The 72089-nt window shown below is 34.6% G+C and overlaps 1 pseudogene; it reads right to left on the bottom strand.

Annotated features, from left to right (window-relative positions):
* Positions 1-35851: 35851 nt before the first annotated feature.
* On the bottom strand, positions 35852-35933 carry LOC140632822 (small nucleolar RNA U3; annotated as a pseudogene).
* Positions 35934-72089: the final 36156 nt, after the last annotated feature.

The raw sequence follows: 72089 nt of genomic DNA, 5'->3' as shown, positions 1-72089 counted from the left end.
AGGAGGGTGGCTTCTCAAATAAAACCTAAGGAACTTTTCCTTAGGGGTAAATGGGTGCAGATTGTCAAAAATAACAGATACTACTCCCTTCAGTACTACTCTGAAAATATGAGGGCTCTATATCCCCTTCAGTGATAGCGAGGAGACTTGATAGTACTTAGATAAGCAAACCTTAGAACTATTCATTAAATAAATATTGTTAGATTACCTACTGTGTGGGAGACACAGCCCTAACCCCAGGAATGTTGTTATAGTCTAGAAGGGTCTGTGCTACATGGCTCACTTCTACCATAATATTACCCCTGACAAGTAACTTTACTTGTATGAAATTTCTCATGCTTCACTGTGTCTCATAACAGCAGAGATCAAGCAACATATAAGGAGTAAACAACAAATGTTCTGAGTATGAGGAAACTAATTTGTATAACTATCTTCAATTACAATTTTAAAAATAAGGGATAAGAAGATAAAAATGATACTAAATTATATTTGTCCTATTTCAGAAGTAATGCATGTGTATTGTGACAAATTAAAAGTATGTAGGAGGGTAAAAAGTAAAAGATAAAAATCTATCATTCACACATTTACCCGTTCGCTCATTCCTTAGATGTGAGAGGTGAGCAAAGTGTTTGCAGTTCAGTATATATTCTTTCTGAATTTAGTTGTGCCATTAACTAAAGCATCAAATCCAAACCTTCAAGATATTATTCAAGGACTGAGTGTATGGCCCTGAGATGCCTTCTCTAGCCTGTCTTATTACACTCCCCAAAAGATCCTATTGCTTTGGTTACATTTGATTCCTTGGTCTTTCCAGACTGTCTTACACTTTACCTCATTGGTCTGTCTGTTGATGCTAGTCTCATTATGTAGAGTTTACTTCTATTTTAATAGTCAATTAGTAAAATCCTAATTATCCTTCAAGAACTAGCATTTCTCTTATTTTCTGTGTTCTGTATTGCACTTGTAATTCTATTGTATCACTCATGACTCTATTTCAAGTATATAAGAATATCACTCTCTTTGAACTGTAAGCTCTTTATTTTTTTCAAAAATCTCTATTGAGGGCACCTGAGTGGATCATTTGGTTGTGTCTGCTTTCAGCTTAGGTCATGATCCCAGGATCCTGGGTTGGAGTCCTATGTAGGGCTCCTTGCTCAGTGGGAAGTTGGCTTCTCCCTCTGCCTCTCCTCCTCCCCCATGTGTTCACACACTCTGTCTCTTTCTCTCTCAAATAAATTTGTAAAAGCTCTATTGAGATATAACTGACAAAATTGTAAGGTATTTAAAGTATACAACATGATGATTTGCTATATGTATACATTGTGAAAGGATTCCCCCCCACCGAATTAAGTAACACAATCCATCACTTCACATATTTACTTTTTTCTTCTTTTTTTTGGTGAGAACATTTAAATTTTACTATCTTAGCAACTTTCAATTATACAGTACAGTGTTATCAGCTGTGATTATCATGTTACACATTAGATACTCACATTTTACATTTTACAGCTGAAAGTTTGAACTCTTTTACCAGTCTTCTATTTCCCGCACCCCTCAGCTCCTGGCAACCACTTTCCTGCTCTCTGTTTCTGTGAGCTCAACTCTATATTTTTCCCCCAAGATTTTACATATAAAGAATTCTACGTATAAATGTATGTTCCGATTCTTTCCCTTTTTCTAACTGGGCTATTTGGTTTTTTGTTTTGTTTTGTTTCGTTTGCTATTAAGTTGTTTAAGTTCATTATATATTTTCAATATTAACCCTTTTCAGAAATGTGGCTTGTAAATATTTTCTCCCATTCCATAGGTTCCTTTTCATTTTGTTGATGGGTTTCCTTTGCTATGCAGAAGCATTTCAATTTGATATAGTCCTACTTACTTATTTTTGCTGTGTTGCCTTTGCTTTTGGTGTTAAATCTGAAAAATCATTGCCAAGACTAATATCAAGGAGCTTAGCTCCTCCATTTTCTTCTAGGAGTTTTGTAATTTTAGGCCTTATGCTCAAGTATTTAATCTATTTTGAGTTGGTTTTTTTGTATGGCGAAGAAAGGGTCATTGTGTTGCATGTGGTTTTCCCAACACCATTGATTAAAGAGACTGTCTTCCCTCTTATATATTTTTGTTTCCTTTGCTGTAAATTAATTGACTTATATGCATGGACTTATTTCTGAGCTTTCTGTTCTATTGCATTGACTTCTGTCTATTTTTGTGCCAATACTGTTTTTATTACTATAGCTTTATAATAAAGTTTGAAATAAGGATAATGACTTCAGCTCTGTTCTTTCTCAAGATTGCTTTGGCTCTTTGGGGTCTTTTGTGGTTCCATATACATTCTACTGTTTGTTGTATTTTTGTGAAAATGCCATTGGATAGACTTTGCATTGAATCTGTAGGTCATTTTGAGTAGATCATTTTGGGTAGTATGGACATTTTAACATTAATTTTTTAATCCATAAGCATGGAATACCTTTTCATTTATCTGTGTCTTCAATTTCTTTCATCAATTTCTTATAGCTTTCAATATACAGATCTTTCACCTCTTTGGTTAAATTTACTCCCAAGTAGTTTATTCTTTTTAGTGCTATTTAAAAATATGACACTGTTTTCTTAATTTCTCTTTCTGATAATTTTTTGATAATAAAAATGTAATTGATGTTGTATATTGACTTTGTATCCTGCAAGCTACCTGAAATCATTTATTTCACTCTAACAATTTTTGGTGATGTGAACTCTTTAATTGCATTTTTGTTACTCATTAATTTTTCTGTGCCTCAAAGGTATGTGGCAGGAGTCATCAAAACTACAGCTCATTGCCTGAATTTGGCCTGCCACCTGTTTTTATAAATAAAGTTTTACTGTAACACAGCATAATAGTCATTATATATTGTTTCTGACTGCTTTTGTGATGCAACAGTACTGTTCAGTAGCTGCGAAAGACATCATATATCTTGGAAACCAAAAATATGAGCACTGGGTGTTATACTAGATGTTAGCATATCACACTCCAATAAAAAATATACAAAAAAATAAAGACAAAAAAACCCCAAAAAGTTTGTTGATACCTGATATAAATTTTTTCACATAATAGGTATCCAGTAAATGCTTGATGAAATTTGCACATAGATATTCTTTAGCTGATATCATCCACAAGTACAACCCTAAATTGAGAATTTAAATGACCCAATTATTTTAACACTGTAGTGTCAAACCCTCTTGGGCTGATGTCTGCACCTGTTTGGACATTTTATTTAATTTTGTGTAGGTAGTCTGTGTCTGGGGTAGTGGAGGTGAAATGCCAGTAAAATAGAGGTCAGAATCATTTTCACCAGGCCAGTTTATATCAGTTTGAAGTTACCTCTTCCTTCATAAGCAAATGTTTTTAGAGGAAAAATTTCATATACCATTTTATATAGATGCATCAAAAGTGTTTTACTGTTTGCTGTCACAACAACCAAAAATATGCTTTGAAAAAATGCTTGTGCTGACAGGAAATATTTCCAGAATGAAACTCTTGGTTATGATCATTTTGGTTGCAGGAAACATTTTGTTTGTGCCTGATACAGGCCTTAAAATTTCTCAAAAATGCTTCTTGCCCAGCTTTCAATGAGTATACCACTTCTTTAAAAGAGATGAAAAAACTATCCATGTAATATTTCAGCTACTAAGAACTGGCTAGAGTTTACATCTTGAAACTCTGCTTTTGAAGTGAAAACTTAAATATGTGTTTAAGAAAAATCTCTAAGTTCCTGAATAAGATACATTGCCTAGACTAAATAAGATTCTGATGAGATGAATTTTTACAGTTGAAGGAGAAGTTTACTGTATGCTCTCAGAATTTTCAATTGTGATAAAACCTACTTAAATCTAGCTTCAAGGGAGACAGAACGTAAAGACTGCTAACTCTGGGAAACGAACTAGGGGTGGTAGAAGGGGAGGAGGGCGGGGGGTGGAAGTGAATGGGTGACGGGCACTGGGTATTCTGTATGTTAGTAAATTGAACACCAATAAAAAAAAAATAAAAAAAATAAAAAATTAAAAAAAAAAAAAATCTAGCTTCAACGCATTTGATTATTTGTAAAATATGTAGTTATAGTATAATAGAACATGTATAGTTTTGAGGACAGATTACAGTCATGTCAAATCCTATAATTTGTTAGTATGTAGTTGTTGTTTTTGTTATTATCATTATCACCTGACTTTTCTACATCAGAATTGCTCACAACCTCAGTAAAATGTGAAACAGATAGTAATACTTATCTCATGCTTTTGATGATGGTATTAAATGAGAGAACATAAATAAAAATGGCTAACAGGTCTGGACCATTGCAGGGAGTCATATACATTGACAAACTAAAGAATCAAGGTCTAGTTTAATGATTTAGTAAAGACATCTTCAGATATAATGTGATTAACAATCACCTGGCCAAACTGTATCATTTCCCTTTCTGTGTGCAGATCTCAAAGTTTCAGAGAGTATGAAAGCTTTGACAGTAATCTATTGCCACCAAATCACTGTCACAACTAGCCTTTTATGGGACAGTTATTTCACAGTCACTGGAAATAGAGCATACTAAATTAAGTTCTGATGATAGTTGGCCACCAAAAAAATGGAGAGCCTTCAACAATTTACTCTTCTAAAATTACCCTGCCTATCTTCAAAAATTGACAACTTCCAAGCCGAATCTTGAATGAAGCAAGAATATCTCCTTCATTACCAAGCCCTTGAGTTAGTGAGGTTCTGTGCTCTCATTTCTCCTTTATTCATTACATATTATTCATAGGTTTCAATTAAGCTAGCTGGATAAAGCCCTTTGTTTGGTTATTAATCATCCCATTTCAAAATGTTATTTTGCTGGCCAAGCAGGTCTTCTAGAATTCTCCCTTGTGACACCATAAACTAATGGGATGTTTTAAATTTAAAATGAGAAATCATTAGAATTACAGTTAGGTAAAATTAAGTGTAGATCATACTGATACGAGTACCTGAATGTGTCATGCTTCTGGGAAAGACTTGAACAAATTAAGATTTAAACCTTGACACTCAAGGGAAAGTTTATATTTCAGCACTGTGCTTCAGAAATCATAAAGCATTAAAAAAAAAAGATTGCTGGAAAACCCTTCTATGAAATGAGAGAATTTTCACATATCTTGGTTAGGGGTCAAACATGTCAGTGTTTCTAGATAGTAAATTTACTATGTTTTTCTAGGTATGGGAAATGAGTTATAAATCTCTGTTGAGTTCAACTGAGTAATTTCACTAGAAAACACATGAATTTCATAGAGATGAAAGCTAAATTACCTTTCCCTCTTAATCAGTGTAGACAGCGATTGAAAATGTGGTAGCCTTAAAGTTTCTCTTCTTTATACTCAACAATGTATTAATGCCTGAATTAATTGGATAAATGACTTTGCTTATTTAGAATGATGAATATTCTCTCTTATACTCCATCCTTTTCATCAAGGTAAAACAAAGAAAACTTCGTGTTTTTTTGTTCATTTGTTGGTTTTGTTTTGTTTTTAGAGACAGTGTGCATGTGCATGAGCAGGAAAATGGGGAAGTGGGGAGAGGGGCAGATAGAGACAGATTCTTAAGCAGGCTCCATACCCAGTGGGAAGCCTAATGCAGGGCTCAATCTCATGACCCCAAGATCATGACCTGAGCCAAAATGCTCAGAGTCAGATGTCAACCAACTGAGCCACCTATGCATCCCTTTGTTTTGTTTTGTTTTGTGTTTTAGAGACTTGTTTATTTGAGAGAGAAATAGAGAATGAACATAAGTGGGGAAGGGGCAGAAGGAGAGTGAGAAACTCAAGCAACTCTTCTCTGAGCATGGAGCCTGAACAGGCTCAATCCCAGGAACCTGAGATCATGACCTGAGATGAAGGCAGACGCTTAACCAACTGAGCTACCCAGGTGCCCCTGATTTGAATTTAAATATTTTTACAGGCATTTGTGCTTTTCCTAAAAGTATAATTTATGCAACTCTGTGATTAATCCATCAATAAATTGTAAATCAACACTTAATACTCCATATTATGCTAGTTCATATGAAATGTGTATATGCAAGCCAAGACTTTGGACAAATAAATAAGCAAACATGAAAAATAGAGATAAACAAGTCTCTAAAACCTAAATTATTCTATTTCCTGGAATAATCTCTCTGTGATAACGGTGAATCTTAGTAATTTGGAGATAGAGATATGAACAGAGTTTCAGAGACATAAGATTTCAAAAGTGGGCAGAATTTTTTGAATAGGCAAAGTAGGAGTATGGGTATGGAGGGCAAGATTCATGCTAAAGGGACAGCATGACCAAAGGAGAGGCAGTTTGGGGAATGAAAGAAAACTATCTAGAGCCAAGAAGTCAGACAGGGAAACCAAAAGAAAGTTGCTAAGGAGATGACTTGGGGGCATAATAGGAAAAAGCTTAAAAAGTAAGGGCTTAGCATCATAAGAACAGGGAACCATTCTTTGTAATTAATCAAAAGAGTGACACAATAAAGTGTTTCAGTTTTTGAGAGGCATTTTAGAGGAGTAAGTAAGAGTACTCACTAAGTACTAGGAGTCCTAGCCTCAGCAATGAGACAACAAAAAGATATAAAAGGCATTCAGATTGGCAAAGAAGAAGTCAAACTCTCACTCTTTGCAGATGACATGATACTGTATGTAGAAAACCCAAAAGACTCCACCCCAAATTGCTAGAACTTGTATAGAAATTCAGCAACATAACAGGACATAAAATCAATACACAGAAATTAGTGGCACTTCTATACACTAACAATGAGACAGAAGAAAGAGAAATTAAGGAATTGATTCCATTTACAATTGCACCAAAAACCATAAGATACCTAGGAATCAACTTAACCAAAGAGGTTAAGATTCTGTACTCTAAAAAACTTATAAAAGAAATTGAGGAAGATGCATAGAAATGGAAAAATATTCCAAGCTCATGGATTGGAAGAATAAATATTGTTAAAATGTCTATGCTATCCAGAGCAATCTACACATTCAATGCAATGCCTATCAAAATACCATCGACATTTTTCACAGAGCTGGAACAAATAATCCTAAAATTTGTATGGAATCAGAAAAGACCCACAATAGCCAAAGGAATTTTGAAAAAAAAAACAAAAAACAAAAACAAAACAAAGCTGGTGGCATCACAATGTTGGATTTCAAACTGTATTACAAAGTGTATTTATTAAGACAGTATGGTACTGGCACAAAAAACAGACACATAGATCAATGGAACAGAATGGAGAACCCAGAAATGGATCCTCAGCTTTATGGTCAACTAATCTTCAACAAAACAGGAAAGAATATTCAATGGAAAAAAAAGACAGTCTCTTCAACAAATGTTGTTAGGAAAATTGGACAGGCACATGCAGAAGAATCAAATTGGACCATTTTTTTTTATACCATACACAAAGATAAACTCAAAATGAATGAAAGACCTAAATGTGAGACTGTAATCCATCAGAATCCTAGAGGAGAGCACAGGCAGCAACCTCTTTGACTTTGGCTGCAGCAACTTCTTTCTATATATGTCTCTAAAGGCAAGGGAAACAAAAGCAAAAATGAACCATTGTGACTTCAAGATAAAAAAACCCTGAGTGTTGCTGGAGGAAAGATGGGTAGAGGGATGGTGTAACTGGGTGACAGGCATTAAGGAGAGAGTATGTGATGAGATGAGCCCTGGATGTTAAATGCAACTGATGAATTACTGAGCTTTACATCTGAAACTAATGTTGTACTATGTTGGTTAATTTTAATTTAAGAAAAAAGTATTCAATGTGGAATCATACCTCTTAGTTCAAACCATACACTTCTAATTACATGGGAGTGTATGTGTATATGTGTATGTATGCTTTTATTTCTCAATCTCTAAAATAAAAATAAAAATGCTTCCTGTTTTCTTGAGTTGTGGTAAAATCTAAATCAGTTAATGTACTTAAGGCACTTGAATATAGTTAGCATTTAATAAAAGTGGGATACGTGTTTCCTGGAGAGAGAGATTTCATGAACCATTGGTATGAAAGATGGTTTGGAAGAAGTGGGAACTAAATAAACAATTGGTCCTGATATGGTAGTCACTAGACTTTGGACTTTTACAGCTATAGACGCTGCCAAACTCACCCTTACATCTTCAATATCCAGGATAGTGCTTGATTCATAAAAGATATTCAACATATGTTGTATATTATTACAAAATGTGGTGAACCAGACATGGGCTTATTTTAATAACTATGGAAAAAATTAGGCACACGTGGGAAAAATTTTAAAGGAAAAACTGAACTGTAGAATAATCTATAGTTCAGTTTCAGCTTCATAATTCAATAGCCCTTTCATATTGATTAGGTCATTGTAATGTTTCTGAAATTACATTTCATCAAATGAAGGCAATCATATTTAGAGGATTATTGTGGGAATTAAGTGAGACAGTGTTTGTGAAATTATTTTGTAAGCTCTCAGTTGTTCTGGAAATCTGAGGTTTTAATGTGAGAACAAGAAGAAAGTGAAGATTCTGAAGTCTTGGAAAGGGTGCTTGTTTAGGATAAATACTTGGTTCAATTAAAAAAAATAGGTTTAAGGTGATATTTCAGCTCTCTTTGCCCCAATACACTTTTCAAATAAAAAAAAATTTAAAAGGATTTGTGAACGACTGCCTGACTATGTAGGTTGCCACCATATATGAATGAAATTCCTTAATGGAAAGAGTGGTACTGCTTTTAATGCAGTTCCCCAAGAGGTAATGTCTGTTTGCATGGAAAACTATATATACATATACATATGCATATACATATACATATACATACACATATACATATATAATGTTTGTGTATATATGTATATATATTTGTATATACATTTACATATGTATATGTACACATACACACACATTCATAAAACGAATAAGATCTCTGAGGTCTTTAGGCCATGCTGAGAGACACAATGTTATATTTTTACATATACAAATAAAATCAATAATCAGAGTTACTATAATTGGGAAAAGCAATATAAGTTGCTCTAATGCTGGGCTCTATAGTATAATGATATTCAGACTGCCTTTGTTGTCGTCATGACCTTAAATGAGTTACCTAAGTTTTCTCAGTTCATTTCTTGTTTATAACGTGAGCTGGAAAAATTTGAGGAATTCCTGAGGAAAGCAGCCTTATCACCATTAGTTCTACCTTTGTTGCTTAATTTTCCTGAAGATTTTTGAATCATCATGTATTGAAATTTAAATTTCAGGTTTTCGCTGTGAAGTTGAGCCCTAACAGTTTGGCTATGAGTCTCTACCTAAACTGTTAGTCTTGAGGGAGAAGATGGAGGTCGGGGCAGGGGTTGGTGCTCAGCAGTGGAGTGCTTCACACTCTGTTTCAATTTCAGAGGGTTTTATCTGCAGAAAGGCTCTAAATCTAATTTTAAAAATAATGCCACAGAAAAGAAATCTTAAAATATGGGTTTTATTGAACTATGTAATATGAACATATCATTGTCCAGCAGGCTTTGTCCCCTTAAATGTCAAGCATTTCATCGTAACAGTGAGGTAGTCAGTAATACAAAAGAGCGTTTTCTCTAATTGAGCTCTTAATGTGGTAAATTGTTCGCAAAAACGATTCTAAAAATTTTTGTCCAATTCATATGCTCCTCTACAATGCTACTTTTCCTTTCCCCCAGCAAGAAGTGGAGTTTGTGCCTTCTCCCTCCAATCTGGAGAGATCCTGTGACTTGGTTTGAACAAGAGAATGACATGGAAATGATACTGAAGGACTTCAAAGGGTAGGCCTTATAAAGCCTTGAACCTTACATTTTCCCTCTTAGAATCCTGAGCATAAATCTCTATTGCCTTAAGGCACTGCAGTTTAGAATGATTTCTTATGTAGCAAAAGGAAGTGGATATCCTCTAACACACGATCCATATGTGCGGCAAGTGTATAAATATATATAGTCCAGTGCATCAGAAAGGATAAACCTTTTTCCTTATGAAAAAACCTTATTGTCTCTCCAACAAACTTACCTATTTATTTCTAGACTCATCTCTATAAAGATTTTTAAACAAGCTTTATGGTACATAGCATGCTACATTTCACAGAGGAAGCACTACATATGACTTATTACCCCATAAACCGTATGCCATTTCGTCTATCTGTTCTACAAAATGGAAAAAGGGTCACACACATGCAAGTTACAAAGAGGATTTTGGCCTAAAAGGACAGTGTGATGTGAAACAGGAAAACAGTGATATGCCCTTCTATTAAGGTTAATTTTTATGTCTAGCTTCTGTGTATTTTTCACATCATACACAGCCCAATCCAGTTCATCTGGATATATGAGATTGCCCTGTGTGAGTTATAAAACACACATGAATGTGTTCTGTTGCTATTTAATTATGATAGAGTGATTCATATCTCTGTTACAATCCTGTATTCTGTGTAACATATACAATATTGAGCATTCATTTAATAAATGCTCGCAACTTATGGGCTGAGATGTATTGGCAACTGTGATAAAATATTATGTTTACAGATATTACCCAAAATCTTAACTATTAATTTTGAAAGAATCAAAATATCCATTAAATGTTTTCAAGTCTAGCATACCATATTTTATTGCTTGTGTGTTTTCTAAGCCAAGAGAATTTAGTTGAAGTCCAATAAACAATTCTTTGAAGTTTTTAAGAATGATAATATGGGTGGAAAATTCTCACTTTTTAATTTCTTTGAATAAATGTCTTTAGGTAAGATATCAACTATTACTTTAGCTATATAGTAGTTTCTGTGGTAGAATATATGCATGCTAATTAATTTAAAATGACTTTTTGGGGAGGAGAGGCAAACTCCATAAGCTAAGTTACAATATGTATATGGGAAGAAAATTATACAAAGCATGATTTTGAAATAAAGTAAAATTCCTCTTATTGTTCCCTCGTTTTAAGTGAGGTTGCACTTCTGAGCAGCTCCCTACAACATTTTATCCAGCCCTACTCAAAAGAATACTTATTTTATTATTCTTCTGCCCAGTTAGGGCATACACATTTGTTCTATTACAAAGGTGAAAATAACATGTATACACTTTATCCAGTATAGTTAAAATGGGTATAGTGAGACACTTTCTGGTCAGATTTTACTATACATGGTCTTCTTCATAACTGAGTTATGTCAGCATGTAGAAAACACCAAAAGTGGTCATAGGGCTAAAACAAAAGTGGTAATAAGGCCAAAACAAAACAGAAACAAAACAAACATCTCTTTTATAAGGAAGGGGTGTCAATATCTACTCCATATTGTTTTAGTACTCTGTCATTCATGATACCTGACTCACCTGATAATAGGCTATGGGGCCTGCCAGACTATAGGTCTTCGGTTCCCATGATTTGTGATAGGTTTTTGTGACTTCCTTGAGTAAAAGCTTCCTTGAGATTTGTTAGATGAATTCAAATAAAGAGGGTTTCTCTTCTTTTGGGATGACAAACTGTAGCTGCAAATGGTCATGTGAATGGCACACAGGAAAACCTGCCTAAAATAAAGTCTCTGTACATAGGGAACCACCCAAGAGAAAGAGAGAGCCCAAATGACATTGTTTGAGGCAGTTAGTCTTTCTTGTATAAAGGCAGTTCCATCTACTCATGGACTTCTACACATGCACCCAATAAATTCCATTTTTTACTAAACTTATTTGAATTGGTGTTACGTTACTTACAATTGAACCTCTGTAGTGCAATGGTCGACTCTTTAAAACAAATCAGTAAGACTCAAATACTGTTTTTGTTTTTTTTTTTTAAAGTCATTCTATATTTCTTTAGAGTGATCAGAGACTCTAGATCCTAAGACATTTTTCTTATTTTAGTCAAGTATCTGAGGATCAGTCCTTGCAAAATTTTGGAGAGAAATCAGATAGTGTATGATAAAGCTAAATGAAATCATGAGAATCAGATGGGCATTCCTAGTCTATAATTAAATAAGTATTAGTCATTATAAGCCTGTCAATAGAATCCATTTCACCTATTACATATCAGCCCCTTGTGATTTCATTAGAATATAAGTCAATGAGACAACTCTATAGAAACTTTTATTTTTAGGTTTATGTTTGGGTACTTAATTATATGACACCATTCTATATATAATAAGATCTATCTGAAATGTTTATGATCGAATCTACTTGGATAGAGAACTCAAAAATCTTCTTATAGAAAACTTTGTTTGCAAGTATCAAGTTTACTTTAGGATTCCATTGAATTGTTTAGAATCAACTATATGACTATTTTAAAGGAACTATTCTAAAGTATTTGTTGTATTTAACCTGTATTTTCAAATATATAGATATTTTCTCAGGGTGGCTTTGAAAATAGCTCAGCTTTCCAAAATGATTGCTTTGAAAAGATTCAAGATGTGGTAAATACGTATACTTGATGTAACTCTGAAACAATGCTAGATACTATAATTAACAAAGACTTTTTATTCAATAGCTTTCCATAATACTTACATGCTTTTATTATGGGAATTATTTTCATAAACAAATGACATAGTCTTTACTGTTATCAGTTTTAAAGGCTTAACTTTTGTATACCACTTATGTTTTAGTTATTTTTACTATTTCCATAACTTATTGACTATTGGATTTCTAAACTGTCACTATACTAAATTTGAGGAGTTACAATGTTGTAGAGGAGGCTCTAGCCCATGTTGGAGATTTGCCAAATTGTATTAACTTTAGATGAATGGGATCTCTATTTTATTTTGCAACATTTGATGATAGCAAGTTCTAAGCACCATGTGTCACATAAAGTGGATAACAGTAGGGTGGTATCTAGATGCAGAAGCACAAATATGAATAATGGAACTGAAGAATCTATAATAAGTTACTGCAGGTGGTGACTCCAGAGGAAGACAGTTCTGTGTAAAAACAGCACCAATTAATGACAGATGAAAAAAAAAAAAGAGTGGAGAAAAATTCCTCTGGCACATCTAACAACCTAAGTCACCAGGCTATAAAAATCTCAAGTTTTTTAATATGCATTATAAATTTTAATTTTTTCTAATACCCTTAGAATGCTTTAAACTAACTTTTTCAGAATAAAGAATATGCATGCTATGTTAAGTACTCTTCCATATTTTGAAGGTTAATTCATTTTGGCCCAGGATCTTAGCCAGGGGCAACATTCAGTGCCATGACTGAGGCAAAGATAAGTTTGAATTGCTGTAGAGTAAAACATATGGTATGGAAGAAGAAAACTTCAGGAATTATCAAACTTATGTATTTTTTAAGACATAGTTATAATGTGCATTCCATAATTAAAAGTTACAGCTGTGAGAAGTGTACAAGGCTATGGTAGCCTATGAAATAATGGTTATAACACAATTAGTATTTCTCTGGGTAGAACTCATGGATATCATTTATCCTTCAGTCTTGAACCCAGTCTGAACCACCTTCAGAGCAGAAAGGCAAGTGAATTCTAGATCTGGTGATAGAACCAAACAAACCTCCCTGTAGAGAAGGGGATCCTGGATTACGATCTGATCATTTACCTCTATCACTTTAATGATTCAGATGAATGAACCATTATGCTAGCAATCTAGGCCTTTATTTTTCATTTTATTTATTTATTTATTTATTTTTAAGATTTTATTTATTTATTCATGAGAGACACAGAGAGAGAAAGACAGAGGGGCAGAGACAGTGGCAGAGGGAGAAGCAGGCTCCATGTAGGGAGCCTGACGTGGGACTCCATCCCGGGTCTCCAGGATCAGGCCCTGGGCTGAAGGCATGGGCTTCATTAAACTGCTGAGCCACCCAGGCTGCCCTAGGCCTTTATTTTTTTAAATATTTTATTTAAATGCAATTTGCTAATATGTAACACCCCGTCCTCCTTATGGCCCGTTACCCAGTTATCCCATCCCCCCACTAGTAATTTAGGTCTTTAAAATAATTTCACATACAAATATGTTACTTAGGCTTAATTTTTACAAACAGATACTGAAGCATTATGAAGACTTGTCTAGCAGAGTAAACAGCAAAGATGTCTTTGAATGACAATTGCAAGCCTCAGAATTCAACATATTTTCATTCTCTCTTTGAATCAAGCCCATTTTATCTGAAAGTCTTCCTCAAAGTAAAATCAAATGAAATAAAAAGTAACAACAACCACCATCAATGCCTTTCTCCTTCTCGTTCACTTTGGTCCAGGTATGAGAGAGATGATTTTTGCTCACATTTATTAATGAAAACTAGTCAGAGGTCCCCAGCTTAACCACAAAGGAGAGTAGGAAATGCAGTTAAACTTCCTATAGCATTACACAGGTCTAGTCAGATTTTGCAACATTGACTATCACAGATTATTTCTAATATGCTATTACACCAGTATCCTCAGATATTTCTTTTTTTTTTTTTTTGAATTCAGAAGGAACTTTTTAAAAGAGTTTCATTGAGTGTTTACTGAAGCTCATTAAGCTGGCTAGTAATTTTAGTAGGAAGTTTTTGTTTGCTTGTTCCTGTTTTACACTTAATTGGTTAAAGTCACACGGTCTCAAATAAGCATCATTCTAAACAACTTTCTTAACACATCTCTGATCTCAGTCTAGTTCTTATGCCTCACTGGCTAGTGATGGTTTTCTTGGAATCATTATAATATGTGAAGGATCCATTAATCTCAAAGTTCAAACCTCCCAGATTATAATATTCAGAATACAAGACAATTATTTCTAATAGATCATGAATCTTTCCTTTTTCTTCATAATAGTCAATAAGATCTATCCCTTCCATAATTTCTTGAAGAATATTGTGAATCTTTACTGAAATTTGCCTTAAAGGAATACTGTAGAAATTTTACCTTTTGCTTCACATGGAAAGCTTTCTAAAATTATATTTTGGTCCCCTTTTCTTTTCTCCAGGTGAATTCACAACATAGACTCATAATCTCTCTCTCTTTCAGTCTTCAGTCTCTTAACTGTCTTGGTTGTAACCATCTTTACCTCCCCTCCTTCAGTCCTTGCCTCAACAATACCTAAACACCATGCTTCTGACAAGTGAGCCACTTGTACATTCTTCTTTTATCATTAAACAACATTTAATCAACTAATTTTACAGCTATTTGACAAGCTATCACAAAAAAATGTTGCTATCTTCACTGAAATAAATTGCTTTGCAAGTAAAATTTCACTGAGCAAGGTGTTAAATGTATTATCACATAGCATATGTAAAGTTTATTTAATCTCTTTTCTTATGGCACCATCTTGCAAAAGACGCTGGCAAATATTTTCCTATGAGGGATTCTATCACTCCCTAAAGGCATTCTTATTTTAGCTTGTATCACTGCTTAATGCTGCTGACCTTTCAATAGCACCTATTTTTTTTTTGTTAATTTTTATTTATTTATGATAGTCACACACAGATAGAGAGAGAGAGGCAGAGACACAGGCAGAGGGAGAAGCAGGCTCCATGCACCGGGAGCCCGACGTGGGATTCGATCCCGGGTCTCCAGGATCGCGCCCTGGGCCAAAGGCAGGCGCCAAACCGCTGCGCCACCCAGGGATCCCTCAATAGCACCTATTATGGATGATTTTCTTTTTCCAAAATGCATTTCATTAAAAAAAAAAAAAAAAAACAAAAACAGAAAACCAACAACCAAGACTGTGTTTAAATATGCACTTGTGCCTGAGCTTGTTTGCTAAAGATTTGTACAAGCTAAGTTCTTTTGGAATCTCTTGGATTACTGCCCATACTTTAGGAAAATAGTCATATTACTCTTGCAATATTTAAAACACTTTTCTTTCACTGATGATTTATAACTGATTTGAAATATATATTCAGTTGTTTTTCCTTCTATACTTTAGCAGATTTGCTTGGTTCTTATGTGAACCAGTATATATTGGTACACTGGCTTTTTAAAAATAATAAAATGCTTAGAATTTATAATCTATCAAGCACCTCCTGAGATTGTAGTTTCTTTCATTTAATCAGTGATATATAATCAGAGATATATATGTAGAATATTTTTAATATTATCTTCATTCTGAAAAGCAAGAATGAAATGAAGTATAATAAAAAATGTAAGAGGACATACAAGGGGTCAGTTTTAGTTTTAGTTTTAGTTTTTTTGTTTTTTTTCTGTATCCCTGAATTGAATAACAATTGAACGTTGACCATCAAACATGTCTGGTCAACATGGAAGTTGACCAGAGTTTGAAACTTTTTAAAAACTTTAACATTTATTTTTATATTTTTTAAAGTATGCTCTATGCCCAACATGAGGCTTGAACTCATGACCCCAAGATGAAGAGTCTACCCACTGAGCCAGCTGGGTGCCCCCAGACTTAGAGACTTTTAATGACAACATGAAATGTAGCTGTAGGTATAATAAAAGCTGCTTACACCAGTTGCCTCCATCTTATCCTCCTTATCGGTAACTGTATTCTGAATTTGGCAGGGGACACCATGGGCGTGGGTCTGATTAACTTGAAAAACAGGAATAGAATGGAAATCAGTAGTGGGTAGCTCACTACATAGTGACCTCTGATATGAAAATATGATTTAAAGAAAGACTTACAAAAAACACACACTTATATGCTATTTTAAGTAAGTATTATAATGATCACAAGTAAACATTAATGATAAACCACTAATAAATGTTCAATCTTAGGGGTTGTTATATAATACAGATTAAAAATCGCCAGTTTGGACTTTTAAGTACTCTTATTTTTACAATCCCACATTGATTTCTTGACTTTCTGTGATCATGAAATGTCTATGCCAACTAAGAGGATGAAATAAAAAGTCCTTTATATCCTTCTAATTCACCAGTTGTAAACTAAACATCTTGAAAACATCTCTTTCACAGTGAGGGATTAATTCTAGCAATCAAACCCCACCAGTGAATGTGTCAAACACAATCAAGCCTGGCATTTGTGTTATTACAATGTCAATATGATACCTCTGTTGTCCTAGAAAACTTAAAACATCCATTGAGATTATCAATACTGGTACTTTTGCTTTATTTAAGAAATTGATTACTTTAACATTGCAGAATGGAAAAATAAACTTCTCACAGATCAATAAAACACTAGTCTCTCCCATGCGCTCCTTTTCCTCCTAATAAATGCTCTTGATAAATGCTACTTTTTAGAGCTAGCTTAGCTAACAGATTCTACATATTAGGTTTGAGCAGCTGTTGCTGACACACTGTTCCATCCTCAGTGTCCTGTTTCCTTTTCAGCAGCTCAGAAACAGTCTGGGCATTCAGTTATGTGCTAAAGACATACAATTATTATTATTATTTTAAATAATGTTGGTTCATTCTTTTTTTTTATTTTTATTTTTTTATTTATTTATGATAGTCACAGAGAGAGAGAGAGAGAGAGAGAGAGAGAGAGACAGGCAGAGGGAGAAGCAGGCTCCATGCACCGGGAGCCCGACGTGGGATTCGATCCCGGGTCTCCAGGATCGCGCCCTGGGCCGAAGGCAGGCGCCAAACCGCTGCGCCACCCAGGGATCCCCCATACAATTATTTTGATAGGAATTAATAGAGAACACTAGCCAGAAGATGATATAAGGCTCCCTGAATCATGTTCATACTTTGAAGAAAACGAGAATTATTTTTTTAAGATTTTATTTGTTTATTTATGAGAGACACTGGGGGAGAGGCAGAGACATAGACAGAGGGAGAAGAACGCTCCCTGTGGTGAACCTGATGCGAGATGTGATCCCAGGACCCCGTCATCACGACCTGAGCCAAAGACAATCACAGAGCCACCCAGGTGTTCCAAAAACAAGACTTCTTAATGGAAATAGTTACGAAGGCCAGAGAAACTAAGAAATGATATTGCCCCATCTCACCTAAAGATGAAGTGGTAAGAAGTAAAAATTCTAAACTTTCAAAAGCATTAGGTCATTGATTCTTGGCCGTGGCATGATATAAGCTCCCTCTTTTTAGTTTTAATTTCTGTACATGTGTATACAATGTGTATAATATATATGAAAACAGGGATCCCTGGGTGGCGCAGCGCTTTGGCGCCTGCCTTTGGCCCAGGGCGCGATCCTGGAGTCCCGGGATCAAATCCCACGTCGGACTCCCAGTGCATGGAGCCTGCTTCTCCCTCTGCCTGTGTCTCTGCCTCTCTCTCTCTCTGTGTGACTATCATAAATAAAATAAATAAAATTTTAAAAAAAGAAAACATATTCTATTAGTGATGTAAAGTTTAAAAAATTATTAACTAAAAATTAATAATTAATAGCTAATTATTTGTACTCTTCTTAATATTATACCTGTTTTTTCCTATAAAACTCTTAATCCCATGAGATCAGATACTGTAATCCAAGTGTTATTATTTCAACATGATGGTGTGTGTTTGTTGAATGAATGAGTGAGTGGGTACGAGTGATGAAGGAAACTCACCATGGTAGACACTTTAAATAGGGGAGGCAGAGTATAACTCTTTGTTTCTTCTAAAAGTCAACAGTCATTTTGGAGGGCAAAAATAATTCAAGATAGTGACAATGGTGTAACAAGGCAAAGGTTCTATGCCAAGTGAATTACACAGACCATTTTTAAAATAAAGATTGAACCAACAGGGGTTGGACTGTTTGAGAAAAGATTGACAGAGAACATGGAACCTGAAATTCATAATTCAGAAAATATCAGTTGAATGTGTACTATGTGCCATGTACTATACTAAGTGTTTGACATGCATTATTTCTTTTAATTCTCACATGCCCAGAAGGTGAGTGTTGTGTTTGTCCTATTCGACTGACAGGAGAACTGAGGCTTAGAGAGGTTACCAACTTGTATGGAACCAGGAAATAGTGGAGACAGGACACAAAATCATACGTGCATGCACACACACACACACACACACACAGGTAAAAGGAGAGGGGCAATATAATTAAAAGTAGACATGGCAATTCACATGACAAATTCAAATAGTTAAGAAACTGTGAGTTGACAGCCTGATTATTCTAAGCCTACCTTATATTGAAATAATGCCATGGTGTTGTTTACTACAGTATTTTGCTGAGGTCTTTCAATGTGTTAGGCACTGTAATAAGCACTTTATGTGTAAAGTCCCAATGATGCCTTACTTAATCTCTATGATCTGATACCAACCTGAATTACAACAGGTAGTAGGGTGCTCTTGGGACCAGGTTAAAGTGTTTGCTTTTCATTCTAAGTGAAGAAACATTTGAGATTTTCAAGTAGTGGAATGATATAATTAAACATATCAATATTTTGATGTCAATGTTTTATGTTTTTAGTGATGATTAGTGAAATTTTATAAATATATTTTAGTAAATTTACTAATATTGGAAACAATGGATTTTTATGTCTGAGAACAAGTGTGTGCTTTTGTGTGTATACTGGTGAGTGGAACAATGTTCTTTGAGAATTTAAAGGCAGAGATTAGTTTGGAGATTGCACAATAACACAAGTATGAGATGATAATGGCCTGAAAAACACTAACATTGGAGATGGAAAAAAATGGGATAGATCATACCTATGGAGGAAGATATTATAACAAAGTTATAAAACAGAATAGATCTTGAGCCCAAAAACATAAGCAAAATCTTTCTGTTGCAAGCTGGGAGAAGAGAAGAAAGTTCAAATATCCATCAGAAACTGGTCGCTGTACCAGTGTGTCTCTACATTCTAACTACCCTGTGCTTCTTATGGCTTGAATTTGCCTGCTGCACAGGCTCTATGGTAGTCCTCCACTTTCTTATAGGAATTTCTCTTGTCCAGATCCTGAGGCAGAACATATGTGAACCCTGACTGTTAGAATGCACTCTTTATTTGAACCCATTTCCTAGTCTGAACAAAATCAGTGAATGAGGTGCAGTGGAGGTCTGCTTTCTCTCTGGCTTCTCAGGATGCATTATAGTACCCAGAGCAGCTGGCAGGGAGGAATGGAGCAGCATATATTCTAATATGGTTAAGTTATTCTAATGAGCTGCATTCTCTAAAATCAGACTTGCTGATGTTGGCAGGAAATAAATTTAACTCCCCTGCACAAATAGATGCAAAGCTGAATTCTCTGATACATTTCATTTTCCACAAGGTAATCAAGATTCATAAAACTCCAATTTAGGTGCAGGGCACCAGGGAGTCAATGTCCTTGAGAAAAACAAAATCTTCTAATGAGAATTGTGTTTCAATGGTGTTAATCTCACAGGATCTGATAAATGGACACAGTGGAGCTGAATCTTATTTGGCCTCATTGTCCTTTCTGCCATCCATTTCATTCAACATCAAGGTAATCAAATACATAAAATCTGCACTATTTGCTTTTGACCTAGAAAACACTACTAGTGCCTTTAACCAAAACAACAGGAAATTAAGTTGATGGCATTTTTTCTCTCTTCTTTCTTTCTTTCTTTCTTTCTTTCTTTCTTTCTTTCTTTCTTTCTTTCTTTCTTCTTTCTTTCTTTCTTTCTTTCTTTCTTTCTTTCTTTCTTTCTTCTTTCTTTCTTCTTTCTTTCTTCTTTCTTTCTTTCTTTCTTTCTTTCTTTCTTTCTTCTTCTTTCTTTCTTTCTTTCTTTCTTTCTTTCTTTCTTTCTTTCTTTCTTCTTTCTTTCTTTCTTTCTTTCTTTCTTTCTTTCTTTCTTTCTCTTTCTTTCTCTTTCTTCTTTCTTCTCCTTTCTCTTTTTTTCATTTTTATTTTTATTTTTTCTGAGAGAGCACATAGGAGGGGCAGTGGTGGGGTGGGGAAGAGGGAGACAGAGAATCTTAAGCAGGCTCATGCCCAGCCCAGAGCCCAATGTGGGGCTCGATCTCATGACCCTGAGATCATGACCTGAGTGAAATCAAGAGTCAGACATTTAGCTGATTGAGCCACTCAGGCACCCTGATGGCACATTATTTTCTACAGTTATCAACATCTTTAAAATTATTCTAAGTTCTTAAATCTTCCCTTCATGGTCCCAAATCAAATTAACACTTCTCTTGTTTCCATTATTACCTTCAAAACAGAAGGTGATGAAACCATTTCAAATCTATTCTTTTCACCCTTTGAGCCCCCCATGCATCAATAGCTCTCCAAATAACAACCCATTAAAGAGGAGGAGAGTTTTGGCAGCAAAATGAGGGCTATCAGAGAGAAGGCTGAGAAGTAGGATCACACATAAGTTGTAAAAACTTGCTTATTTTAAAAACATGGCATACTATAAAACATTCTAATATAACACCACAGAGCCCTCAGTACATGTCTGGACGAAGGGGCACTTAGAACTTCCAAGATAAGCATTCTGAATTGAAAGTCAAGATTGATGATGCTAAATACTTGGGCTCACTTGGAGATAAGTTTGTATTACTGAAATCAAAATAATTAATGACACATTTAAAATTCTTTCATTCCGTGTGGAAAAAAAAGCTACTGCTTAAGAAGTCAGCTCCTCCTCTTTCATTTCATGGGAGTCTCATTCTGAATGCTTTAAGGCATCTGCTGCTTATAACTTTGAAATCACCAGTGCTTGTGTGTGTGATAAGGCAAATTTAAGACAAGAAAGGAAAAAAGAAAAACTTCTTGGGAGGTTGAAGGATTGGAAGTAGTTTGATGGGCATTTAAGGAAATATGAAAGTGAATTCTGAAATTCAAAATGTATTTATTAAATATTTGGTTATGGGAAATATAATTTTTTAAGTTTGGGTATGTAGAGAGTTGATCTGATAAGATGGTGGTGTTTTTTGATGTGTTTAGTAAGGGTTTTGCCAGTCTGTTAGGTATAAGCCAAAAGACACTCAAGAAGAGATGTGTTATCATTGCACTTGGAATAAAATGCAGAATCCATTCCATGACCTGCAAAGCCCCACAGGAGTGATTCTCAACTGATGTGTAGGTACTGTGCATTATGACTGTGAATTGGTTCCAAGCCTAGAAGTTGATAGTTAAGTGTGCAAAAAGGCTTGAGCAACATTGACCTCTATAATAGAACTCTTGATTCTCTCTCTCTCTCTAATCTCATAATCTACACATTCAAAATATTCCTCCCACCACTTGTCTGCTCAGTTTAAGACTCAGTCAAGCTCACATTCATTTTAGGGCTTTGTATTTGCTGTTTTTGCTTAGAATGTTCTGATATTGACCACTCCTTCCTTTCATCCTTCTTACCCCAAATAGATAATAGCTACATGGTCAGCCCCTTTGAATGTTCAAAGAAGCCATTTGTAAACTATATTTCATCTAAGAAGATTCTCAATTTCCATTACTTTAATCACTTGAACTCTATTTTATTTGTTTATGGCATTAGTCACTATGGGAAATCCTCACTCATTCATTCCTTTCCTTGTTTACTGGCTGACAACCCTCACTACAAATTAGAGAACATTGTCCCTGTCATACTATTTACTGATGTATCCTTTGTGTCTAAAACTGTGCCTTGCACAAAGGAGTATTCACTGTTTGTGTTGAATAAATAAATATTTGTTGAATGAATAAATTAATGAGTGAATGAGGGATTGAAATGTCAACAACAACAACAAAATACTGGAAACTCTTTCTTTACTGTAAATTATTGGTCACTAAATCCCAATGCCTGCTTTATATTATAGGATACATTTTACCTCCTTTCTACTTATAGTATTTTTCTTCCCTAGGCCTTTCCCTCAACCTTTTCAAGCAAAAGCAAAACAGACTTTGGATCAAAGAATATGCAACACATGTGCCAATGACCAAAACAATTTTCTATCAGAAAATTCAATCAAGGCTTCTTTAATTGGGGCATAAATCTTTCAGACACACATCACAGATGATATGACATCAGATCATAACTGCTCTTTTTTTCAAGCTGTTCCCTCACATCCATTTTGCAATTACAACCTCTCAGTGGTAGAGGAATAGCACTGAAGTAGCCAAGGGAAAGCAATACCCTGAAAAAGCAGTTTGAAACATGATGAACTTGGTACTTTTAGTTTATCTCAGTCTGCAATTTCAACTCTCATGGGACTCGATGAAATGGAATCAGGCAATGCCGATCAATAATCTGAAATTCTGTTATAAAGGGTCTAGTGTAAAATAAACATTAAGAGCAGACATCTTTCTCCTTCTTCTACCAGCAACACCCTTGTATCTCCCATGCCCATGGATTCTTTTTTTAAGAGATAAAAAGCAAGGGAGGGGAAGAGACAGAGTTGAGAAACAAAATCTCAAGCAGATTTCCTGCTGAGTGTACATCTAGAAATGGGGCTCCATCTCATAACCCTGAGATCATGACCTGAGCTGAAATCAAGAGTCAGAGGTTTACCTGAGTGAGCCATCCAGGTGCCTCACCCATGGGATTTTTTAAATGATGGTCAGAACTGTTGATTTGTTTGCATTTTCTACTTTTCTCTGGTCCAGAGAGAACATTTAATGAAAAGAGTATATCTTCATCCCAATCAATCTTTTCAGCAATGTCACATTGGTCTTAAAGAGTAATCATTTGGGAAATGACTGCATTTGGCAATAGACGTATTCAAAACAATGGAAATCTGTAAAAAGAAAAACCTTATTAGACAGTACTTTTTAGTATAGGTGAGTAAAATCCTATTATTCAGGAAGGTTTTAATGGGAGTATTTGGTTAGTTCATTTAAACTAATTAAAGTTTTAAAGAAAGACTAATGTCACTTTTTGAAATTTGAAGAGTGTAGAATATGCAGTGGCAAAAAACCATGAAAGTTGAAGTAACAGATATAAGAAAGTGATGACATATTCCATAGTCAAAAGATCTCTCAATTGTTCCCAAGAGTGATGCATGAAGCTTTTCACAATGTAGTCAAAACTATGGAACTGGAATATATAACCAGGAATATAATATGTCCAACTTAGAAAGCATACATTGGGTTCTCGATGGGATACCAAAGCCATAGCAACTGTTCTTTACAGGAGCATCTTAATATAATGTAAGAACATTTATAAAAGCATCATTCTAAATGTAACAAAAACAGAAAATGTTGTGTTTCTTTAGTTCTTTTGTACATATGTTTTATTTTTTACAAAATGAAACTCTGAACATTCCATTCTTAGATCACTTTGAAGGTTTTTTTTTATTTTAAATTTTAATTTTCAGGATTTATTCAAACATTTGGAGACCCAAACACCCATCACCCAAACTTAACTGATGTTGCCACCGTTCTGTATTTTCTTAATGAGTTCTTTAATTTTCAAGCAAACGTAAAGCCATAGATAACATTTAAACACCATAGTCAGTAACACTCCTCTGCTTCTGAAAGTTAACTATTATTTGGAAGTTAAAGGGTACCATTCCCATAACTCATACCTATCTGTCTTCTAAGTTTCTTAATTGCTCTTTCATCCTTTTATCTATCTGCATGGGCTGTGTTTAGGATGATATCTTTACTTACCAGCTATATGGTTTTATCAAGTTACTTAATCTCTATACATCATCTTCCCCATTGTAAAATATTGACTATAATAGTATACTCTCATAGAGTAGTTAGGAGATTGAGTCATTTACGAAGCACTTTAAAAAGAACTTGGTATAGCATATATAAATGTTTGATAAATTACTCAATAATATATTTCAATTCATTATGACTTTCTTTGTCTAGAGAATTAGAGTTTATCCCAGCTATTGTGTATAGATTACAAAAGAAAGATAGAGGATGTAAAAGAAACAATCAGAGAGAAAGGGAGTTTTGACGTGGGCATTAATTGAAATAGGGAATAGGGTGAGTTAAAAGGCTATTTCTTTTTAACCATCTTTAGTCTTCCTCATACATTTATTGGCTGAATTAAATGAGCTAACAGAAAATGAATTAAATTAGTTAACATATAAAAGCATGTAGCATTATGCTGGTGCAGTAAAGGTGATAAATGTTAGTTCACATTCCATTCTTCAAGTGAGATCACATAGCCAGGAATTCTTTATTTATAATATGAAAAAAGTCTAGCAAGCAGACTGGGTATCATACTTTTATGGATCAATTCATGTACCTTAAAATAGAATTGCCACAAATTACAAGACAATATTAAGCTATTTTCTGGTGTATTTTCTGGTGTATAATATTCCTATATTATTAGGTTATTTAGGCAACTTTAATAAATTTGCACATGATTTCCTTAATAGATAATGGGGGAAAATGGGTAATCTATGAGAGGCAGGTAGAATTATTAGCATAGATAAAAATGAAGAAACTCTAAATCAGAGAAGTTTAACAACTTGTCCAAAGTAATAAATTTAGTAAGTCAAGCAGGTGGGTCTAACTCCAATCCAAGTTCTTATTGCTTCCACTATACCATATTGTTTTCTCACATTCTGGTTAATTTATTTTTTAAAATTTGTCTTTTTTACATGCAGTTTGGTATTTTTGTCATTAACAGTCATCTTCGTGCAAATTGTGTCAATATTTTGTCGGCTTTTTAAAGTTGCTAAATGTATACTCATCATCACTGAGATTGCTTTTTGTAAGTAAGCAGTTCCACAAACATACTCTAGTAATTATATAGTTAGTGGTAATAGCAAGTAGTAGTTACAGAGTGTTATGTAAGTATGTGCCTTTTTCGTGGTTTTAAATATAGATTATGGTATATTCATATTTTTTTCCGGGTACATAAATAAACTGAATATATTGTTGTAATGATATTGTCATCATTGTGTATCATTTTGTATAAATAAAATATTCTTTAAAAAACATAATTGTATTTGGCAGTAACATAATATACCCCCAAATAATATGAAAACTAGAAATGGTCAGGTGTTCCAGCTCTTATGGACCCTATTTTATATGCTTAGCATTGCCCTAGTTACTTTATATATTACACTATGTAATAAATACCTTATATATTACACTATGTAATAAATACAAAAATCCTATGAAGTTGCCCAGGGTCACACAGCTAGTACATGAAAGTGACTGGATTAAAACCCTGGCAGTTGATAAAAAAAAAACCTTATTCTACTCCATATGCTCCAGTTCCTCCATATCAACTCTTAGTAGGGAATATCTATTTAATATGAGGTTGATTGTAATTAAAATGGAGGGGCGCTGGTGGCTAAGTCAGTTAAACATCTGACTCATTTTGGCTTACGTCATAATCTCATGGGTCATAAGATAGAGTCACATATTGTGGGCTCCGTGCCCAGTAGGGAGTCTGCTTGAAGATTCTCTTCCCTCCACCCCTGCCCCCTCTTGTGCTCATGCTTGCTTGCTCACTCTCTTTAAAACAAATAAATTTTTAAGAGATAAAATAAATCAAAAACCAAAATTAAGAGTGAAGTTGTATCACACTATATTCAGGTAGACTATACTTCTCATCTCATGTTTTCTCCAATCTCTACAAGAGTGACTAAATCAGACCCTTATACAATTCTTTTTTTCTTGACAAAATACCAATTCTGATCACATTTTAAGTTTGGCATTTTGTATGGCCAACATTTTTTGGAGAATTTCCTCTCTAAGCAAAGGAGAGATGGAGATGCTAGAAAATTATCTAGGCCAAAGGCAAACACTTTAAATGTATAGCAGAAATTAGAGTCAGTAAATACTTGATAGCATTTACTGCCCAAAAAAGGGAGAAATAGTGACAAATGCAGTAAATTCCAAGAAATAAAGACTGACCCTATCTGTTCCTCTGCCCAGAGTAGAATCTTTCTGATCATTGTACATAAAAGGTTCATGACTACAAGGAATCAAGAATACAGTTGACCCTTGGAAATGCATTGATTAGTGGCAATGATCCTCTGCACAGTTAAAAATCTGCTTATGAATGTCAACTCCTTAAAAACGTAACTACTAACAGAACTGTTGACTGGAAGCTTTACTGATAATAGAAATACTCAACACATTATTTTATGTTTTATATACTGTATTCTTAGAATAATACCTTTTTAAAATTTTTTTCTAGGGTATATGGTTCATCTGAGAGTTTTTTCAAATTGTACAAATCTCCAAACATTATTCCAATATAATTATTAAAAGGTACATGTAAGTGTACCTGCGCAGTTCAAACCCATGTTGTTCAAGGGTCAACAGTACTAAAAAAGATAAATAATAATCAGTGGTAGAAAAAATAAATAATACCTCAATGGTAAATTTTACACACAAAAAAATCAGTCCAAGTTTTATCACAGATGATGAGTCAACAGTGACTACTATACAACTTAAAGATGAAGCATTCAGTTTTTGTCATTGTGGTTTAAAAGTCTGGGTATGAAGCAAAAAGGAAAATGGGAATGTTAAAGCCTTGAACTCTGTATAGTGGTATAAAGTCTTGTATTCTACTAGATTGTTACTCCCACATGATTATATCCACATATAAACCTAGTTGAGCTGTCTTCAAAATGATCAATAAATCTGACAGAGATGCATTTGCCAATTATTCCCAATCAATGCAAGGAAGAATGTGTTAGAGCATAACAAGCAATCAAAATTCCCTTCTCTTCTGAAGACCACAATTACCTCCAATTTTTCAAAACAATTCTTAATGTGTTCTCATCCTGAAACGGGAGTCTTTCGTTGTGTTATTTGGTGATAAAAATTGAATATATGCTAAAACAATAGAAGTTTGAAACTAACAATTACCTAAGAAATAATCTGGAGTCTAAATTCTAGATTAACCTCCTCATGAGGAAATCAAAACCCTTTTAGGCTGTGACTAATTGAAGCTCATGAAGTCAGTTACTTACTAGGTCCTCTGTTTGCATTCAGCTTCTTGTATTATAAATTGACTTACCATTCAATTATCTGGAGCTATTCTCTTTCCCTCCCTCCCCCTCTTTTCCTTCCTTCCTTTCTCCCTCTGTCCCTCCCTCTCCTCCTTCTTCCCTTCTCTCTCTACCTTTTTCTATTCTCTACACTTTTCTCTCACCTTCAACATAGAAATTAAGGGAAATATCTAGGCAATTAAATGGAGTGAAAATAATTTTTCCAGTGTTTTCTGTTTTAAATCTTTGTGTGCATGCAAGTGTACCATAATCCAAGTTCTACTGGATATCTCTTGAACTATTCTCCTATTAGGATAATAAAGACCCCAAACATAATTAAGACGTAATAGTAGTTATTTAAAATTATTGAGATTCCTATTTACTTCTACATTGAACCAGCAGGAAGTTTAGTTTTCTTTAAAGTGTATCTGTGGTCTTCATCATGTATGTAAAATTTATGTTAAAAGTGAAAAGAAAAGGCAATGTAACAATGTTACAAAAAGTAAGACGAATTAAAATAACTAGTGAAGTTCGAACAGATCTTCTTGCACAGTGATTTAAAACAGCATTGGCTTAAACCTGAGGCAGAAAAAAAGTAGAACCAGAATATAGTCTCATCAGAGGGGTCTCTCCTAGGTAGTCAGTTAAGGTTTTACACATGTAATTTGGAGAGGTTGGTTTATGCTAATAAATTGAAAATCGGTAAACCTTGGGCCCCTCAGGTTTATCTCTTTCTGCTCAGCACAGCAATAATGAAAATCCCCGGGCAGTATTTGACTTGAACCTTTTAACCTATCTTGATCTCTAATTCAGTGTTCGCTATGAATATCACTTGATCACTTTTTCTCTTTTGCTTCAGTTAGTAGCCAATGCACTCTAAGATAAATTTGAGGAAAAGCCATTTTTATGTCATAAACTCCTTTGACTTTAATTATACAATATCTTGGAAATTTTTCTTATTTCTTTTCTCCACTTACTTTTCATATTTTAACTCTGTCATTTTGTTAGCCAGATATTTAGAAAGGCTCCATTCCACTACATCTCCTGCATATATTTTAGAAAAAGTTAGACATTTGTGCCCATTTGTTGTGTACCAAGACATGGAAAATGAACAGTATTTTGCTCCTTGGGGTTTGGCAATGTTGTGTGAATTTACAACATAAAAGCACTTTTATTTGCTTAATCTTTCCCTTCCTTTCCAATGCCTGGTACATAAAAACAAAACAAAACAAAAATCCAAATAAACAGAAAATGTCTTGTTGAGATAATAGCAGAGTGACTTCATGTTTATTGTTACCTTGAGATTCAGCTATGTCATTTTTTCCTATATGGAAGCAGACTGGATTTCTTGGCTTTTCCATTGCCCAGTTTCTACAGATGTTTTTTGCCTCATTTTGAACTCAGCTTGAGAAAAGAATGGTTTTCTATGATTTTCTTTTTTCTTGGACCCATGATAAAAATGAGTCAAACACATCTGGAACATGATGTTATTTACAAAAATAGAGTTAATCAAGAGAGTTTTAGATTTTTTTTTTTTTTTTTTTGGCCTGGTAAATGTTAATAATAAACCCACATTTTTTTCTTCTGGATACAAAATCACTTATTCATTGTACAGACTGTGACCTGAATACCACCACAAAGCAGTGTGGCCAAATTATTATGTCACTGGAATAAAACTCAAAGCTTTTTTTTTTTTTTTTTTTAAATATAAGGCCAGTATTCTTACTCTGTCCTATAAAGTATGATAATCCAAAGGCAACTTGTTTCTTGTTGCTGCTAATTAGTCCTTTTATTTATCTCCTGCTTGCTCCTCAGTATGTACCTAACCTAAGTTGTTTCAGACTTTTTCTCTTCTCTTCTAGGATCTAATATCTCCTCAGTCTTCTTAACATGTGGTTCCACTACTATGTGCCTGTAAAGGCTGAATTAATGAGCTTCAGCTTTTGTTTGTCCCAATCCAATATATTGTTTGCACTCACCCTTTTAAGGTCTCTCTTTTAAGTCTCTGAAAAATCCTCATCTTCTCTTTTTGTGTCTAAAAGCTAAACCTTCCTTTCTGAGTTCAGATTCCATCATGTCCCAACTCAAGAGACACTGCTACCATTTGTAACCCCTCTGGCTTTAAGCTCAAGTTCTCTCTTCTCTCAGCTTCACACATGCTTACCTTCCCTGATGTTCTTATTCTCTTATCCATGTGGCATGTGAACATTCTGTAGGACACATTTCCTTTCTAATCAGTTGACAAGGGCTCTCTCCTTTATCAATGACTTAAATCCCTAAGATTTTTTCTAAGAACTACATGTATATGGGTCCTCTTTTCTCTTTTCATAGGATATTCCCTAAATATCTAACTTATATTCTGATCCCCAAATCAGTAGCTGTAGTCACTCCAACTCCAGTTCGTATCCCCGTAATCCCTCAGATATTTCAATTTACTGTGATTTCCAAATCAGTATACATGCAGTTCTATCATGTAAAACACCTAGTTTAGTAAATATAGTAGTAAATAGGCAATTTGTTTATTTAGTATTAATTCTATAAGTTTAATACTATGGATAGGTGAGCCTTGTTTCTTCCTGGTTTTGAACTTTCAGATTTCTGTAGGTATCATTACCCTTAAAAGATGAGAATTTTCTCTTTGATATTCGTACACTTACTTACTCTAAAGGTAATAAAATGTTAATTAAAATGATAATTAGATTATGTGAAAGAAAAAAAGGGCAGGTTATTCCAAAATTCTTTGCTTAGAGTTTTATATTTTTATAATATATAAAAACATGTAGCTGCATTCTGACAGGTTAATTAATATACATGCCAGTCATACCATTTTTTAAGAAACTACACTAATCTGAAAAATAATCTGAAAATAAAAAGTTGTACATTCAAATTTATCCACAGTAAAACTTTTCATGGATTATTTCTAATCTATAGTTGTTAGCTCTATTTTTATATGACTTCATAATATACATTTATTTACTACAAATTGCATCCTTTCAGTTAGATGACACATTAGTTCTATTTTGACCCCAAAGTTCATTGCCTTTCAGTGCTTCTTTACATTGAAGTATTCCCTCAGATTCTTCATAATTTCTTTTAAAAGTTTTCATAAGGAGTACACTTGGTCCCAGAGTCAATGGAGCCAGAGAATATGGGAAGCAAATCGTCACCATGCAAGAGACAGAGTCCTACCACTAGCAGTTGTGTACCTCAAATCTTTTGTTCCTACCCTAATGAAGGTCGTCAGAGGTTAGCAGGCATTTCAAAACATGTTATTCCACATAAAAATTCACATATATTTTTTTCTTAAGCTTATTTATTTATTTATTTATTTATTTATTTATTTGACACAGAGAGAGTGAGCACAAGCAGGGGGAATAGCAGGGAAAAGGAGAAGCAGGCTCTCTACTGAGCAGGGAGTCTGATGCAGGTCTCAATCCCAGGATCCTGGATCTTGACCTGAGCTGAAGGCAGACGCTTAACTGAGCCACCCAGGCACCCCCACATATATTTGTGTAGTATTAATTTCTTCATTACTGTATCCCACAAAATGCACAAATCAATTGTGGGAATATAGAGATGCAGAATCTCTTTTTTACAAAAAGATTTTCTTATGACGGTAGATTCAGCCACTGAAGTAAAATCTTAACTTTTATCAATTACTGCCTAATCTACTTCTTGTCTTCTCAGCAGGTTTGAATGTGGAATACTTTTTAAAACTTTAATCTTAGATCATTATATCTAGAATAACATTTAAATAGAATTTGGGATTCAAACAGATGTATAGTGTTTTCATCTCAGTGGGCAAACTGCCCTCATCACCCACTTTTATCACTTTTCTCTCTTCTTCCATCCAGAACTGCATCTTCATTCTTTGCAATTCTATTGTATTTCATAGTCTGAGGAATAAAAAAATATATGGCTTTACAATGATGATAGCTATTTCATACTTAGTCATGTCTCTCAACAGAACTAATATCTACTTTAGGATGGAATTTATCTTTTATGTCCCTATAAGAACAAGAACATGATTGAGTTTGATAATATATTTAAGCTGTAAGAAGCATCAACAATAACAAGTCATTCAACAAATTTGTGCAGGCAGCCATTGTATTCCACAAATGTCAAATGCCAGGCAAATTTCACTGGTATAAGCCACAATGTTTCAACCAAAAGAAAAGGAGAAGTTTGGAACCTATAAAACATGATCTTCATTTGGCAACAAATGAAGGATTTTGTTTTCATCTGACCCGTGTAGATCCAAAAGAAAAGAAATAAATATCTTGGCTCCTGAAGAAGTATAAACATTAAGACTCCTTGTTTTGATTGGACACAGGTCTTTCTTTTCATATCTATATGGGTTTAAGACTTTGGCATTATTTCATTCTCTGTCCCTGTACCTGTCCAAACTCAGGGCCATGCTGAAGTAGAGAGATTCATTTAGGTCTGTATGGGAGGGGTGATGGGAACATACCTGCTGAATGGAAGTAAAACAGAAGTGGACCAGATGGCAGGAGTAATGAGGGTGAAAAGCAGAAAGGAAAATCCCCCAAAGATCTACCAATGGTATTATTACATCTGCTGAGGGAAAGTTGGCTGAAAAGGGAGCCAGCAAGGTTTCCAGACATCTGAATGAGCTGACTCAGTCAGGGGGTGCTCTGCAGGGGTAGAATTAGAATTGGTTAGGTACAGGGAAGGAATGGATAGACAGAAAGAAAGAAATGGACATTTTTGCCTGATTTCTTTTATAAGAACATTTCTCCATCTTTGAAAACTACAATTATTTACCAGCAATTAATATGCTCCTGATTCCCATCAACATAATAAACTCTATGAAAAGTAATTTTCTTTAAAAAACCCCAGTACTACCACCACAACCAACATAAGTTTTAGCCTTCATTAAAGCCTTTTACAAAAAAAAAATAAAAAAAAAAAAAAAAAAAAAAAAAAAAAAGCCTTTTACAGCAAAATTTGCTACAATTTATAAAAAAGAACACATTTCAGTGTTCTGCCTCTTTCACTCTGAATACAGGTTGTGTTTTCCAAGGTTAATCTGTGATGTAACATAAAAAAATCATGTATATATTAATCCAGTCAATATTTATTATTGTAATCATAGCCATGTGGTAAATGATACGTGCAATGAAAATAAAAGATTCTAAGCTAGCTAAATACACATATAAAGACTTAGATTTATAAAATGGAAAGCCAAAGTCCATAATAATTTATTATAAAATATAATTGAGACAATAAAACCATTAATTTAAGAGCCAGTAGCAGAAATATATAGATAGGAAAGAACAATCTTCAGCAATAGCCCTTCAGTTTAGCCAGATAGGCTAGGTCTGAGACAGAGACAGTAATAGCATATGTGTTCTATGTAATAAAATAAGAGGAGTTTTGAGTTTCTCAAGTCAGTCCTTCAGAAAGGAGTGAGAGAGCCAGAGAGAGTGAAAGAGAAAAAAAAGGGGATGAGAAGACCTATTCTCTACTTGCAATATAACTACTGAGAAATTTCGGAAGATGGAAACGGTTGAGGGACTTTTTAAATTAGGAAATCTATTTTTTTTCATTCCTTCTTTTTCTAAAAGATTTTATGTATTTGACAGAGAGAGAGAGAGCACAAGTAGGCAGAGTGACAGGCAAAGGGAGAGGGAGAAGCAGACTCCCCCCTGAGCAGGGATGCAATGTGGGGTTTGAACGCAGGACTCTGGGATCATGACCTGAGCCAAAGCCAGATGCTGAACTAGATGAGCCACCTATATGTCCCAGGAAATCTGTTTTTCAATTTTAAGTTATCTTCATAGTAATACAACCCGCCTCCTGACCTAATTACTCTAAATAAATGGTTCTCAAAGTGTGATCTTTTGACCAGCAGCCAAAGCATTATGCAGGACCTTGTTACAAAAGCAAATTCTCAGGAGACCCACTGCAGCAGAAACTCTGGGGATGGGGTGCAGAGAACTAGGTTCAACAAGCTCTCCAGAGGATTATAACGTGTGCTAAAGTTTGAGAACTTCTGACCGACATATAGCAGAAGTCTGCAGTTTCTTTAGTGTTGTTGAAGTGGTACTTAAGGAAATAAATTGAGTCACAGTCCAGCAGAGATGTCATGAGGAAGAAGTGAGATGCAAAGTGAAGAAAAAGGAATTTACACAGGATCAGGAAATAAGCCAACAGCAATGAGGTGTTCAATTCAATTAATACTTGTCACTCCCAAGAAATTCCAAAGATATTGTGAGAGACGCTGAGTTTACCAGATTCTGTGGCATAGGGATTTGAGACAAATTTATAAATCTTATTTTTTTTCTATTTATTTATTTATTCATGAGAGACACAGAGGGAGAGAGAGAAGGAGGCAGAGACACAGGCAGAAGGAGAAGCAGGCTCCATGCAGGGAGCCCGATGTGGGACTCGATCCCGGGACCCCGGGGTCACGCACTGGGCCGAAGGCAGGTGCTAAACCGCTGAGCCACCCAGGGATCCCAAATTTATAAATCTTAAATGATGAAGTGACTAATCATAGGTAAATAGACTTTTGTAAAATACATAATATGTGGTGGGAAATTCCCTATTTGGGGAACTATTTAGATTATTCATAAATAAAAATAATTATCACTTTCCTTCTAGTTTCATTTTAAAAACACCTAACCCACCGGAAAATAATTTTGTTCAGGAAAAGTTTTTGAACTTAGGCATCATTCTGAGAGTGGAAGTAATTCACACATGGGTAGGTGGCTTCTTGTGCTTAGTTTAATACAATTTGATAGAGAGAGAGAGAGCACAAGTAGGCAGAGTGACAGGCAAAGGGAGAGGGAGAAGCAGACTCACCCCTGAGCAGGGACGCAATGTGGGGTTTGAACGCACGACTCTGGGATCATGACCTGAGCCAAAGCCAGATGCTGAACTAGATGTTTTTTAAAAAATCTATTGTTTTTTAAAAAATATATTGACAGTGATATGTTTTAATATGGCTTAAAATGATTGTTCCAATTTGGGGAGTATACAAATGCCATTTGTGGGCTAGGGAACCTATTGAGAGATTTGCCTTTGGGGACCATTTCTAGATTGGGCATAAAGAGGGCTGAGAAGCTATAGCTATACTCATGGGATACTGGTGTGGAAAGCACCATATTTGGCTAGAGCTATTTAGAAATGTTTGATAGAGGTAGGAAAGGGAATATATTGACTATAGAAATATAACCAGTAGTAGGATATATGGAAGATATGCTATAGCTATACTGTAGAGATGTAGTCTACTAGTGTAGATACTAGTCAGAACCCATACTATTTTCTTTTCATATTTTCCCTTTATTTTCATCTGGAGAATCAAATGATAGAAAATACAACTGAAACTGGCCTCTGCTTCCTTCTCAACGCATGATCTTCTAGAAGATCTAGGCTTCACCCCACTCTACTTCTCACCTCTCTACAATCACCCTCAAGGAGGCTTATGACTCGGGTCTAGACTATAACATCATTCTATTTCCCAATGACAGTATTTAGTCCAGGAATTAAAATGGAATGCAGTTATCCAATTACACTTCTGAGCGTCAGGTCTAGGGTTTTATTTTAACTGTTGGTGGGAATAAAGATTTTTTTTTTCTGCTGAATTGGAGCATGTAGGTTGACGAATAGGTCTTGATTGCTACCAAGTCCTAGAGTATAACCACACCTGAAGTTAGAACCGTCAGAGCACATTTTAGTTATGTGAATAAAAAAATATTTTGTTACTGCTTAAGCCATTCCAGTTGCATCTTCCAATATTTGAGAATAAAAGAAACAACTGATAGGTGAGTAAGAAAAGAGCAGCACAACCACTGACATGTTGACTAGGAAAATATCTCATATTGGGCTCCAAGAAATGTGGGAAGAAAGCTTTTTTCCCTTCAAATAGGCTTTGTGAATAGGCTACAGATTCTGAGCACAGATTTCTGTGTTTGCTCTTTAGGGATTGCTGAATATATTGCCCACATCAGTATGTCCATTGTTGGGCTAACTGGAAATATCAGTGCCCCAGTTCTGTAATATCTATAAGTAAAAATCAGTTAATTATCCTAAGTTTCTTCAAGCCAGATCAGTAGTTGTTGCTTTATACTTTATTGTCAAAAACTTAAGAGCCACAATTGTTGAAAAGGGAATCCTAGTGTTAGTAACTACTATGAAGCTGTCTGTACCTCCATGTGTTTCTGTTGCTTTTCACTGTTTCAGTGCACACTGATGGCTGCTTTAGCAAGTACTCTACACATTCAGAGAAACTTCTCTAGTAACAAACTATAGAAATGAAGCCTGAAAGTATAGTCTTTTCTTTCAGTAAGTAAATTCACCTTTCCAAGTATAGGCTTTATTTGGCATTTTTAGCTCAAATATGGGGCAGGCTTAAAAGTTTAGGGAGTTAATGACCTCCTGGAAGTAAACCTGAACCAATGATGGAAGGAAACAAGAGGATAAATGCCCCAACTTACTCACTGTTGGAGTGAAACAACTCTGAAGCATGTTCTGTTCTGTTCCCAGAGGTCACAGGGTTTAGCCTCAGTTGTCAACAACATAATAATCAATTCCTGAACTCATCCTTTTTTTGCTGCTTTCCTTTCCATATCTCACTTTCCTGCTTCCCTACCATTGCTCCTGAGATCACCTCAAAAATGAACTTCTTACTCTCAAATCCATGTCCCTGGATCTGATAATGTTATTAATGTGGGCAACTAAAATAAATGGCTATATAAGAAATCAGAAAATGTAACAGGAAGTACAATAGGAGACACAACAACAAAGTTTAAGGTAAGAAGAACCTGAGAACAACATAAGTTGGAAAGTGCAGAGCTAGTCCACACACAGACAAGGTATGTCTTTTAAATGAAAACAATTACTTAGAAGAGCTTCCTTCAATCAACAGGCACCCAAACCCACAACCACCCACATTTTAATAAATTATTTTCCAGTCCTGAGCGTCAGTATGATTCATTTTTCTCCCCACACAACAGAGCTCATTTGGATATTCTGCAATTTAGTCTCTATAGATAATGAGCAGAACTCAAAGAAATTGACAAGCAGTTTGTATCTTTGCAAACCATCCAACAACATTTTCTGTGGTAGAACAATATACTTTTTCCAGTAGACAATAGCAAAAGAATTAGAATAAACAGACAAACTTTGCTCTCAGAAATCTGGAAAGAAATTGTCAAGAAGCTTCCCTGAAGTTTAGTAGTTTCTGAACCATATCTTGTTTCCAATAACTAGTCCTGTTGGTAATCATCTTCTGTAGAACAAAAGACAACAGAGCCTGTTGAATTCCCAATCTTTAGGAAGTTGTAAAGAAAATTCCAGATGAGTAGAAAAATCTACAAATATCTATGCTCGAAATAAGTAGAGATTTGAATACTTGTTCTCAGAAATAGTGGGTTAAATCCTATATGAGAAATGTTCACTATGGGATAATAATAGAGCTAGCAACAGACAGAAAATAAAATGCATTAGACATGAATGCATTGCCCATAGGAAAGGTTCATCTTTATTGGGCAACAGGGCATTAACTAGTACAGTGCTCTCCCACCCTACCTCCAACACTTAAATATTTTACTTTAATTTCAAAATAAGGACAAATACCACATCTTAAGCCCACTGGAAAAAAATAAACATAGTAATAAAATCTAATTTCAATAGTCAGTGACCATAATACTTTCCACTTTGTAACCCCATTATATCCATTTTCTTTTTTACTCTCTGCTCTCTCTTCAAGTTGGCACATTGATTTGAAATTCAATGAAAATCTCATTAAAAATATTTTTGGAGGCAATCCAGACAGCAAGAAGGAAAGAATGACCTGTGGGTGGTCTAGAATGCACTGGGTATAATGCTGATGAGGATTCACTCTTTCTGAACACAGCTGCGCCTGATCTGTAGTTTATGTACATCATTATTCCTGAGACTTGGATGACACATCTGTCTCCTAAAAGAAAAGGGAAAATCTTAGCCTCCCAAAGTCTATATGACCATTTCTTGCAGTGATCAGCAATAAATGCCTAAGACTTGCCATAGTAATTGGTCCCAACCCTGGGATGATCCACGGTAAGGTCCCAAACTGAAACCCTGCCTCCTTGCAGTGACTACATGGTAAACACAAGTATGTGTCTAATAGGTTGGTTGGATCAGCCTGACTCCATAGCATGCAATCTATGTACACATGATAAAAAAATGAAAGAACTTCAATTGTTTTTCTTTTTTTTAAGAACTTCAATTGTAAGTTAGAAATAAATACACAAGGGACATATGTCATCTAATTCATATAGGCTTTATTGGAAAGTAAAAAGTAACAATTTCTCTTTTTCACTCTCATAAATTATATTGTAGAACTACTATTGACTCATGTAACACACACACACACACACACACATCCCTGGAAGATTTTAATCTAAAGCTAAATCCTTTATGAGAAAGGAGAAGAGATTGTATTGCAGTGCAGAAAAAATATTTTTGAGTTTGTGTAAAAAAATTATGGGATTATAAAGGCATTATAAATTAGCTCTCTTTTAATGGTCATGAGATATAAGAGGTTAAAGGTGATCTAATGAAAATTCTTCATGGTTGACTTTATACTCTTCAAGATTGGCAATTTATACTCAGGGAATATTTTTTATCTTTTATCAAAAGTGATTAGAATTTTTCTTACATTTTAAAAATGGAGAAAATGACTTGCAGAAGGTGATGTTGCCAGATCATTCTCTTTCAGGGAAGAACTCAGAATAAAATTCTTGATCCAATTGTGGTGCAAGGTTTTATAAATTTGAGGGTTTTTGAATTTTTAATTCTAATCTTGGGGTGAGAAATTGATGTATCTTTTTCAGACTAATTATCTGGTCAAAATAAGATACATTTGGGACATAGTGAAAACTAACTTTAAGAAAGAACATCTTAGTTTAGAGAATATTTAGTACAAGAAATCTCTAGATTCACTGGGAATTAGAACCTTAATTATATGATTAATTCTATCCTTTCAGATATGCTATTACACAATGCTATTTCCATTTAACATGCAAATTTTCTCAAAAATAATTAATGTAAGATCCATATGGAGAACAATGGTTTTAGGAGTTTATCATCTTTTGACTTAGTTCATTGATGCTTTTGGTAAAGATCTATGTGAAAATATTTTCACAAAATGTATCTTCTTTAACTTACATGCCTCCTTTTAATACATACCATCAAGGTGCTCAGAAATGTTTTTAATCATTTATAGTTTCCCTTTCTGTCTTTCCTTTGCATACTTTTCCTCCCATATCTCACCACAATTAAGATATTTTCAATTTTCCCTGTTTAATGGTGTTCCTAGTTCTCAATATTTTAATATCAAACACTTTATATATATATAAAATATATATATATTTATTGCTTGAAACAAATATGAAGTAGTCTATTTGCTACTGATGAAGTCATCCATTATCACCTAGTTGTCATATACTGAATATATATTTATACCTTATCTTGTTATGACTGTAGGATTTCTTTTTCTTCTTGTTCTGTAGTTCTTCCCTCCCCTAGTTTTACTTTTAATTCTCTAGATGCTGACCTCCAATCTCCTTAAACAACCATTTTTTCTATGCTGACTTTAAATACTGGTATTTTCAAGTGTTCTGACTTTAGCTTTTTTTCCTTCTCACTTCATAGGTGTAGGTAATATCGTTACATCATACCTGTGCTGTTGGTATCCATTCTCCCACTTTATAAATGAAGAAACTGACACAAAGAAATCAACAAAATTGTTCAAGGATATATATTCAATAAGGATCAGCTTTAATTTTAACATTGTTTGTATTCCTTCTACTATTTCACGTATGTCTCTAGGATGGGTTGCCATAACAAAACCCACATAGCTTTGTGACTTGGACAATATCCATTTCTTGTTTTTGTTACATGTTCTACTTTAATAGAAAACCTCTACTTTGCTGTATCGTGGGATTCCAGTTGACTGAGGCTCCACCATCTGGAAGGTTGCCTTCCAGATTTGGTAGTTTTGGAAGTAGGAAGAGGAGAATTGGAAAGTTGAATACTGTAATTAAAAACTTTATCAAGATGTGAGACACCTATTACTTTTGCTCACATAGCCAAAGAAAATCACAAGACAATGGTTCCAGGGGATGAAACTTTAGGAGAACCAGGTAATTGTGGAAATAATGTTGACCACAATTTCCCCTTGAGGTAGAGTACTCCGTGTGTATAATTGTGATGGAGTCTTTCAGTTTAAGGTTACCAATTCCATTACTTCCTTTCAGCAGCACCATAATTATTAGTGGGGGAGAACTTTCTCTCCCCCATTTTGTGTGTTTTTTAAGGATGGAAGCAAAAGTGAACAGATCTTCCTGATTACTCTGGCACAGCAAGCAGCCAGACACAGAACCTAAGCTGAGTCGATCAGATGATGTATTACTGAACTTGAGGACTTGATAGGAAAACAGGAAGAAGGATGAAACAATCATTCATTCTGACAGAGCAAACTGACCTAACCACTGTTGTTGGAATGATCATTGCTCCAGTTCCCCTTCCAGAGCTCTCTAGAAATCTTTTGTTTTATGTTTCTAAGCCTGTTCCACACATTTATTCTGTGTGGAATAGCCTTTTAATAATTTTTTTTTTTTTGCATGAGAGGGCAAGGTTAGATTCTGTTGCTTACAACCAGAGAACCCAAACTCATACATACTACTTATTAATATTCTGAAGACATGCTAAGGGTAATTATGAGATCCAAATGTGAAGTTGTATATGTATGTGTCAATATATAAAATTGATAGAATAATATTCAGGAATAAACTAATAGTGATGTTGATACTAATTTATATGACTTTAAAAGATGATGCAGTAAAAGGTGTCAAGAAACTATAAGAAAGCCAATGAGATTCTGCTAAAGAAGTATGAAGACTCCTTTGCTATAAGATCCTTCAATTCAGATTACTTAGCACCTAGGTTAGAATCAGTTTAGTGATAATAGGATAAGCACCCACTAATGTGATTCTGAATGAGCAATTTTCATATTAATGGCTTTCTCACTGTATTAATGAAAACACAATTTGCCACTATAATGGGAACATCACTTAAATTAGATCAAAATTGCTAACATGAACAAAGCTGTTAATAAAGCAAAGTTTTTGTATGTGCTAATGCTTCTCCTATTGTATTAAGAATGTTCTCCTATTCCAAGATTTGTATTACATTAGAAAAAACTGTACCATTTTATTGACTGCATGATAATGTCACTTACTGTATATACAAGCCATTGCCATCACATTAACTTTGCATAGATCTACCAGGAGCTGAAGAGAAGTCATGTAGAGAGGAGAATTCCACATGTTGGAACTAACAGTAAGCATTCTCCCCTAACCTGGGACTGTTGTCCTGTCATTTGGTATTTATTATAAACTACTGAAGAAACGGAAAACACTATAATAAAAAGAAAAATTTAAACACTGGAGTCATAAACATCACTTTTTTTTTTGTATTAGTGTTAGTATTAGTTTGTTGGGGCTGCTGTAACAAAATACTATAGACTGGTGGCATATAAAACAGAAATTTGTTTTCTGTTAGGTCCAGAGGCTAGAAGCTCAAGATCGAAATGTCAGTAGTGTTGCTTCTTTCTGAAGGTCATGAGGATTGGATCTGTTCCAGGACTCTTTCATTGGGTTATAGATAGCCATCTCTTCCCCATGTCTTCACTTTGCCTTCCCTCTGTGTCTATGTGTCTAAATTTCCTCTTCTTGTAAGAATGCTAGGCATATTAGATTAAGGGCTACCCTAATGACTTCATTTTCATTTAAATACCTCTTCAATGGTGCTGTGTCTCAATATGGTCACATTAGGAAGTACTAGGGGTTAGGAATTCAACATAACAATCTGAGGAAAGGGGACACATTTCAGCAAATAACAACTTCCTTAAGTTTTAATTTTCCATGCATGTATGAACATGTATTTATGAAATGCTCATATGCAGAATTTGGCATAGGTATGATTACCAATTTATTTACAGTTATTTAAATGGTTCTGATTTATATTATATATAAATATCCCCCAAATTAAACTTGAACATGAAATATGATAACTAATGGTAGAATAATATGCTTATTACTTATCATATAGCAAAAGATAACTAAAGGATGATAGTAGAAATAGTAGTTGTGCTATATGTGTACCCAGAAAAGGAAACTCACAAAGAGGAAACATTTATTTTTAGGTTTTTATTTAAATTCCAGTTAGTTAACATACAGTGTAGTATTAGTTTCAGGTGTACAACTTAGTGATTAAACACCCACTGCTCCTCACAGCGAGTGCCCTCCTTAATCCTCATCACCTTTTTAACCCATCCTCCCATCCACCTCTCCCTGGTAACCATCAATTTGTTCTCTAGTTAAGAGTCTTTTTCTTGGTTTGCCTCTCTTTGTTCCCCCTATGCTTGTTTTGTTTCTTAAATTCCACATGTGAGTGAAACCATATGGTATTTTGTTTTCTCAAAAAGTTAAAAATAGAAACTACCCTATGATCCAGCAACTGCACTACTATGTATTTACCCAAATAATACAAAAATACTAATTTGAAGAGATACATGCACCCCGATGTTTATAGCAGCTTTATTGTGCAATAACGAAACTGTGGAAACAGCCCAAATATCCATTGACTGATGAATAAATAAATAAGATATGGTAGATATATACAACAGAATATTACTAAGCCATCAAAAAGAATGAGATTTTGCCATTTGCAATAGTATGGATGGAGTTAGAGAGTATGCTAATAAAAAAAAAGATTTAAATGATTATCATCTCTGTTAGTTTTATAGATATTTATGTTCCCTGGTATATAACTTTCTACTGAGGTAAATTTTTTTTTTTTGAGGTAAATTTTTAAAATTTTTTTTTTTAAAAAATAAAGCTCCTAATAATATTCATAAGGAGTAAAAGATAGTCTCATCACTACTAACCGAGATGAGGTATGCATTTCTAACATAATGTAATTAATGTCTGGTTGTGTATAACAGACCCAGCCTGAACTTCTGAAGGAGTCACTTTCTCATGGTAGGAAGTAAGTCATCTTTACTTGGCTGTAGTTTATTCCTTCATTCAATTAAACAAATATTTAATAGGCAGTCCTCAGTATGTGCCTGATGCTCTCATCAGTACTAGGTGAAAGGAGCCAATAAAAGTCCACAGTAGGATCTTTTAAATATTTTAAATATATACAGATATTTCTTCATACTGGTAGAATGAAACAGATCACCACAGGACTGTTTAGTTAATTTTAAATATGTTGCAAATAAAATACTCAGTTTGAAAATAATTCACAAGACTTAATTGTTATTTAGCTAAAAAGACCATATGTCTTAAATACTTTGATTTCAAGTATTCTGTTCCATTCTATTTTTTTTTTTAAGATTTTATTTATTGATGAGAAACACACAGAGAGGCAGAGACACAGGCAGAGGGAGAAGCAGGCTCCATGCAGGTAGCCCAATGTAGGACTCAATCCCAGGTCTCCAGGATCACATCCTGGGCTAAAGTCAGCAGTAAACCACTGAGCCATCTGGGCTGCCCAGTTCCATTCTATTCTAATAAATTTTGAACCTTCTGAGAAATCTCAATGTACTGTTGTTTAGCGTTTGAAATCTTATAAACGAAAGCAAAGAACCCTAATTTTTGCTTCAGAATGAGTGGTTGAATAACCATCTTTTCCCAACACCTTTTTACCTAAAGCCATGAATTATGAAATCAGTAATTAAAAGTCTTTAAAACCATTTACCTTAGCTCTTTCCCCTGCAATGTCTTAATTAAAGTAAGAAATAAAATGGCTTTAAACATTATTTCTTTACACTTCTTTTTATTATATACAAACTGGGGAGGGATATCATCCAATAATAGAAATGGCACACAAACAACACCCAGGTTAAAGAAGAGAAATGAGAATTTTAGTTGAAAATTCAGAACAATCATAATAAATTAATTTTATAAATATAGATTTTTTCATTAGATTTTAGATTGTATTTTCATATAAATCAATAGCCAACATAGACCTTTCTCATAATGCAATTGATTTCTAACAAATTTTCATCAGTAATACCTGCAGAGAATCATTCTTGTGTTATCCTAGTTCGAAAGGAAGATCTTGGTTATTGATTGGACTGAGTAACTTGTACCATCTTATATAAAACAGTTGTAATTTAAGAAAACTGGGTGCAAGCTGTTTAATTGTGAAATGATATAATGTAACATAATCCTCAAAGCATGTACTTGAATATAGTGCATATGTATTTGCATAGTAATGAATCCTCAAAATAAAGTATAAGGAATTAGGTGAAAGCTAAAAATGAAATAAGATATTGCCAGCAAGAAAACATGTGGCTGCATCACATTAAATTTAAATGGAAACTCTTTCTTTGAAACTCATTCAAAATGCATTTTTATACTTAAAGAAAATAGTATTTGGAGGAAATATTTTCTAATCTTAAGGTGTGACTGATTGTATTATATTACACATTATATTCCTGACTGGAATAAGAATCAATAAATGTCTTAAATAATAATGTTTTTCATTAATAAAGTCTTTTCTTTCAAAAAGCATTGTCATATGTAAAATGAAACAAAAGAAAAGAAGACACATCTACTGAACATTTATTATATGCTAGTAACTACCTTGGCTTTTTTCATGTATTACCTCATTTAATCTTCACAACTCTCTGTGATAAAAACAATTCTCAATTTCTAGATGAGAAAAATCAAGTACAAAGGGATTAAGTAACTTTCTCAAAGTCACACAACTAGAAATTTACTCTAGTCTCTAGAGTAGAGAGTTTAATCTTAACAGCCCCACTGCAGAGCCAAAGCCCCCAAACCATCAGACCATGTTGGCTCTATGCTGTATTCACGTACTGATTTTGTTTTGTTTTGTTTTTTAATCTTTAGGAAAAACCTATTATATTGTTACAAGTAGATATTAAACTCTTTCAGAGAATTTTGAGGCTTCTCTATGTCACACAATTAGTAAATTACAGTAGAGTCCATTTTTGGTATCAAATCTTGTTGGTCCAAAAAAAAAAAAAAATCTTGTTGGTCCAGATCCTTGACAAAGTAGCCTGTTGAGACAGCATGACTCTTTCTTCCTTTATGCTCAGGGCTCAATGTACAGGTAATTACTAAAATGTGTTATCTTCTCCAGGTACTTTGAGATCTGTATTAGAGAGTAATCTATATAGCATATCATTCCAATCCTCCAGAATCACTTCAAGGCATTTTCAGTTTTATTTGAAGATAAAATAGTGGGATGTTTTGTACTGTCCTATGACACCAAACACTGAACATGACATTGTAATATCCAATTTTTTGCATCTATAACAGTCTTTGTTCCATACTCCCAGGGCTTTCAGAAATACATGTTAACAAGGCTTGAGAAGAAACCTGAATGGTAAAAGTGATCTGTCAAAATATATGACTCTGGCTGTGTTGACAATCTCTATCTCAAATATCATCTATCTGTCCATTCATACACTCAACAAATATTTATTAATTCACTATATGAATAAATTTTTTCTAGGCATGGGTTAGCAGCATTGAAGAAACAGAAATCTCCATTTGCATAGAATGTATTCTAATGAGAGCAGACAGTTGATAAACAGAATAAACAAGTACAAAATATAGAGCATCAGATGGTAGTAAGAGTTAAAGAGAGAAACAAAGGAGGGGAATGTGACAAGATGTCAGGGACATGACATTGCAATGTTAAGTACTGTGATGAATTCCTTTCCTACAGTGGTGTAACATCTTACCACAAATATATTGGCTTATAGCAACCTCAATTTATTATTGCAATTTTTATGGATAAGGATTCCAGGCATGGCTTAGCAGGGTCCTCAGCTCAGAATCTCACAAAGATGAAATCAGGTTGTTGGCCTGGCTACAGTTTCATTTGAAGACTTACCTAAGTAAAAATCTGTAACTAATTTCCTTGCATCTGTTGAATTCACTGCAACTTGCTTCTTTGAAGTAGCACTGGAAAGATTCAGATCTCTGCTGCTTTGAGTCTCTGATTTTAGAGAAGGTTTAGGCCCTTTTTAAAAATCTGGCTTGATTAGGGTCAGGTCAACCCAGTATAGTCCCCATTTTGACTACCTCAGAGTCAACTGATTAAGAATCTCAATTACATCTGCAAAATCTTTTTATCTTTATCATTTACTATAACCTTAACAGGAGGAATAGCCCATCTCCTTAGCCATATTCTATTGGTTGAAAGCTGATTATAGGTTCTACTCACCCTCAAAGGAAGGGGCACGATCACCCCCAGTATCTCACTACTGGTGATCCTAGAAAGATAGAAGGGAATAATTCAAAGTGATAACAGCTCATGCAAGGCTTTGGTAAGGATTTTGGCTTTTATTATATGGGAAATAGGAAGCCACAGGATCTTCTTGGTACAGAAGTGACAAGATCTATCTTACAAATTTAAGAATATCATTCTGGCTGCTAGTAGACATAATTGGTAGGAGTTAAGGGTGAAAGTAGGGTGATCAATTAAAGGCTATTACTATAACATATATGTGAGACACAGTAGTAGTGGTGCAGGCAATGTAGTTGTAGTTTCTGATATGTTTTGAAGGTGAATACAACAGGATTCCTTAAATGCATGGAGGTAGGAAATGAAAGAAATTAAAAAGTCAGAGATAACATCAAGGGTTTTGCATAAGTCCTCTGTCACAACTGTTTTACTTAATAAATTCTCAACACATGATAATACCTACTATCAACATGACATCATTTATGATGTCAATTTTAATTACTGGCCAAGTTAATGCCTGCTACGTTTCTCCACTATAAAGCTATTTCTTTCTCTCCTTTCGATATCCTCCACTTTGGAACCATATTACTAAATGCAGCTCATACTAGAGTGAAGAATTAAGCTCTACCTAATTGTGATGGGGGGAAGATTTCTTCTACACGGGAAATTTGTCTTTATCCTCCATTCATTTGTTCAATCAATCAGGTATTAATTTATATTTGTGTGCATTCATAGATATTTATTTCATGTATAATTTGTATATAAAATTTTATGCTTTATAATCTAATACCATTTTTTTTAAATTTTATTGCTCAAATTATCCCAGCTTTAGCTACTGGGAGAGCTTTCCAGTTTACTATTCTGCCACTTGGCATGACCCTAATTATTTGTTTTTTTGAGTGCTTCCTCACTTTGGGACATTCCAGGATACTTCAGGCATATCTTGTATACTCCTTGTCTTAGCTCTAGAATTAGCTGTTTCTCTAAGGAATCCTAAATATTTTTTAAATAGGCTCCATTCAGCATGAAAAGAGTTTGGATGTCTTCATTTTTTAAAATTATTCTCTTGGCTTTCAACCATGATACTATATCTTGGAGGCCTCCAAGCATGAAGCTCAATGCAGGGCTTGAACTCACCATTCTGACATCAAAACCGAAGCTGAGATTAAGAGTTGTATGCTCAACCAATTGAGCCACACAGGTGCCCCCTTAATTCTTTTTATTGGACAGTAGTAAAAAATAATTAGATATGTCTACATACACAGTATCTTTAGGGGAGTACACATGAAATTACTAAAATTAGTTTCTGTAGAAAAAGGAAAACTTGGTAATTATGGCATGAAAGGAGAGGAAGGAGTGTCATTATATAGATACTTTTACTAAACCTATTACTGATTCAAAAATATCTTGACTATACTTCAAACATGGGATACATGTTTTAGATGTAGCTGTGAACTGTACTATCCAAAATACCAAGATAGTAGGTAAATAGCAGGGGACAAAATACAGGTCTACTAGACATCATTCTTGGCTATTATCTCTCCAACTAGATTATACATTATTTTATAGAACAGGCTGCCTTAATTTATTTTTTGTGCACATCTCAATTCCCTCCTTCCATATCACATCTTCCATGAAGTAAGATCAAGTTAATTGTCTTGCCAACAGTAGGCAGTAACTCTTTTCCTCCTTATATTTAATACAAAAGAAAGTGTGAAAATACTTTATAGAAAATTATGTCCTTTTACTGGTATAACTTGCCATTTTCATTGCCCAGAAGGATTTCATCTTGGACAAAAGTATCAGAGAATGTTATAAACACACAGATTTGATGGTCTTTGGGACATGAAAACTAGTTTTAGGGAGAACCATATTGGACTTAAGAAGACAGATTATCTGTAAGGGAATTGCGGCTTCGAGTTGGCAGCCAAATATCAGCGAAGAAGGATATCAGACCCAGGAAAACTTTGAAAATGCTTTAGTTACAGGAGCAAGTAGGCCTCCAAGATATAGTACCATGGTTGAAAGCCAAGAGAATAATTTTAAAAGATGAAGACATCCAAACTCTCTTCGTGGAAAGCTTCTACTCAAGCCTTCAGAATCAAGTGCACTGTTACCCGCCTCAGAATGTGCCAATTCCGCTTACGAGTTTCTATGTGTTTGTTCTTTGAGTTCTTATCACACTAGATTGTGATTTATCTATGTATATGGCCATGTCCTTGCCAAATTGTGAATGTCTCACAGCCAGGGGCTATGCTAGATCTCCTGTTACAGACTTATGGCTTAGCACATGACTGAGAACATTTTCTAAAAATGTTAAGAATAAAGACATTTTAAAAGGAGAGAAGAAACCCACACACAATTTCAAACACAATTATCAGCTTTGGGAAGAACAATCTTTGGATTATGTACAACTATGAGTGTAAAACAAACGCCACACTAAAACCTACAAAAGATAAGAAAAAGACAAGAGGAAAAAGAGGAAAATAGACACAGATGGGAAGTTCAAGAGAAAAACATGTAGAAAAGTAATTGGGAGAGAGAAAAAACGGAAGAGGTAACTGTGGGAGATGGTAACATGTGACTGCCAATTATTTTTCAATTCCCTTCCTTCTTTAAGAATAATCAAATAAAGAAGCTGGTAAGTTTAAATGTAGTGGTTAACACTTTTTAGTGCACTTACTATAGAATCATTTTACCTAAAATGATGTCATTTGGTTCTCATATCAGCCTTTTCTGGGAGTAAATAGTTAACATCTTAATTTTAAAAATGCAAAAACATGCCAAAAGGAAGTATAGCTAGTCGCCATCCTTCCAAATGTATACTTTTCCTTCTGTATTCTTCTGGGATAAAGAGGATTTGATATTATAATGAGTATTAATCAATTATGTAGCTTCCTGTTCTAATTTCAAATTGTGATTATCTTTTCCATCTATAGCTAATAATAGTTCCTTGGTATTGAATGTATATACCTTAGGCAATGAATATACCACTTTAGTCTCAGACTTTCATGCCCATACATTGCATCTAAATTTCTTAACAAGACATCATTTTCTGATTTGGTTCTTGGGCTGATTTCAACCTAGTTGTATTGGAATAACTAGTGGCTACTCTGATCAGTTGCTGACTTAACTGGACTTGTCATTGTATATTTATATGACCCCCGATCTGGCCTAATACTGTCTCCTTGCTCTTATATCCCATCAGTTGGAATACAAACCCTTTTATCTCTTTACATGCCTCTCATACTCGGTTAACTTACTGTTCTATTTTTTGCTTATTGGGATTCCCTGATCTAGAATGTTGTCCTATTCTTTCTCTATTCATATCTTTCCAGGATTATTTAGAGTCTCCCACCATCTGATATGAATTGTCTTCTTCCTCCCAAAATTCATTTGTTGAATCTCTACCTCCAAGTACCTCAGAATGTGACCTGGAAATAGAGCCATTTCAGGTGTAATTAGTTACGGTGAGGTCATACTGCATGGAGTGGTCTCCTTATCCAACATGACTGATGTCTTTATAAAAAGAATTCACCAAGGGAGGACCTCATGTAAAAACTGGAGTCATGTTGCCAAAAGTCAAGGAAGTATAAGAAGCTAGGAGAGAGGGCTGGAACAGATCCTCCTAGTTACTCCAGAGGGAGCATAGCCCTATCAACACCTTGATTTCATATTTCTGGCCTCCATAACTGTGAGATATAGTACAGTGAGAAACAATACATGTCTGTTCTAAGCCACCTATTTGTGGTACTTTGTTTCAATAGCCTTGGGAAATGAAAACATCATCCACGAAGCTACATTTTTGGTCCTTTCCTTCCTTTTTAACTTCATTTTTGGCCAATGGTAATATTACTTAAAGAACAAAACAAAAACACAAAAAATTCATGAGTTATACTGAATTCCATATTGCTCATGAATTCCAGACACTATGCCAATAACTTGAATACACATTATTTCATTTCATTCTTATACTATGACCTATAAGACCTATAAGACAAGTACTATTATTATTCGAATTTTAGTTGTGAGAAAATAAAGCTTCAGAAAGCTTCACAGAAGTAGAAGTAGGATTCAAATTGACATTTCTCTGACTTTACATAGAGACTATTGTTTGATTTTTCTTAATGCCATGTAACTAAGCATTTACATATACAAATATATATATACACAAATATATATATGAAAACTACATATATATTTGTATTTTTACAAATACATATATATATATTTGTATTTTTCACAAGATATTTACACATCTCACACCAAAGGAAGTATCAGCAAAGCTCATTAAGTGCTTCTTATGAGCCCTGTGATCTACATTTACTTTGCTGAATGTACTTCTTACAACAACCCTTTATGGTAGGTTCTATAATTCTATGTAGGTTCAATTTACAGATGAGGAAATTTAGGTATGGTATTTTAAGTAGCTAGCCTAAAGCCAGACCACCTTGGACTACCAAGGCCTGTATCAAACCCTAGAGTGCTCACTTCTAACCATTACCCTGCTCCAGCTCCTTAGTGATATCCGTGAGAACAAGGTCCATGTTTCATGTTTCAGTTGTTTCCTTCTAGACCTACCATAAAGTTGGAAAGAGAATAGATTCTAAATAATTTTTTTTTTCCAGTAAGTACAGAAGAGAATCTCAGGGACAATGTGACTGGAACTGCTCCTACTGCCCTTGGGAACAGGTCTGAGTTACTCACTACAGACTCTACAGATTACCTTTTTTCTCATTTGAGAATTTCCTCCAAACCTGGTATAATATTCCCCATGAAATGCCAATTAGTCAGTATTTATGATTGACAGCCTATGCAGAAGTGTGGCTTTTATCAGGAAAATCCTTTCAAACAAAAGGGACATTATTCATCTCCAAAATAGATTTACTGAAACCAACAAATTAATCTTAAAAGAAGTTTTTATTATGGCATCACCAGGATAAATGAAAAGATACCATAGATATTTTAGAAAAGGAAGTGCCTAGATTTCGATATATGTACAACAAATGGACACTCAGAACTGCATAGACAATTGTATCTCCTACTAACTATATGTGGATATATTTCTTTTTCTTTTTTTTTTTTTTAAGATGTTATTTATTTATTTGAGAAACCGATAGAGAGAGACAGAGACACAGGCAAAGGAAGAAACAGGCTCCATGCAGGGAGCCCAACGTGGGACTCGATCCCGGGTCCCCAAGATCACACCCTGCGCTGAAGGCAGCGCTAAACCCCTGAGCCACCTAGGCTACCCAATATATTCTTAAATGAATTCTATAAGTATGCTAGCCCAAGGAGCAGGAAGTGTTGTAAGTATTACATAAAGAAACTCAAGGTGCATTTCTTTCATTCAACTTTTCCCCAATAAAACTTTTTTTTCTAATTACTATACATGTAACTCCCATGTACTCCCTAATTTCATTTTTAGGCCAATGGGAAATATATTTTTACTGTTGTTATGAAACCTCCAAAGTTAATTACTGAAGATAGTTGGATTATTTTTTGCTTATCTTTATTCTATTGAGACTATACACCATTTGCATGTAGCAACGTAGGGTGAGTTCACTTCCGACATAGTCAATTATATAAGTCTATCAACAGCTATTTTATTATGGGAACAATAGAGACAGACGGCTTGGACTCTGTGATGAATGTAGATTAGAGAGAGGTCACCCTGACATACATAATTAGTTTTAGAATGTTAAATTAATAGGTAGAATGCCCCTAAGGCAACCATACATTAAGGCTGAAGCTGCAGGATCTGGAGTTCAGCTCCTGTCTGCTGTTGTCAGCACTGACATGGCTCAACGCACTGCTTGTGAAATGGCATAAGGTATTATGGCAAAACGAAATGGCTGTAAAAACAAAATTTACATAATACTATGGTCATACTGCATATATTTCCCTTCAGAAACATTTATGCAGCTAAATTATTATGCAAATTCCTAATAGGGGGTTGGCTTAAACATAAATCTTTGGGGGCCTTATGAGAACTAAATAGATGTTGCACAAGGGTTCAATAAGCAATCAATGGCAATATTCAGGAAATATTATATTTCTAGTCTGTACTTGCTGTAAATATTAGCTTAAAATGTGAAGGTGAAATAAGACATCTTTTCTAGTTATAAACTATTTATTTGTTTTTCCATCCTTATGGAGATAAAAAATAATAAATGTGGTAGAGCTCATCTACAATAGAGGGAAGAAAGATGATAATCAAATTTGACTTTTGTTTTAGTCAATGGATAATAATGTTTATTAAAAATAATATATTAATAATAATACTATGATTATTGTTGTTAACCTGTCTGAATGAAGAGAAGGATTTTTTTTTTATAAAGAACAAACAATAGAATTTTCTAAATACTTCCAGGAGAAACTTGAAATAATCCAGAAGCATATCTGCAATATAATTTGTACCATGTATTATACTATTTTTCATCAATTGTATAATTTATTTGTTCAAATTTTAGTATTTAGTATGTGACAGGTACTTTAGTACAATCTATTTTGCTATCTACTTTAATATGCACAGCATACCTTAAGAGATCGATATTATTACCCACATTTTACTGATGAGGTAAATGAGTACCTATTGGTTGTGAGACCCTGATCATACAATAAAATGATGACATCATCGACTTCTTTTTTATTTTTATTTATTTATGATAGTCACACACACAGAGAGAGAGAGGCAGAGACATAGGCAGAGGGAGAAGCAGGCTCCATGCACCGGGAGCCCGACATGGGATTCGATACCGGGTCTCCAGGATCGTGCCCTGGGCCAAAGGCAGGCGCTAAAGCTGCGCCACCCAGGGATCCCACATCATCGACTTCTTGAATCTGAAGCCCATATTCTAACGGTTTTATATGATCTTTTTTTTCTTTATATCATTCAGATCCCAAATAATTGAACTAGGCCATACACAGTTAGGTTTAGGCTAAGTAAATACTTAGTAAGTATATTATTTGTCTCCAGCACCAAATTAGATACTTTCTCAATAATTCTGTGGGATGTTTTCTGAATCTATAGTCCAGAGATATTAATCAACTTCCTCAAGGTCATATGGTCAGAGTACAAAGATCATGCTTAATTTGTAAGTGTTGATTTCAAGTTTGTCACAGACTCAAAATTCAATCGATACTCGCCCACTGAAAGCTTCAGTGTTTCTAATGCTGCCATAAAAATATCAGGTTTGTGTTTGCATAATTTAAGTTGGTTTGGGGTAGTGATTTAAACAGACCGATAGACTCTGTTCCAGGCAATTATGAAAATTAAAAAAAACAAAAAGCTGATCATTATTTTCTCAGAGATAATGACAGTAAAATAAAATGTCACAGAATAGTGATTCCCTGCTGTTAGATAAGTGCCAAGGTAAAACCAATTATTTATTTGATAATCATTATCTTATGGAAAATAAATATTGGAAAAACACTGAGGTCTTTACAAAAGCTAGAGATTCTAATTCTATAGCAACTGAATATCATGGTGAAGCATTTCATTTTATATTAAATGATAACTATAAATTTAATTCTTCTGTAATATACATGTATCTCAACATGTATCCTAGTATATTCTAGTTTTTATTTCAGTTCTTTGCTTCTTTACAAACTTTTTAGAAGAACTTCTAATTCTCTAAGTCTTATGGAACTCACAAAATCTAAGTGATTCCTACATCAACCATATATTTCTTAGTAGAGGTGAACTTTTGTTTCTGTTTTTCCAAGGAGAGAGAGATACAAGAGGATTTATGCCTGTTTTCAGTCAACTGGAATTGAGCAGCATTTTTGATACCTCAAGCTTTGTCCCTAACTTATTTGTCCCTAACCTGAAAGCTACCACTCACCACAAAAAATTAAATTTAAAAAATACCCGTTGTTGCTTCTATATACAGGTGTGGTAAATCAAACACTTGAAATGTCACCATGTAGGAGATGATACTTTTACCTAATTTTCCAATCTGCATTTGCAAATATATGATTTTTTTTAAGTGAAAAGGGCACAGCTGGTCCTGATGTTTTCTAGCAAATTAGATTTGTTTCTAGAGCACTGAAATGCTATATCCAGGTTAGATATCCAGGTATCAGAGTTTGACATAAGGATGGAATAATAAGGCAAGAAGTATTATTTTAAGAATAGCTTCAAAGATAAGATTGAATATTTTAAGGTAAAGACTTGGAATCTAGAATAAGGCTAAAGAAAAAAAAAGCATGTGTACATGCATGCACACATATTTTGCAGGCATATGCACACATAAACATAAAGATAAGAGATGACAGTCGCATATTTTCAGTGGACAAAGATGGTGTCTAAAGATATAGCTTAAGATATATAACCCATAGCTCATTTTATATGGTTCCATCATTACCATATGTTTTAGGTGGGGCAGACAGCAGTAATGACTCACATACTATTGTAGAAAATGAGTTTGGCACCATTTCATGGAAGATATCTTTTTTCCTAGTAATCAGTAAAGAGATTCTGCTTCTAACTTGCTTATCTGATTTTTTTCACTCATTGAAGGAATGGGTTGAAGGTTATGCAAAAAGATATCCAATGATGGAGAATACAGTTGAGGAATATGGTCCCATGGTAATTCAAATAAAAATGTGTTCGTTTTGTATCCTTCTCTTTATTGTATTTATTAGAACCAAGAATATACAGGAGTGAAGTCATGACACACATGGGATGTTCTAAGAGGAGGAGGAGCAGGTGTCCAATTATTAAAAAATAATTGTGTGGGTAGAGACCTATGGTAATGTCTTAATTCAATAGGGCACATTTTATAAAAAAAAAAATAAGTTCAGGATTAGAATTTGTGCAAAACAAACACAGTCTAGTAACCCTTAGGCCAAGTGTGGCCCACAGATGCCTTATATTTATCCATGCAATGTTTAACCAAGTTTTGATTTGAGTGTCTCTAGGAAGCAGTTGCCATAATTCACAGAAGGTGCTACCTGTCTGCGTCTATGTTTAACAGCTTGGCTACTAAAGCATTTGAGATTTCCCTTATATTGTAGGTATAGGGGTGCTTCTGGTCGTGTGAATGGAGCACAGAATGGATTTCAGCCTTAATATCACAATGGTACAGTTTACAATCCTTACAATCATATATAATGTCTATTTTCTGAAACCATGAATCTTCAACTATTTTGTCAAATACTATTTTATGCATTAAAACAATATATTTTTCCCATATAAAATTGTAACACTGAATAAATCTATTCAAGCAATACAACACTCTGTTCTCCATGAAATTCTGATATTTCCAAGCCCCTACCATTCCATTAAGAATCTCTACTATTGGGATCCCTGGGTGGTGCAGCGGTTTAGCGCCTGCCTTTGGCCCAGGGCGCGATCCTGGAGACCCGGGATCAAATCCCACGTCAGGCTCCCGGTGCATGGAGCCTGCTTCTCCCTCTTCCTATGTCTCTGCCTTTCTCTCTCTCTGTGTGTGACTATCATAAATAAATAAAAATTTAAAAAAAAGAATCACTACTATTGAAAACACATTAGAAGATAACTCTAAATAGGGGATCCCTGGGTGGCGCAGCGGTTTGACGCCTGCCTTTGGCCCAGGGCGCGATCCTGGAGACCCGGGATCGAATCCCACGTCGGGCTCCCGGTGCATGGAGCCTGCTTCTCCCTCTGCCTATGTCTCTGCCTCTCTCTCTCTCACTGTGTGCCTATCATAAAAAAAAAAAAAAAAAAAAAAAAAAAAAATTAAAAAAAAGAGGATAACTCTAAATATATTGAATCTTCCTGATTTCCACGAAAAGTTTTTTTTTTTTTTCTTTTTTTTTTTTTTTTGCCTTAATGTAGTTTACCATTAGGTACATTCCTTTTATTTTATGTTTGGAGAACATCTGACCCTGTTAATCTTGCTGATAGATCCAAAGGGGCCTGCAAAAACTGCTCACTGCCTCTTTTGGAAAGCCTTCCCTTCCTCCATTAGAATATCATGTGTTACTATAACATTTGGCAATATCTAGTAAATTTAACACTGTTTACAACATGCAGCTGTGTTTTATTACTAAATATAAGAAGGTAATTGTGAACCAGTTTAAACTACAAAGAAAAATTCTTACGACTACCAATAAAATGCACCTATTATTCAATAGGCAATAGCCCAATTGAGTGTTCTTTTTTTTTCATGATTGATCTCATTTTCTATTTTATAGTTCCAAGAAACTAGTAGAAACATGCACAGAGCTTTTTTTTTTTTTTTTTTTTTTTTTTTTAAATCTAGATGTTGCTAAAATTCTCATCAAACACAGTAGGTTGGTGACAGGTACAAGGAAATGGCAGACATTTAAATGATCCAAATTATAATTGGTAATTAGCTCCCAAATTATTCTTGTCTTTTTCAGCTGAAAAGAAGACATTTTTTACAGTTATGTAATTACCACAAAGAAATATAAATATTCTGTTTGGACCTGATATTCATGTAGAATATAACTTACAGTAGTTGAGAATATGTATTTGCCTATATTATAAAAGAAATATATATATAAGGCATTTAAATAACCTTGAAAGGAAATTTCCTTTTAAATGTTATGCCGTTTTAAATAAGGGTCCTCAGAAAAAACTAACATCATAAACTATCATTATAAATTGTTAACTTTATCTAGAACATCTCTGTATGAGGGAAATTTATTTCTTTCCTTCTGTGTGATTTCAGCTACTGTATATATTTTTCATTTTAGTCACGATGTTCTGCTAATCAAAACTAGCAATATAATCTAGAGAGATCTGGGGAATTAATTAGGTACATCTCATTTCTACTCTGCTAATCTCTATGTCTTCAGCTAGGGAAAAGGAGCCCATCATGGACTGATAAACCAAGGAGATTCTATTTGCTTTATAGAAGGGTCTGCTAAAAAGGCTGGCTATAGTTTATAAATCTTTTAGTCCCATTCTGACATAGCAACACTTTGAATGCTGACCTTGAAATGGAAAGCATTGTACTCTGTGGAAATCATGTAGAGATATTATCATATTAGCTTATTTTATTTATATATTTTGTCTATTTTAACCAGAGAAAGACAAAGAAAGAAGCATTAATTAAAGCTACATGGAAAAGGGGGCACGTGGAAAGATGCTTCATGACCATACCGCTAATATTTACAAACACTTTGAATGAAAACATGGCAAATCTATCTGCCTGCTAACTTCAATAAAATGAATCTTATCCATAGGCAAGTTTGAAACATAAATCCACATTATTGGGATACCTGGGTGGCTCAGTAGTTGAGCTTCTGCCTTCAGCTCCGGGAGTGATCCCAGAGTCCACCTGGATTCCCTGCATGGAGCCTGCTTCTCCCTCTGCCTGTGTCTCTGCCTCTCTCTCTCTGCGTCTCTCATGAAAAAATAAATAAAATCTTTAAAGAAAATCCACATTATTATCTTTTCATTTGAAGGGGAATATTTGAAAAGGGAAAGGACAGTTTTTTTTCTTCCCAAGTGGTCAGAAATATCCTAGCAATCAAAGGTGTTCTTTCTAATTCGGGTTAGAGAAGTGGGAAGTCATGTTGCAAAAATTGGAGAGATGCCACAGGTATATCATGGATCCTCAAGATGATAATGAAAGTTGAGTGAAATAATTATCTAAAATTTTGGATAATTGGGTTTAGTAATCTGGAATCTGATTTTATTCTACTGGCTATACACACCCCCAGTAGAGGAACCAACATTTTTCTTGATTGTTGAATGTTGACTAAACGGTATTTACAATCTTGTGTGTTTTCTTAACCAAAATACATACTAAATTTTTGGGAATATTTAAGAAATAATAACATAAGCATTTGCAGTTTAAGTAACTTAAAATTTGAGATTTAGGAAAATAGCAATTTTTCAAAAGATATATTTCAAGAAATCAAGACACAGGGCTTATATTTATAAAATGAGCACATTCCCTCATTAACTAAACTAAAATGCAGGTTAGTGTCTTTGTGTGTGTGTGTGTGTGTGTGTGTGCTGGGGATGTTCACGTGGACGGACAGGAAAGAGAGAAAGAGAAAGGGAACATGGCAGAGATGTCCAGGAGTGCTATAGAGGGCCTACACCACAGTGCTCACTGCCATCTGCTTTGGCCCATCCTGGAAGGGCTGTGGTTTTCCTCCAGCCAACAGTTTAGTGTCTTGAAAGTGGTTCTCAAATACTTCCCTTTCAAACAATTATTCGGAAAACATTGATTTCAATCACTCATGAGTCCAACGTGATACAGATCTATTTTATAATTTAGAGTATAAGAAGTGGCATTTGCTACTGAATGATACACTTAAAATGGTTAAAATGGTAAATTTTATGTTATGTATATCTAACAAAATAAAAAATAGTCTTTTTTTAATTCTTAAAAAAAGAAATGGTGCAATAAATATTCAAGGTGTAATAGCAGTTTGATAAGTTATTAGAATTCATTATTTATAATGTTTGATTCCTGGGGACTGTCCAGACTGTCATCTCATAGTTACAAGGAGGTCTGTAGAATTTCTGCACACAAATGGAATGGTTTTTATTTAAAACTTATTTTCAAATTTTACCATATAGCAGGTTTTGGAGAGCTGGTTTTCACATCCTTTTGTTTTTGTTGTCACTTCCTACCCTGCCAGTAGCAATTATATGGCAGCGGTAAATTGAACACAGAGATATTAAAGTTCTGACAAGTTCATTTCATGTTTTTTTTCCTACAGTTGTAGCTTCTTAAATCGAATTTCCTGCAAAATATAATAAAATTCTGAGTCTCATGTCCCTTTCTGAAATTGGGAGTAACTTTGTTACTGGCCCTAAGAAATTTGTTCTCCATCTAGTAATGGATCAGTTTCACCCCTCAAGTCTGGATGTGAGCAATGTCCCAATCTCTAGTCTGATTTTCCTAGAGACTATTTTTGCATTGCCAGAATAGAAATGGCCCCAGAGCAGTGAATTTATGCCTCCATAATGAATATGGGTAGTTCACAATCTCATGCCAAGTACATGTTCATATCATCTTTATGACCCATATAATATATCATAGAGCTACAGGCTGAAAAGAAACTAATTAACCTTTAATGAGATGAGGACACTGTAGGACAGTTGGCACTATAGAGGGGCTGCAATTCCCAGTCTGAGACATTCACCTGGGCTCTATGCCATTGTAGATCTACTACCTATATTTGGCACCAGCCTTCTTTACACTACCAAGTCTGTCCACAAAAACAAAGCAAAATAAGTCAAAATGTTACCCAAGAGAAACCTATCCAGCTGGGCTAATATAAAAATATGAAAATAAGTAAAATAACTAATATAGCTGTTCTCAAAGTCTTCTCTAGTTAAAGGAAATTATACACTTTGTGACCGCATCACAGATCATTCTGCTGTAAAGGACTTTAACCATGCAGGTATGACATTAAAGGAACATTCTCAAACCACGCAATGGCATTAATATGCTCACTCTTACCACCATGGAACATGGCACATTTTCAATACTTTTTGATTCATATTAAATCTCAGTTGAAGACAAAGGTTCAGTGAGTTGATCTATACCCAGTTTCCAGGATTCCATAATTTCTGAAGTTACAGATACAGGAGTGGTTGTCTGACAAATGTGCCAAAGAATAGTGCTCACAAAGTGTTTATTAACGTGCTGAAAATCAAGAGAGAAGTCTCTTCGGAATAGTTTGACCTTCATTCCAATTATGAGTTGACAGCTATTCTAGAAAGAAAATACAGAGCCTGTAAAACATCTTTGTGTTCATATTGATCTTTCCATTGAATCCGGACAAACATTTTTATCCGGTGGCACATTAATGTGGGAAACACTTAGACATTTATCTGGGAAAGAGAAATGATGTCATCTAGGCTGCTCTACTCTCACCTGTTCAATTTTCCACATGTAAAAGGGGAGAATTTCATTTCCTTCTCTTGGCTCAAGTGATGCTGAAGTAAATTATAATGAATTAAACTCCTTCCTTTTATTTATCACACTTAAGTAAGACCAATTCTCAATTGTCTTTGTTTGTAAACTGCATACATGTTATATGATAGCATTAAGATCGTTAAGGCTTTAAATTTTAAGGACTGTTTAATCTCTCAAATAATGATGTTACTTTTCAACTAGTGACTCATGTTTTTATAGCAAATTCCCTTCTCCTATTAATTCTAGTATCTTCTCGAGTCTAGTTTTGAAGACCACATGGCTAATACTTTGTTTTCCCAAAACAGTCTCTTGTTCTGATTACCAGAAGTATCAGCTTTTCTGAACCTGATTTAGAAGAATGGAAGAGCATGACAGGACTTTCAAGTTAGTAGTAGAGGAAAACATGCTAACAGTTTTAAACCATTTTGGTCTTATCTTTAGTGGCAGTCATGTGTAGAGAGGAATTACAATCCCAGGATGGAGTAGTTTGTAGGTTCAATGTACTAGATAAGAATTCCTCCACTTCCTGTCACCACACACACAAACAGAATAACACTTGTGTTATTTAATGGAAACTTGTCCACTACAGGGAAAAGGAAATTTACTGACTATATATTGTATCTATTTCTTAGGAATATGGATCATTAGAGTTACATGCAAAGCATTCTAAGCAATCCATCTTGTTCAGTGGTTCTTAGACCTTGGACATAAGAATCACCCAAAGAGCTGGTTGAAATTGAAAATGGGCTGGTCCCACCTTAAGAAATTGTGAGTTAGTAGACCTGGAATGAGACCTGGGAATCTGCCTTTTAAATAAACATCCTCAGAACTTCTGATCCAGGTGTTCTATGGTCACTGAAAATGTCAGCTTATCCCTTTATTAAAAAATATGGTTTCTGAATCCTAAATAGGGAATGAAGAAGTTCTTGTAGTCTTGGAATTAGGTTGTGGCAGAACCTCTTGTGTTGAGGTTCTTAAAAAATTAAAAAAAAAAAAAAAAGATACACTATGAACTGACCATTTTTACTATGTTTTATTGACTTTCTTGGTCCTATAAATCTAACACACTAGGGTAAATTTATCTTTCTTATGTCTTGTTACAAAAATCACTCTTTGTCTTAAAACTTAACTTTACCCGTGCTTTTATTTTTCTGCAAGATATTTCTTTAGCATAGAATTTATCTTCAACAAGTTTCACTGGAATACAACCACATCCACTTGCTTATATGTTTTCTGTGCCTGCTTTTATACCACAGCAATGAACTTAACTACTTGTGAACCACACTATTTACTCATTGATGCTTTTAATTTTTTAAAAAAGATTTTATTTATTTATTCACGAGAGACAGAGAGAGAGAGAGAGAGAGAGGTAGAGGGAGAAGCAGGCTCCATGCAGGGAGCTTGACATGGGACTCGATCCCAGGACTCCAGGATCAGGCCCTGGGCTGAAGGTGGGGCTAAATGGCTGAGCCACCCAGGCTGCCCTCCTTGATGCTTTTCAAAAAAGGTTTGCTACTCTTGTTTTAGAATGTCTAGTAGTTCTTTCAGGTGGATTCCAACTCTCTGTTTAAATTCTCTCTGTTTAAAGTCTTCATTTTGTTAATTTTTTCTTCAGTTAATTTAAACATTTTTACAATAATTATTTTAAAGTCCTTGCCTACTATATCCAACAACGTGACTACTACCTCCAACAATTTTTAGGTCTGCTTCTGTTGTCTGATATTTCTCTTGAGTTATTGCTGTATTTTCCTTTTTTAAAATTTTTTATTTATTTATGATAGTCACAGAGAGAGAGAGAGAGAGAGAGAGAGAGAGAGAGAGAGGCAGAGACACAGGCAGAGGGAGAAGCAGGCTCCATGCACCGGGAGCCCGACGCGGGACTCGTTCCGGGGTCTCCAGGATCGCACCTTGGGCCAAAGGCAGGCACTAAACTGCTGCGCCACCCAGGGATCCCATATTACTGTATTTTCCTGACCCTTTTTAAGTCTCAACTTAAAAAAATTATATTCTAGTAATTGTTTTTATAAGAATAATAGTGATTAAAGTAATGTTAATTTTATTCAGAGAGAATTGGCTCTTTCCTTCATTAAGCAGTTAATTTTAAGGGCCATTTTTATTTAAGCAAATTAATCTGTGTTGGGCCTGAGAATATTTTTTAGATAGACACAGTCTTCAAGTGTCTGAAGGGCAAGCTCCATAGTGAGTTTGTCAGTATCTGGCTTCTAGTGGCACTTTTTCTTCTAAGCACCATGAAGATGTCCTATCCCCTCTTTCACAATAGCCTTACCTGATTTTGGTTGATATCCTGGCATGTTGTTGTTTCTCTAGCCTAAAATATTGCCTTTTGGAGGTTTTAAGCTTATTTAGCTTCCTACCTCACAAAGATTCAAAATCTGGCAAAGAGAGCATCAGTGTATTTTTTTTGCAAGCCCCTCCCTTTAGAATAACTTTGATGCCAAGGCATCATGAAACTAGGAATTATTTCACTGTATTTTTCTGGCTAGCCCTCAGCTTTCTGCACTACAGTAGCACTCAACAAATGTCCTGTTGGGAAAACCAGATGAACATTTGGGGGTCCTCTAGATTTCAATCTGTCATGCAAGAAAATATGGCCCAAACGCTCTTCTGGTTTCCCTTTCCCCTATTAGAGTCCTTCTGCCTCTAGTTAGGGATCCTCAGTCTCAGCATATTCCTCCTGGGGAAAAAATTTAGCTGATGATCTCAACTTGCCCAGGAAAACTCCTCTCTCTAGAATTTAATTCATATAGGCTTATCTGGTTCCACAGCTGTACACAGCTTTTACAAGTATGATTTTTATAATTTGTTCATTTCTTTTTGCACTCAAGACGATTGTTTCAAACTATTACATCTTACTTGGAGGTAGAAATCCCAAGTTAAATATAATCTTAACTGCCATGTTTAAGACCTGAACAATATATGCTCCAACTTACCTTTCTGCCTTTCTCTGTTACTACTCCCCAGGTCACATACTATGCTACAGCAAAATTGGATTTTTTTACTGTTTTTAATAACACACCAAATTTTCTTGCTTCTAAGTCCCTACTCATGTTAGTCTAAGCCACTCATGCCCACTGGAATTCTGTATATTCTGAAAGACTCACTTTCAAATATCATTATTCTATGCAGTTCTTTCTTAAATCCTCATTTGGAAATAATCTCTCCCTGCTTTAAAACACATTTTAGATCTATTTTGCCTTCCTTATAATACATAACATTTTGTATTATATTCTCTCTTAAAGACATAATCATCGTATTATTCTCAAAACAAAGATCATAATGCCTTATAAGTAAGATGTAAGCAAGTCCTTACAAGTAAGGACCGTGCTTAACTCACTTACAGGTTCTTAAATATTTAGCACATAAAAGATTGAAATAGAGCACCTGATCCCTTGACAAATCCCTGTTATGTCATAACTGTCTCTGCTTCTGTGTTAGGCATAGAACAACTATTTTAATAAATAGCTTTATTGACTTACAATAAAGTGTACATATTTGATGTGTACTGTTGTTTGACTAGTTTTGACATAAGTATACACCCTTAAAACCATAACCACAATCAAGATAATGAACCTAGCTATCACTACAAAATTTCATCAACTCCCTTTGTAATTTCTCCTTCCCACCCACAAACCCAAACAATCAAGTACTGATCTGTTACTAAAGATTAATCTGTATTCTTGAATTTTGTATAAACAGAATCATATAGTGAATACGCTTTTTGTTTGGCTTAAGTCAACTCAATTATTTTGAAATTTATACATGTTGCATATTGATGGATATTTGGATTGCTTTTATATAATGGCTATTACAAATAAAGCTATTATGAAAATTAATCTATAAGTCTATATGGAACACATGTTTTCATTTTTCTTAATACCTAGAATTAGAACGGCTGGATCATATGGTAGGTGTGCATTTAGCTATTTAAGAAGCGGTTTCATTAAAAAAAAAAAAAGAAGCTGTTTCATTTTACCTCTTTAAATTCCCACTAACAGTTTATGAGAGTTCCAGTTTCTCCAATCCTTGGTATGGTTAGTCTTTTTAAACTATCCTAATGGCTATGTACAGTACTATCTCATTGTAGTTTTACTTTGTGTTTCTCTAGTGATAAATGACAGCATTTTTGTGTGGGATTACTTGTCATGTGTTTATTTTCTAATAAGATGTACACATACACATATAAACACATGTGCCACTGTAGATTAAACACTAATTAGTTTCCTGCCCCTGAAATTGGCCAGATTCCATAATTTAGGAACATGTATTTGGAATTTAAAAGAGATTTAATCTCTTTGAGTAACAGAACATTTTATCTTTGACAAAATCTTATCAAAGACACTCTGAGTAGCCTTATTTCTTCCTAAGCCTTTGAAGCAAAGGAAGCTAATTTAAGAGAGAGAGAACAAAATACATATTTCAGGAGAGGTAGAGGTGAAAGAAATATATACAAGATACTGTTTGGATTCCACATATCTCTCTTAACTCCAGTTCCCATTATTTCTGAATCCCAACTGTTTTCTGACCTCAGGTCTCAGAAACACTACTTTCTTCTTATTGACTTAATATAGCTCCAGTTGTCTCCTGTATTTTCGACCAGGGTTACTCAGGAAATGATTATTTAATTCATTAAATCTCTCTGTATGTTGGCAGTAGGTTTTAAAGGTTGAATGATTATTTTAGAGCAGTTCAAATATTTATTCTTTAGTAAGGTGCCATATTTAGCAAGTGTAATTTCAATGCATGTAAATATACCATACTTCATTGTTTTCATTTCAAGCTTATAATAATAACTTCTGTATATAGTGTTTTCACAGGATTAATGGCTGGTTAGGGTTAATGGCTCTCAGCTATGCCATGGGCCATCAACTCTTTTCAGTTGGCCATTAATCCCCAGGAAATGCCTTGTACCTCAATCATTATGGTTTAATTAGGTCATTAAGAAGCTGCTGGTTAATTGCCACATTACAAGCATCAAGAGATGTGCAGGTGGCTGCAAAGAACAGAAGAATGACAGCAATCATAAAAAAAAAAAGTAATTCACACATACGTGTGTGTATAGAATAATTAGAAAATGTTTCTATGTTTTTACATAATTTTTTAATTAAAATGTTTAAATGATCATAATTTTTTGAGTGAGAAATATAATTGTGTTAATAATCCCTAAAGAAGATATCAAGTTTCAAATTTTATAAAGAATAATTGCCTAAAAATTTTCTAAGTATGATTTAACATTAGGACATAGAATTGGAATAGTTTCAAATCTAGATGTTCTATCAACTAGCCACCTTGTCTTGTGAAATCCTTTGTTTTTCTACATCTCAGTCCTCTCCTCTGTAAAAAAAAGGAAAGCAATGCTAAAATTTTGGGTGTTCTAAAATTTTTTTAAATTTAATTATTGAAAATGAACTTAAGCTAAGAAAAAATTAAGTTTCACACAAGAAATAGAATTCTGTTAAATCCTGTTTATCTTACTCAAATTGAGATATAAAATTCTATTTTTAACAAATCACCAATATCAACAATAAAAGAGTTTCACTATACATCCTACAGATATTAAAAAGATGATAAGAAAATATTTTGAACAGCTTTATATCAATAATTTTAGCAGTTTATATGAAATAAACAAATTCCCTGAAAAATAAATACTATCAAAGCTCTCACAGGCATTAACAGATAACCAACATAAACCCCATACTTATTAAGGAAACCAAAATTGTGGTAAGTTTTTTTCCCAAGAAAACTCAATAACCAAATGACTTCACTGAAAATTTAACAAAAAAGTTATACTTATTTACACAAGCTTTTCCAAAAACGTATATCTAGACATATGTTCTAGTTCCTTTCTTGTGGAAGAGAATTTATAAAAGAAGAGTCATCAGTTTGAATTTGGTAAATATGGTTCTTCAGTTTTGACACTAAGGCTCTGAACTGATAGACATGTGGTTTCTTTAAAAATAAAAGATTATTAAATAAATACAAGTACCCAATATCAATGTTATGAAAAATTGTGTGTGAACTTCAGGATACACAAAGAGTATAAGGAAAAAACATACTGAATTAATATAAAGAATTTACTTTCTCATAATATGACACTAAGGAAATCATACATGAATGGTTTCTCTAAAAGATATCATAAATTGTGAAGACCAAATAACTCATGAAATGTTTAAGGATTTTTTGCATTTATTTTTTAATGTTGAAACTAACATATCTTAAAGTGAATTCCATTACAAACCATTTATTAAATGCTCATTATCTAATAGGTACTGTGAGAATTTATGTTAGGAAAACAAGATAAAATCCAAAGAATTTTTAGAAACTATACTGTTTTCTCAGTCTACCTTTTCTGAATGACACAGTTCATCACATTCTTATTCATTAAACAGCACTGCTGTTTGGTTGTATATATTGTGCTGGGAAACATTTTGTGCCCAGGAGACCATTATTCTACACACGTCTGTAATACAGATAATAATAATTGACAATCTCAGGACCAGAGAGAGGGCAAATACATTGGAAGCTGTCTGTTAATTAGTTAACGTGGCCATTAGGGCAAAAGTGTATCTGAATTATAAATTGTTTAGAACTCAAAGGAATAACAGTTCTACATTTTTTAGCCGAGAGAAGAGTTCAGTCTAGAGAACCAAAGAGCCTAGTTGGAAATCTGTTCTATGATACTAGAAATCTTTGTACAGTACATTATTCTTAATACTAAGATCTTAAAGGCCAAAAGAAGGCTGGTATTTGGGGGCGAGGATATGAGAGATTCCATATCCTCTTACTAACTTCCACTGTATTATGATACTGAGAATGTTTTTGGACTCTTTTCCACTAGAATGTACTCATTCACTCATTTAGGCAATACATGATTACCCACTATGTGACAGGATCTGTAATAAATCTTAGAAACACAGTAGTGAACACAACCAAGTAGGTTAGCTCCTTTGATACAATAAATAAATGAACACACTTTCAAAGAGTTTTAACTGTCATTAAGTAAAAGAAAATAGGAAGGTTAGATAATTTAGATTGAGTTATCAGGGAAAACCTCTGCACAGTGCCATTTGAGCTGAGATTTGAATAGATGGAAGCAGCCCTGTGAAGATCAGTGAGTGAGAACATTCGAACGCAGAAGGAATGGTTGATGCACAAGTAGTGAAGTTGAAATGAGAAGATGCATCTGGCTAGAACATAGTGGGTAAAAGAGGAGCAAGAAGAAATGAGATTAGGGAGGACATTGTAAACAGCTGAGGAACTGGAGAGGGCTTTCTGTTAAGTGCGTTTGCAAACCATGTGAGTATGTTGAGCTGCTGGAAATAAGAGTATGAAAGCTCAAGAAGAGGTCAAAGCAGACAATAGAGATTTGGGTGTCATTGAGAAATAATTATATTTAGGATTGGGAGATTGAATCAAAATGTGTAAATAGAGAACAGAAGTAGCCCCAGGATAGGAAAGAAGGCTATTTCTACAATGTGATTATGTGCTCTGAAGATCTGTAAGCACTGGTCTTAATTCTTTTGTATTTTTGTCAAGTTTAGGAAGGGGAAGCTAGAGAAGATGAGTAGTTACTGGAGGCTTCATTAAGAAGGTAGAGTTCAGTTTAGGAAGTTTGGGAATTAATAGCAGCCCTACAGAACAGAGTTGAATTCTGTACTTAGAGCAGAGATTTGTCCTCCATTTGTTTCTGCCACCTTGGAAACAACAAATATTTCTTTGAAGCCTGCCACACTATAGGCAGGGAGCAGCCAACTTTCTGCCCAAGACATCAGCCTGCCTACTCCACATCTTGGAGGCCATTCTTTGATGGGAGATTCACTGTTATCTTCCTGGATACATGGTGCAATATTCAGCAGCTATTAGCAATTTATATTCAGATAAACTACATTTGCTCCTTTGTAATTTTTTCTTTAATTCTAGTAGATACCATACTTGTATCTTAACTTTTAAAAATGTTTATATTTGTTCTCATAAATGATTCTTCTTTATCAACATTTTTTCCTCATTAGAAATAAAAAAAGCAAACTTAAGGCAGACACAGCAAAGGCTATTATTTACAGGATTTACAGGTTCTTCCGTAGTGTTGGAATTTCCCCCAAATTTGCAATATCTTTCGTTCCAGTTCCAGATAATCCTTCTGCCTTTAAGATGGTCCTCTGGCTAATGTTGACCTGGCCACATCTAGAAATTACTAATCTTGTCAGCTCAGAAAAGTTGCAGGCTAAGAAACTTCTCAAAGCCATCATTACTCCTGCTTTCTTCCCAAAGGAAACCAAAGCAATAAAAACCACATATCAGTCAAGGTCCAAACAATAAAACAGAAACCATTTATCCATTTTGAGAAAAGGCCACATTTAATGGAGGGAGTTTGTTATCCATGTATGGAATGGCTGAGAAGCCAAACAGGGACTGGCCAGATAATCAACCGTGTTCATCAAGACTAAGGGCACAGTCATCCCAAGGTTGGAGGATTGAAGAGAGGTGGACAGTGTTGCCAGAACCTGAAAGCAGCCTTTTCAGTGGCTGCTAAGGCTGTCCAAAGCAGAGAGAGAGGAGGATCCATAGCCAGGTTTCTCTCTTTCTTCATCTCTCCAGTCTGCCATCAATGTATCCCACTGGTCAAATACTTTTGAAGGCAGTTGGTAGAGGAGGTTGGGAAATGTAGGCTGAAGGGATTAGTCTTACTGCTGTAGGGAGGAAAGTAGGGGAAGGGCAAGGAATGGTTCTGAGGGCAAACAGGGCTAGGACTACCACAGAGCATTCTAGATTATAGTTCAATTGTGATACAGACACTCTAGCACTACTCTTTATTTCATAAGGGTAAATGTAGCTTAAAATATACAAAGGATTTGAGTTGCCTCTTTATTCAGTTTTATGGTCTTAAAATAAAGAATGTGTATTTTCCAATTTCCTAAAAAAAAAAAACTCCTTACTAGTAATTTAATGTTACTCAAATTCCTACACATTAGAGTACTAATTGTGCATCAAAGTAAGACTGGGAAGGAAAAAAGCCATTTTGTGTGCATAGTAGTTTTCTATACTTTTGCTGAAATTCCTGACTTAAAGTTGGGTTTCGGTATACATCTCTTTTCCTGGCAGAGATACACCAAGAAGAGCCTATTGTTAGTAAGTTTGTTCTTTCCTCTAGATTTTTGTTGATACATAAAAACAAGATGAAACATCTAAACATCTCTGGAAGTCAACTAATTGATTTCGATTCCTATGAAAAGTGCTAAATTTAATTATCAGGACAAAGAAAAACCAAGTTTACAGTTATGAAGTTTCTCACGTATTAGAGAAGTCTGAGTACATTAAAGTGCTCCTGTCTGTTTATTTGTAAAATGCAGCTAGCTTTACCTGCCCTAGCTATATCAGAGGATGACTGTGAGGGCAAAGAAGGTTCAAAAATGTTTTGAAAATGTATAATTAGGTACAAATGTGAGGTAATATTATTCATGTTAATTTCTTATCAATTAATACTTGACCTTTTCCATAGCACAGTTACTTATGAGAAGTAGGGCTTAAAAATAATATTATGTTTCCCCAGTCTGCCTCATAAGATATGGTACTTTAAAAAGAATGACTAACAGAATTTACTAGTAGAAGAGCCTGAAGTGGCAAATGTCCCCCTACATGCTGCAAATAGTCATTATGGATGACTGTAGTCCATGTGCTAAATAAACAAATGAATAAGCACGTGATGCTCTGCCCAAATAACGGTTTATAGGCAAGTAACAACTGCAATTTTAAGGAAATAAATTCTTAAAGGAATAGCCAAACAAGACATGCTTTATCTTAATTTTCTCTTATTCAGAGGGAGTTTTACTCCTATACATAATGAATGAGAGTATTTCCAAGGTCAGACTGATTCCATCACTAAAATTACAACTCAGGTTATAGAGAAATTAATCTACATCCTGCATTTTTAACCAAATTCAGTCAACTATCTCCTTAACTACATTTCTCAAGATTACTTAATCCTCCTTGGATAGAAACAGCAAAATTTCATATAGGCAAGGCTAAGATTAAAGCTAAATCGAGGTACTAGAATTTTCATTTTACAGAGGTAGTAGAGCATCTCTCAAACTCTCCCAGTCTCACTGTATTGGGAGTCAAAGTACAGCTAAGGGACAGTAGAAGTAGAGACGATGGATGTCATCTCAGGTCCTTCTGAAGGATTTTAGTTCTAAGTGTAGGTTTTGCTTAGTAGTGAAGTGGTGATCATTTGCTATAATTCCTGTAACAAATAGCTATTGACTGCCTACTGTGTGCTAGCCCTGGGACTCTCATCAGGGACAATTTTGTGCTCCCTCCAAGGGACATTTGACAGTGCCTGGAGACATTTGTTTGTTTGTTTTCACATCTCTCTACTCAGCACAACCCTGGTGGTTAGAGGCCAAGAATGTTGCAGGAATTTTCCTATCCCTACCTCCAAGAAAAAATTATCAAGACATTGTGGTTTGATATTGAATTTGAAATGATAGGAAATCTGAAATATTGACAGAGCAGAGATTAATATGCTTTGTGGTAGGTACAGTGCTAGGTGCTAGGTTATAATGTCAAGCAAAACCAGACATAAAAGCATCTTGCTTTCATGTACTTTAAATTCATTTTTGGAAAAATCCTTATTCATATAATAGTCTAAAATATTTTTTCAAATATAAACTGTGATCACTGCTTTGAAATGGCAATGATCATCGTGGGAGAACACATACAACAGAGGGATTTGATCTCCTCAGGAAAAGAAATTATAGTTTTGTCTGAAGAAACAACTGTATAGCTAAAGTATCAGGATTTTTTAGTAATTTGCCTTTTTCTGTATTACTGATCCAGTTTTACTCATGTCACTATTGCTCAACTGCATTTTGAAATTTTTTTGGTTAGGGTAATAGATTATATATAACCAAAAGCTTACCTAATCTTTGCTATGGTCTGTAGTTCCATATCTTGTTTAAGATGAAGCAGTGAATAAAAAACACTGAAAATTATTTTTAGGGATAGCCTGCCTAGTTTTGTGCTCTTCAAAGGACTTTGTTAACATTATATATGTATATACACACACTTACATATTCAAGATTTAGGCATATATATCCTTATATTTTTCAGGATCTTGTCTTTTTATCCTTTATTTCACACAGAAGAACAGAACAAAAGACATCATTGTTTGAAAAAAATAGGGTTTTTTCAATATAAAGAAATTACTATTCTTTGAGATAACCATAATATTTTCTCATCCACTCATTTCTTAAGCTGATAAATCTGTTTTTCTTGCATCCCTATTTCTTTTTTTTTTTTTGAAAGGTTTTATTTATTTATTCATGGGAGACACAGAGAGAGAGAGGCATAGACAGAGGCAGAGGGAGAAGCAGGTTCCCAATGTGGGACTCAATCCGGGACAGCAGGATCACGCCCTGAGCTAAAGGCAGATGCTCAAACACTAAGGCACCCAGGAGTCCCTGCATCCCTATTTCTACTACGACTATTTTATCCAAGATCTTAAAGCTTAGGTCACATTTTATTGTCATTTTTAATTGTGGACCAAACCAATTCTTTTGTGAAATTCCATTAACTCTTAGCTTTTATAGTGCCACAATTTCTTCTTCTATTCTTTAGCTCATTCCTTTCCTGTCTCTCACCCTAGCTCTGTTTCCTATTCTTGCCCTGATACATATTCAGTCTATATACAAAGTTCCATTTTCAACAGCTTTGCTGTCTGATTCAATACAGAAAGCTCACCTATCTCTGTTGTTCATATCATGTCCTTCTTGGGGTATTGGAAACATAATAGGCACCGACAGAAATTGTTTAAATATGTAAATATCTAAACATTTAACATTCAAATGTATTAATATACAAATAACCCTGTATACTGAAGCAATTCAAGCTGAACCTATTCTCATCTTCTTAGTTGATCATCATTAAAATCTACATCTCCAGGGGCACCTGGGTGGCTCACCCAGTTAAGCAGCTGCCTTCAGCTCAGGTCATGCTATCAGGGTCCTGGGATTGAGCCCCAGGCGTTGGACACCCAGGAAAAGAGACTCTCTTCCCCAAAATTCTGGAAGAAGTCCTGAGGCTATTGGCAATAGGCCCAGCCCTTGGTTACAAGCAAACCTCTGGCACAGGGGTCAAGATCAGCTCCACCTAGGGTCCCTGGGTGACTCAGTTGTTAAGTGTCTGTTTTCACTCAGGTCCTGATCCTAGGGTCCTGGTTATCGAGCCCCAGGTCAAGTTCCCTGCTC

The sequence above is a fragment of the Canis lupus genome, chromosome 4 (genome assembly GCF_048164855.1).
Source record: "Canis lupus baileyi chromosome 4, mCanLup2.hap1, whole genome shotgun sequence".
NCBI classification, from domain to species: Eukaryota; Metazoa; Chordata; class Mammalia; order Carnivora; family Canidae; genus Canis; species Canis lupus.
Note: the sequence above shows the minus strand (reverse complement) of the source record. Positions and strands in the feature narration are given on the sequence as shown.